General features: G+C 37.7%; 5 protein-coding genes across 25 annotated transcripts in view; 3 read left to right on the forward strand and 2 right to left on the reverse strand.

Moving 5' to 3' along the window:
* LOC122231120 (olfactory receptor 4P4-like) overlaps positions 1-15,603 on the forward strand; it is a 15,609-nt gene extending 6 nt beyond the window's left edge. The window contains exons 1-5 of one of the 7 annotated variants that reach the window (XM_042958284.1): positions 1-103; positions 4,641-5,484; positions 10,200-10,296; positions 10,939-10,958; positions 14,627-14,723. The exon at positions 1-103 is cut by the window's left edge and continues 6 nt beyond it. In XM_042958284.1, the coding sequence (XP_042814218.1) occupies positions 4,684-5,484; positions 10,200-10,296; positions 10,939-10,958; positions 14,627-14,644 (936 nt within the window). In that variant the 5' untranslated portion in view covers positions 1-103; positions 4,641-4,683 and the 3' untranslated portion in view covers positions 14,645-14,723. Of the gene's footprint in view, positions 104-4,640; positions 5,485-10,199; positions 10,297-10,938; positions 10,959-12,086; positions 12,166-14,626 lie in introns of those variants that run through there. The other 6 variants (XM_042958279.1, XM_042958280.1, XM_042958286.1 and 3 more) reach the window with 6 other exon arrangements.
* Positions 15,604-23,745: 8,142 nt separating this feature from the next.
* Positions 23,746-29,904, reverse strand: LOC102949236 (olfactory receptor 4C46-like). Of its 2 annotated transcripts, XM_042959251.1 has the most exons (2): positions 29,893-29,904; positions 23,746-24,663 (listed from the first exon to the last, which is right to left on the reverse strand). In XM_042959251.1, the coding sequence occupies exons 1-2, from the start codon at positions 29,902-29,904 to the stop codon at positions 23,746-23,748; spliced, it is 930 nt and encodes a 309-aa protein (XP_042815185.1). The 2 variants fall into 2 exon arrangements, with proteins under 2 accessions (XP_042815185.1, XP_007092420.2); XM_007092358.2 differs by lacking the exon at positions 29,893-29,904 and having other exon boundaries at positions 23,746-24,672.
* Positions 27,665-56,249, forward strand: LOC122231373 (olfactory receptor 4P4-like). 13 transcript variants are annotated; one of them, XM_042959238.1, is made up of 7 exons: positions 27,665-27,879; positions 29,045-29,243; positions 46,126-46,969; positions 51,591-51,687; positions 52,338-52,357; positions 53,489-53,510; positions 55,273-56,249. In XM_042959238.1, exons 2-7 carry the CDS (start codon positions 29,077-29,079, stop codon positions 56,247-56,249), a joined length of 2,127 nt encoding a protein of 708 aa, XP_042815172.1. In that variant the 5' UTR covers positions 27,665-27,879; positions 29,045-29,076. The 13 variants fall into 13 exon arrangements, with proteins under 13 accessions (XP_042815172.1, XP_042815177.1, XP_042815178.1 ...); XM_042959243.1 differs by having other exon boundaries at positions 46,126-46,279; XM_042959240.1 differs by lacking the exon at positions 27,665-27,879 and adding an exon at positions 41,556-41,583 and having other exon boundaries at positions 29,156-29,243.
* On the forward strand, positions 35,601-36,530 carry LOC102970450 (olfactory receptor 4P4-like). Its single transcript, XM_007088788.2, has one exon. It carries the CDS (start codon positions 35,601-35,603, stop codon positions 36,528-36,530), a length of 930 nt encoding a protein of 309 aa, XP_007088850.2.
* An 8,131-nt stretch (positions 56,250-64,380) lies between the features above and the next one.
* The window catches only part of LOC102963214 (olfactory receptor 4C46-like), a 6,166-nt gene continuing 5,665 nt past the window's right edge, over positions 64,381-64,881 (reverse strand). For both annotated transcript variants that reach the window (XM_015540516.2, XM_007088768.2), the window contains one exon: positions 64,381-64,881. This exon is cut by the window's right edge. In XM_015540516.2, the coding sequence (XP_015396002.2) occupies positions 64,381-64,881 (501 nt within the window).

Raw genomic sequence — 64,881 nt, forward strand, 5'->3', positions numbered from 1 at the left:
CTCAAGATAATTTTGGAGAATTGACCTACACATGTTTGCATGACTGGTGTATACATCTCTGCCTTTTTCTTTCAGCTTTAGACACTGGAGAAGAATCAGAAGGGTGAGTACCTCAGGAGGGGGCTCTCCTGATTTGGTCTAAAACTAATCTTACAGCCCCTGAGATCTAATGATCAGTGAATTAACCATGCCGCTTCCTTTGGAGATGCTCCACCATCTGCTTCGAGGTGGTTCTATGCTATTTACATTTATTCCATTTAATTTCATTGTTACACTGTATTTTCTGTGGCAGCATGAGATAATTTGATTACTATAAAAATAATGTAGCTAACTTTAGTCTTATTGTACATTATTCGCAGGCAGAATTCCACGGGTGAACAGGAATAGGAGAGTCGAAGTGAAGGAAATCTTCAAGTTTCAGCAAAATTTATTGAGTCCTTTTCTGGTGTTTTTATATATTCCCCCATAATCTTATGAAGGAATAGCCCAGCTTTTATGACTGCATATCCCAATGATGAGTTATTTCTTAACTTTCAAAAATTTTGCTACCCTAAAATGGACTAGATTTGTTTGATTGAATTAAGTTAACTTTATAGCGGGCCATATTCTGGTATCATTAGGAGGAAATATGAACTTACAGTGGAAAGTACTTTGAGAGCAATAATTCTTGTTGTTTTAATAGCACAGTCAAAATGCAGCATTTTTATGCAATACGACCAAACTAAGAAAGTAATAATCTGACTGGATTTTTAGAGTACAGGAAAATTGCATGCTAATGGTTAGCGTTAAGAAATGACCAAAGACCAGAAGCTTTAATGTTGATGGAGTCCAATTTACCAACTTTATCTTTAATGGATTGTGTTTTTTGGGTCATTCAGATTTATATATTACATACTTTTCTATACTTTGATAAAAAGTTTTAAACACCAAAAAAAAAAAAAAGAAAAGAAAAGAAATGACTAAAGACAACTAATTGTTTAGAGTAATTTTGTTTCTTTTTACTAAAAGATTGCTCCAAATTGAAATTTATCGTGGTCATCCTCATTAACATATAGTGATAGTTTCAGGTTTCTTGTTTCCTTGTTAGACTGGTTATATATGTATGCATGGCAAATTCAGAAACTCCTCACTCAAAAAAAAGAGAAAAAGTGTAAGGAAGATAATGTGTAGTTTTGAACCACGTATGACCCTGGGGTATTTCATATTATTTTTTATTCCTCATTATATTTTTGCATTATGTAATAGTTTATCGATTCTATAAATGTGAGCCATGAAGCTTTAAGAGGTTAGCAATAACTTCAATGTTCATAAATGGCATGAAAGGGGAGAAAGTGAATTCTGCTTACGAGTTCTTATGAAAAGTTATTGGTGTATAAGAAAGGAAGACATTAATAAAGTTAGTAAGAAAAATGTTTGCATAGTGTCTTTACTCAACTGGGGTGATTGACTTCTCACAGAACATGGGCCAGATTGCCCAGATTTTAAACTCTACGCTTCAATTCTAAATAACTATATTTAAAGTGAAATAAGGCAAATATAAGGGCATATTTCACTTCATATTGTAGACATATTTAGGTAATTGGTTTTCTTTTTACGTTCAAATTATTACTCTATAGAAACACAGTTTGAATCCAAACAATTCACCATTCAGTAATTATACTTCTCCATGTTTCTACATCTTTCTTCTTCTGTGATTCCAACCACCTTTAGAAGGAGTGCCTAATATTTCTTCCTCTCTTCACTTATGATTTCAATTATTTGACAAATTGGAAGATGTGCTCAAGAATCTACTGCATGTTTCAACGACAATAATCCTCTCACTGGCCTGCATCCACATGTCCCTTTTACTTCAGCTAATAGCAGTGATTATAATAGCACTTTCCCCAGATTTCAGGATCAGAGTTTAAGAGCTATTGTGGATGAAACATCTGTGATAATCTAGAAAACAAGCCAAAATCCTATCTGAAAGAATACACATTTTGCTAAAAATGACCTAAAATTATTTCAAAACGATTTGGAATCAAGAAGGCTGGACCCTATGTTTATATCCCCCGAAATATTCATAAACATAGACTGGGTGATTGGTAATCTGTGACCTTGCATACTTTTTAAAATTGGGATGTGATTCAAAGTGTTTCCCCTCACTGCTGGCCTCTGGGACACCCCGTTTTCTTGCTCTGCTCACAAGCGTGGGATACAGCCCTTGACTGACTGGGAATCCAGATATCTGTCCTCCACAGAATATTACTTTCTGATGTTAATAAATTACTTAGAATATCTTGATCTGAGTCTCTTTTATTGAAAATCAGGGGTTTGGATACGTCAAGTGATATCCATTTTACGTTGTTTACCAACCGACTTATCTCACAATTAACTTTAAGTCCATTTGTTTTAGGCAAACACATCTATCTGTAAAGTACACAGCATGCCATCTCCTACATTAGGAATCAGCATTAACTATAATAAGGCAAGGAGAAAATTGATCAATAAATCATAAAATTATGAACCTCTACTTAAGAACAGGTCACTATTGAACACTATGAACTTGATAATTACTTTTGGTTTGTTAAGAACAATACAGAGGTTAGGAAGCCTTGTAGCAGTAATAAGTCATCACGGGAAGAGACTGAGTTTTTTTTCTTCTTGATGAAATCAGGTTGAATGATAATTTAAAATAGAATTAGTTTCTCATAGTATAGACCATTTTAAATGCTACACCATTACCCACTCACCATCTAAACTGATCTTAAAGACAAAAGTTTGAATTTGTGTGTCATGGGATTTGATGGCTTCTAAATAGTTTTGCTACAGTAGCATTGGTGGTTTTTTAAAAATGTTTATTTATTTTTGAGAGAGAGAGAGAGAATGACAGAGCGAGCAGGGGAGGGGCAGAGAGAGGGGGGACAGAGGATCCGAAGTGAGCTCTACGCTGACAGCAGAGAGCCAGACCCTGAGCTCACACTCGTGAACCGTGAGATCATATCCTGAGCCCAAGTCAGACACTTCACCAACTGAGCCACCCAGGTGCCCCTATAGTCTCTGTTTTTTTAAGAGTCATCCAGAGTGCCAAGATAAGGTGGCTACATCGGGTCAGACAAAGGTGGAAAGTGTGGAATAGTGTTTGCATCTCATGGAGTGTCAGTTCAGTCGTCAGCACTGGAGAAAACGGCTCCCGGAGCGCATTCTCTCTATCCCACACACTATTTCCCCCTACATAAATAATATCTCAAGGTTGTCCAAAAGATGCAAATTTGCGAATCTTTGATCCATTCATTAATACAACATCTAGTTGCTGAGTGCTGAAACAAATCTCTCTTGGAGCTACCTTCTGTATCATCATCTTTTGTTGAATTTTATCGCCTAGAGTGAAATTCTTAGGAAAAGTCATGAAATATGAACAATGCACGTATGCTTGGGCAATTTCTTTTTACCTTTCATTTATCACTTGCCATCACCAATTTAGATTAATTTTAACCATTTTTTTAATTTTAACTTGTAAAATGTAAGTTGGATAAATGAATAAATTGGTTTTATTTCTTAGAACTTTAATTCATTATCAGTCTATTTGCTGCTTAGTGTTCAACCATTCTTTGCTTTCAATGTACCTAAAACTATTTTAGTATAAGGTGTGCAACTGGTATGTTTATTGACAGGGCAAGGAAGATCATCCTTTAAACAAATTAAACAATTCAAGCTGATGTATTTCTTTCCTTTTTTTTTTCAAGCTTTTTATCAAATTCCAATTAGTTGGCATACAGTGTAATGTTCGTTTCAGGAGTAGAATCTAGCAATTCAACATTTACATACAACACCCTGTACTCATCACAGCAAGTGCCGTCCTTAATCCCCATATGTGGAATTTAAGAAACAAAACAGATGAACACAGGGGAGGAAAAAGAGAAAACCAAGAAACAGACTCTTAACTATAGAGAACAAACTGACATATTTTTAATAAATTTTTATTCCCAAGGATACTCCCAAATCAAACAGGAAATTTGTCCAGATCATTCTGAAAAAAAAAAAAAAGTTGACTCTATGGATAAAAGCATGCATTTTTAATGTGCACAATTTTTTTAAAAGGACGTAAATTATACTCTTTTTGTTATCTAATTTGTACAATTAACAATTGCTAATTTCTTTAACATCAAACTAACATTTAAATGTTCCATAATCATTATTGTTAATGTTGAAAAGTTAACATCATTTTCCCCATTATAGAATTATTTACAACAGATTTCTAAAATGAGAGAAATAGGGGTGCCTGGGTGGCTCAGTCATTTATCGTCTGACTTTAGCTCAGGTCATGATCTCACAGTTTGTGAGTTCAAGCCCCACGTTGGGCTCTGTGCTGACAGCTCAGAGCCTGGAGCCTACTTCGGATTCTGTGTCTCCCTCTCTCTCTCTGCCCCTCCCTTGTTTGTGCTCTCATCCTCTCTCTCTCAGAAATATTAAATGAATAAACTTAAACTAAACTAAACTAAACTAGACTAAAATAAAATAAAAAGAAGTGTAAATCTATGTATCAGGAATAATTAATTTTACTCTTTCAATGGCGTCAATTTACTTTTTTAGTGAATTTTAATTATTGTTGCCATGCTGCTAATTTTTTTTATAAAGATTCATGTTTTCTTTCTTTTCAGGTATTTAACCCATTCGTTTATAATATACGCCAGTCTGAAACAGATGGAGAGTCGGAGGAATGTCTCAGAATTCATTCTTTTGGGACTTTCGTATGACCATCGCACACAACTATTTTGCTTTGTGTTCTTCTTATTCTGTTATGCTGCTCTCTTGGTAGGAAACCTTCTGATCCTTATCTCTATTCGATGCAGCCCTCTTTTCCACCAACCAATGTACTATTTCCTCAGCCACTTATCCTGTATGGACATCTGCTTCACCTCTAGTATTACACCCAAATTCATTGCTGACCTCCTAGTGGGAAGAAAAGCCATCTCCTATGGTAACTGTATGTTACAGGTCTTTACCATGCACTTCTTCGGAATGATTGAAGTCTTAATCCTCACCGTCATGGCCTTTGATCGCTACGCTGCCATCTGCAAACCTCTGCACTACCTGCTTGTCATGAACAGAGCAAGGTGCAATCTCCTCGTCTTAGCTGCTTGGGCTGGTGGGGCCGCACACTCCTTTCCTCAATTTTTTCTGGTAATCAGGTTGCCCTTCTGTGGTCCTAATGAGATTGATCACTATTTTTGTGACATTTTTCCTTTGCTAAAAGTTGCCTGTACTGACACCTATGTTACCGGTGTCCTTTTGGTTGCCAATTCAGGAATGGTTACCTTAGTGGCATTTGTGGTCTTGTTTTTTTCTTATGTCATTATATTATTCACTTTAAGAAATCATTCAGCCAAAGGAAGGCGCAAAGCCCTCTCTACCTGTGGGTCGCATATCACTGTCATAGTTTTATTTTTTGGGCCTTCAATCTTTGCCTACCTTCGACCTCCAACCACTTTCCCTGACGATAAGGTATTTGCTCTGTTTTACACCATCATCGCTCCGATGTTCAATCCCTTCATCTACACTCTGAGGAACTCAGAGATGAAAAACGCCATGAGAAATGTCTGGAATCAAACATTGGAGCTCAACATCTTTTTTACAACACAGAGGGGCAGCTAGATACGGATAGGGGAGAAAGGAAACCATCTCACAGAGTAATTTTTCCACTGGTAACATTTTATGAGTGACAGAAATAGGACTTGGAGTTTAATAGTAACTATAAAGAAATAGTAAGTCATCCATACAAAATATAAGCTTAAAACTGAGTTCATTTTGTGGGCTTTGAGATGTTATGAACAGGTTGACATGCACAAAATCAGTTATATGCATAGTTAAGACAATGTTATAGGAGCCAAGAATTGTGATGTGAAAAAGAAAATTGGAGTTATCTTGCATTAGAAAATGCAGGTTTGGTGGCCAGACCACACGATGAGCCATTCTGTATGGCAAAGAGACGGTTAAAGTCCATGATTTTAAGACCAAATTTTGGTTTATGATAGGATGGTCACCTAAATGAACTCCAGAGGTATTTAGAAATTAATTACATAGCAAGAAGTGGGCATAATGAAATATGATGTAAAGTGATTCTGTGGTTTTAACTCTGGACTTCACATTGGAAATAAAAATAAACTAGTAAAGGGGCACCTGGGTGGTGCAGTCAGTTGGGTGTCTGACTCTTGGTCTCAGCTCTTGTTGTGGTCTTGCCGTTTATGGGTTTGGGCCCTGTGTTGAGCTCTGGGCTGGTGGTGTGGAGCGTGCTGGAGATTCTGTCTCTCCTCTCTGCCCCCCACCCCCCACCCCGCCACTGTGCTCACTGTCTCTCTTTCTCTTTCTCAAAATAAATACACTGAAAAATTTTTTTAATGATAAGAAATAAACATATAAGATATGTTGAGAAGAAACATGTAAGAAACATAATCATAAGAAATAGTAAACATAGAGTGAAATCAATTACTCAAGATATTAAAAACACACTCACTGATTTTCTACATATTGGTCCATTAAAAAAATCTATACAGGAACTGAATCATAAAATGCCAGAAATTAGGAGGACAGACACTGTTTATGAGATCCAGAGTCTTTCTTATTTACACAAGAAGCTAGTTCAAACAAACAAACTTCAATCAAAAAACCCTCTGATACAAATCATGGAAATGAGTGGAAATGACAGATCATCTTTGAAATGAACATGAGGATTCTCTAGACGAACCTGAAACAAATTTGATGAAATGTGTTCATTTGTATCTCTAATAAGATGCAAAAATAAATGCTTTCTTTGAAAACAGGAAATATCACAAACGGAAGAGATTGTGTAACCAGATTATATGAACAGAATGACAATGAAAATACACGAATAGTTTTAGCCTATGTAAATGCAATACTAAAATTACAATGATTATAAAGGCCTTATATACAGAAGGATAGAAAAGTAGAAAAGTTTATGAGGAAGATGTAATTCAATAGAGTTTTTATAACAGAGAAATTGGACAGATAATCTGTGTGTCAAGTTACTAATAAAAAAAATTTTTGCCAGATTTAAAACTTCAAGCTTTACCCTTTATTTAATGTGTTGCTTTTAACCAAATTTACTCAACTTGCCTCTCGGGGGTTCTAACCAGGTAGATCACCACATCTGTGATGTGAAGCCCCTTTTGAAACAAGTATGCAAAGATATTTGTGTTGTTAGTGTCTTCGCGATTGCTAATTCCGGGATGTTGGTGGCAGACATTTTGTTGCCCTGCTGGCTTCTTACCTACTCGTGTGATTTAACCTTAAGACCCACTTCTCTTCGGGCTACTGCAAAGCTCCACCTGCAACTCTCACATAACGGTGGTAGTTTTGTTCTTTGCCCCCTGTGTCTATCCTTATGTTCTACATGTGGGGTTTTACACAGTGATTGCCTCCATGCTGAATCGTCTCATCTCTACCCTGAGAAACATGGAGATGAAAACCAGCATGCAGAAGGCATGGTCTAAAATGGCCCATTCAGAATTCATGTACATGAGTGACATTCATCGTGCTTTTGATCCTGTGTAGCAAAGGCATTTAACATGTGAGGTGTTGTAGAAAGTACATAAGCTTTGCCTGGACACTTGGGCTAAATTACCCATGACTGCTGTCCCATGAGCCAAAGAAACAAGTTACTGGGAATCAGATTACAATCTGCACCTTAAAAGATCCAGCTGGTTCCACGTGTGCCCACTTGCATGTGAGGAAGCTAAAAATGTCCTGAAGCATCTCTCTGATCCTATCACTCCCCTCTCCACAAGTTTGTAAGAAATCCCATTTTCCTTGGAATGAAATCCACATCCAAATCCAAGCATCTCTCTGATCCTATCACTCCCCTCTCCACAAGTTTGTAAGAAATCCCATTTTCCTTGGAATGAAATCCAAATCCAAATCCTTCCTGCTTATTAGAAATCTTCCATAAGTTATCTGAGTCTAATTTGCCGATCTCAGAAATCACTACGTTGGTAGAAAGTGTGGTAGTACAATGATAGGCTTTAGGGTCAGGGAGAGCTGGGTGATTCCTGACAGCTTTTATCTCTGGGTCTTGACATTGTGCTCTAATTATATTAGTCTCTTTTGTAAAAAGATATTGTACTTCGCAAAGATGTAATATTACTTTGGCTAACACGTGTGAAGTTTTAGCACGGCACGTGGCTACCAGAACCTCATGTGAGTTATTTTTCTTTTGTTTGCTTTTCTCTCTGTGTGTCCCTAAGCTCAGAAGCTTTCATCCAGGTACACTGGGTCCACGTCTATTCTCCAAACATATTCTAGAACCTATCAGCTCTGTGGCTTTCCTTCAGCCATTCTTCTGCTTAGGATTCCCCACCCTCAGGCTCGAGGGTCCATGTCTTACATGTAATTCACACTCGTGGTGCCACGTCATTCAGGAAGACTAGATGTATGAGTGCAATATGAGTGTTATATGAAATGTAAAGGTACAAGACATGTGGAGTAACACGTAGAAGATCTCTGTGACCTTGAATTGGAGACAAAAAGTTTCTAAACGTGTGGAGCAAAAGTGTCTGTAAAAAAAGATTTGTGTTTCACCAATATTAAGACTATGCAGGAGAACTACTATATAGAGAGGAACTAAATAGTGGCAGACATAAATGCAATTAGTATCTGTCTCTGAAGGTGTGTACAGGGTAAGGTTAGAGATACGACTGGCTATCTCCTGCTGTAGATTGCTACAGGCTAGCTCTTGAGTACAGCTCGGTCAACACTGGGCATAACGTTGAGGTAGACTAGTTGGAAATCACTGGGCCCTGATGTCCTTGATGCCGAAGTTGTAGAATCTTTCATTTACTCAGGGTTCTTAACCTTTTAAAGCCTGGAAGCAAGCACTAAACTTAGAACAACACGTTTTCTTGCTTCAGATCTTTACTGGCTAGTTGAGCTAGTTACTTCACCTCTAGGACCTTCCGTGTTTTTATCTACCAGTAAAGCTACTAATATTTGTGTCAAAATATGTGTTATTATAAGCATTGAATAATATGATGAACCCGATGCGCTCAATCATCTCTCAGTGTATTTTTGCTACTGTTTGGCTAAGTTGTTTGACCTGAAACAGATTAAACATTATAAAATTTGATTTTCTGACATTTTTTGCGTGAGAAAACTTTACATGAATGGTAGAGAGAGACTGTCTGGTTTCAGTGCCTGCAGATGAGACTGAGTCTGAACGACATGTGAAGAGTCAGTGAGCGCAGAAAGAACCGGATGTTAAACACAATGAAAGCTCTGTGGTTCTTTGCTCCCTTCCTCTGATTTTCCCATATCATGTTTGCTTTTCCTCCTTGCCAAGTTATGAGGAAAAGATGTTTACTCTTATCTTGTCTTTTGTCTTCCATTTTCAACATGTATGTCATCAATGGTAACCTCATACCAAGTACGATATCACAAGTCATTGATTTTATTTATCTATCTGCTCCGCACACCAAGGATCTTGATAATCCCCGCAAAAAGACTGTAAGCGGCCATCTTTGGTTCTCCTTGTCCTACTTCATCTCAGATTTTCCAGAAAGAGAGCCTGATCCTATTACAGCCCAAAATTTCCCTCCTATTCCTCAGAAATTTGGAAGAACACAGGGCAGCCAGGGTTTCACGAATTGCTTTGACTGTAGCCTTTTTGGGCGTGCAGGGGAAACGGGCCAAGTTATTTTCCAAAGAGGCAAATATGGAAAGTTCATTCTCAAGAGCACCAAGCACATTACTATCGATGGTGGCTTTGGCAGCACTTGGGCTAAGATCTGTCTAGAAATGCCTTTGGGAATATAATGACACAGAGCTTTCAAAGACCTATTAATTCTTGCCACGTCAGTTTGTATTCTGTTCCTCTGAACCAAACTGTCCTCGGGTGTAGACATAAAATAAATGCACGATTCCTGGGACCTAAATACTTGTGTTAGCTTTTGCAGGAATATAAAAATACACGTTGCTTATTTTTTCTTCCGAGCTCTTACTAAGAAGTTAAATCAGCCTTCAATATTCCTGCTTTTCTGGGGGCTGAAGATCCACTTCTTCATCACTTCGTCTTAGTGAATATTTGAAGTCCGCTTCCCTGGTAGACTGTAGAAGGTTTGAGACATGTTGAAATTTTCCAGACATTTGAAGAGAATTAACCTGAATGTGTTCGAATTATGGGTTTGTAAAGTCTCTGCAATGTATTCCAGATTTCGGTGCTAGAGACGAACTGGCAGAGTGAGTGTCCGAGGACGGAATGCTTCCTGATGCATGCCCAAGCTAACCCGACAGCCACTGGATCTCATGGTTAGTGAATTATCCTCGTCACCTTGGTTTGGGAAGGATCCCACAACACATGTGCTAGGCTAATTGTGTGTGCGTATGTGTGTGTGAGACAGAGAGAGAGAGAGAGAGAGAGAGAGTGTTTTTAAGTATTTTGTTTGTTTCTTTTGTTTTTTTGAGAAAGAGGGAGGGGGCCATCGGAGAGGCAGAGAGAGAGGGAGAATCTCAAGCTGACAGCACAGAGCCCAACGCGGGGCTCGAACTCACGACACTGAGATCACGACCTGAGCTGAAATCAAGAGTCAGACACTTAACTGACTGAGCCACCCAGGTGCCCCGATTATGTGTACTTTGTATTTATTCTATATAATTTCATGTGAGGTCTATAACTTCTTTTGCAGCATAGGATAATCAGATTACGATAACAATGTTTTGGCATCCTTCAGTTTCAATTGCGCATTACCTACAAGCAAAATTCCCTTTCTGGGGAACAGGAGTAGAGCTAGATGAAGCATTTTCAAGTGGGCAGTGAATTTCATCGTGTCCCCAACTCTTGTTTAACGGCATCCTTCATATTACTATTAACAAACAGACCAGCTTATACTTGAATATGTACAATAACAAATTGTTTTCTTTTATTTCAAAACATCTGCCCTCCTAAAATAGTTTTATCTGAGTCAACTATGGTAAGTTTATCTACATTCTGTTACACTAAGAGAAGATTTGAACGTATGATAGTAACTTGGAGTTACGTATAAGACCTTCTATTCCTTTATGGACAGCATGATCCACAAAGTACACATAATTTGGGTTCAATAATACCAAAAAATAAAGTAATCGTTTGAGTACACTTTTAGACAAACATGCTAATTGTAACATGCTAATAATGTAACAAATTGTTGTTTACCTGATCATACTTGTCAAATCCATGTTATGTATCTTCTTCTTTATTTCCTTACTTTTTCTGCTGGTCGAATGTGTGTGCATGACAATCTGTGGTTCTAACCTAATCGCTCGGAGAGGAAAGACAGTGAGAGAAAAATGTTTCGAACCACACGTGTCTTGGGCTATTTCATATCACCTCATGTATTCCTCATCAAAATTCTGAATTTTGTAATGATACGTCAGGTGTAAAATGAGTGCGATGATGCTTAAAGAGATTAAAGAATTCACTCAAGGATTGCCCTGGTCAGTTTGAGATTCCAACTCTTTCTATGTTGCTCCTGTTTCGGCCACTGGTTCAGTGGTTGCCCGAAGTCCTTTATTTATCCATTGTGATTTCAGTTTTCCCATAAGAGGGTTCCTTAGTATCGCTATATTGTTTGATGATAGTAATTCTCCTCAACTGATTTTTTTCCCCTCTTCGCTTTCACCCCTGCTAACAGCATTGATCATACAGCATGGGCAGGGTTGTGAGCTATTGTAGATTAAATTCCAATAATGATCTAGAAAACAAGCAGGCATTTTGTTTTAGTTTATTTATTTATTTAGAGAGCCTGGGCAAGTAGAGGAGGGAGAGAGAGAGAGAGGGAGAGAGAGAGAGAAAGAGAGAATCTGAAGCAAGCTCCAGGTTCCCAGCTGTCAGCACAGAGCCTGATGTGGGGCTCGGACTCACAAACCATGAGAACACGACCTGAGCTGAAGTCAAACACTTAACTGACTGAGCCACTCAGGTGCCCCAGAAAACAAGGAGGAATCTTGACGAGGAATTTGCATTTTTGTAAGGCTGAAGGCAAAGAATTTCAAATGTTTTAGAACCAGAGAATTCTAGAATACATATCTATCTTAAATATTCCCTATCTCTTTACTTACAGAAATACTCGAAAGACACATGGGGTGTCTGTGAACCCATCATCTTCCATATTTTTTTCTACTCCGATGAGGAATCAAAACAGTCTTTTCACTGCTGCCCTTCATGGTATCTCTCAGCACTCTACCTTGGAACATAGCCCCAGATTGAGGAAGAAACAGGATTTCTGCCTTTTAACATTCATAGTGTATTACTTTTCAAACCTGAGAAATTACCTAGATTCTCTCGATATGTTTCTTCTATCTAGAATCAGAGATTTGAATCGGTCAAGTGATTTCCACATGTATATTGCTCACAGTCTACTGAAATAATGGTTGCCTGTAAATCAATTTGTTTTATATCAAGAAGTGTATCTGAAAATTAACATTATTCCTACCTAGTATCAGAGGCAACAGGTAGAAGGTGGGCCAATGCCCCTCACACTCCTAAAACTTTTCAGTACTCCTTAGTGACTGCTAACTTCCGGACGCTGTCACAATAATTATTTTACTTTGTTATATCAAGGGGGATGGAGAATCCTTGTTAGCGATTCTGAAAGCAAAGTAGGAACAAACCGAAAATTTATACTTTTAGGAATGCAGAATCTTGACTAGTAATTTAAAATAGAATGGATGTCTTACAGTACGGGCCATTTTAAAAATGCCATAACCGTCAACCGTTGGCCATCTAAAATCTTCTCAAAGACTATGAATGACATAGATATTAAATTTGTGAGTCCCTAGAGATGATAGTTTCTTTTTTTAATGTTTATTTATTTTTGAGAGAGACACAGAGCATGAGCAGAGGAGGGGCAGAGAAAGACGGAGACACAAAATGCGAAGCAGTCTCCAGGCTCTGAGCTGTCAGCACAGACCCTGATGTGGGGCTCGAACTCACTAACTGTGAGATCATGACCCCAGCCGAAGTCAGAAGCTTAACCGACTGAACCACCCAGGCACCCCGAGAGATGATGGTTTCTAAGTAATATTACAACAAAAGCATTTTCTGTGTTTTTTTTTTTAATTTTAAATAGGCATCTGGGGGCCAGATAGAACTGTCACTCCAGATCCAGACTAAGGTGGAAGGTGTGCTAGCTTTTGTAAACCCACTAGAAGCACATATTTTCTCAACAGTGGGTAAAATAGCTCTTGGAAATGCTTTCTCTCTATTCTACACTCGTTTTGCACTAACTAAAGAATGTTTAAGATACATATTAGATACAAAGATGCAAATTCCTGAATTTTTCATTAACATACACCACTGAGTGCTAATTCACCACAAAGTTTGTTCAAGTTGCTTTCTGTATTACCTCCTTTTTTGACATTTGATATTCAGATTATAATTAAAATATGAAATTTTTCATGTAAGCCATGGAATATTCATAATTCAAATATACTTGGACAATTTAACATGCTTATCTTTTCTTTAACAATTGCAATCACAAACTTCAATCTCTATATATACATATCCATATATATATACATATCACTATATATATATAGTGTATATAGTATATATAGTATGTATGTATATATATATATATATATATATATATATATGGGAGGAGCAGAGAGAGAGAGACATGTAGAATCTGAAGCAGGCTCCAGGCTCTGAGCTGTCAGCACAGAGCCCGATGCAGGGCTCCAACTCACGAACTGTGAGATTGTGACCTGAGCTGAAGCCAGACACATAACTGACTGGGCCACCCAGGCGCCCCAAGAGAGACAGAATTTTAAGCAGGCTCCACACTCAGCATGGAGCCCGCTGTGGGGCTTGATCCCATGACCCTGGGATCATGACCTTAGTTGAAATCAAGAGTTGCGTGCTCAACCCACTGAGCCATACGGATGATATGACAGTATATATTTTTGAAATTGTATTTAACTCATAAAATATAAAAATGATAAATGAATAGATTTCCTGAGTATTTTTCAGAATTCCAGTCATTAATTGACGTCTTCCTTTTGCTGTATAGTTTTCAAACACTCTTTGTTTTTTAATGTAAGAACAATTCCATTTGTTTAACATGACCCATTGACAATGTTTGGCCAAAAAACAATGTGTAGTATGCTTTACACAAATTAAAGTTCAGGAGTTCAAACTGGATGTTTAAACAAATGTGAATCTCTTTGGGATTCATTTCCAGAAAATTAAGGAAGTGTACTCAGATAATTTTAAAAGAAGGAAAGTAGATTTTATCAGTAAGTTACAAGAATTGAGAAATACAGGAGTTTTTTTGTTTTAGGTCAATGCGACTAAATAATATAATTAGCAGTTCTTTATCTAAGTATACAATTAATGGTATTAATGCTTTATTTTCCAAATAGCATTTAAATATTTAAGACAACTGCTAGTAATATTGAGTAAACTATATAATTATTTTCATTATTGCCATTATAAAATTATTTCATGACACATTTATAAAAGACAGCATTAAAAAGTTAGCCTAATTCAAGAAATCAATTGTTATCATCTCCATTTATGTCGGCATGTATTTTAATAAATTTTGTATGATCGTGTTCATACAGTTAATTCTCACCTCCAATTATGTTCTCGTTCTTTCAGCAACAGAAGTCCTTGTGAAAGCATACACCAAACTCAAATATATGAAAAGCCAGAGAAACATCTCAGAATTCATTCTTCTGGGACTTTCCTACGACCAGAACATACAAGTGTTTTGCTTTGTCCTCTTCTTAGTCTGTTACGTCGCCTTGTTGGCAGGAAACCTGCTGATCCTCGTCTCCATTCGATGCAGCCCTCTTTTTCACCAACCCATGTACTATTTCCTCAGCCACTTATCCTTAATAGACATCTGCTATACCTCTACTGTTACACCCAAGTTAATTGCTGACCTGCTGGTGGAAAGAAAAACCATTTCCTATAGTAACTGCATGTTACAGGTGTTTACAATGCACTTCTTTGGAGGCACCGAGATCTTCGTTCTTACCGCCATGGCCTTTGATCGCTACGCTGCCATCTGCAAACCTCTCCACTACGTGATTGTCATGAACAGGACAAGATGCAATCTGCTAGTCGTAGCTGCCTGGGCTGGTGGGGCCGTCCATGCCTTCCCTCTCTTTTCTATCGCGATTGGTTTGCCCTTCTGTGGTCCTAATGAAATTGATCACTACTTTTGTGATATTTTTCCTTTGCTAAAAGTTGCCTGCACCGACACCTACGTCACTGGTATCCTTGTGATTGCCTTTTCAGGTCTGGTCGCCTTAGTCACCTTTATTGTCTTATTTGTTTCTTATGGTATTATCTTATTCACTTTAAGAAATCTCTCAGCTGAGGGAAGACGCAAAGCCCTCTCCACCTGTTGGTCTCATATCACTGTGGTCGTCTTATTTTTTGGACCAGTAATCTTTATCTACCTTAGGCCACCTACTACTTTTCCTGAGGACAAAATATTTGCTCTATTTTACACGATCATTGCTCCTATGTTCAATCCCTTAATCTACACTCTGAGAAACTCAGAGATGAAAAACATGATGAGGAAAGTTTGGTGTCACACATTATTTTCAAAGGAAACACACAATTAATGTGAAGAAGCTTATTGGCTACGCAACTTTGAGAAACAAAAGGGGGAGGTGTGAATGAAAAAGGTGGGGACTATCTCACAGATTTTGTAAACCATCACTCTTGTGAATGGAGTGAATGAAAGCAATGGGACTAAAGTTTAAAGTAATCACTAAGCAAATATTAATTCTTGCAAGCCAGAATTAGTTGGCAACTAAGTTAGTTTTATGGTGTATATGTAGGGTAACCTACATGAAGAAAATAATTGGGTGAAAGCAAATAAACCAGTGGTATATTGATTAGTGAATTATAATGGAAAATATTTTAATGATAATTTTATTAAAACTTCAGACGTAGAAGCCAGACCACACAATGACAGACATTCTTGGATAGTTCAGAAGTTGAAATCCAAAAAATAAGGTTATAATCTAAAATTAAATGAATTAACTTAAATTTTATGTACAACATGCATATATACAGCTTCTAGTTCATGTAGAAATCAGTTGTGCAAACAAATAAATATTTAGAGTAGAATCTGCTTTTAAGTGGTTCCTGGGGGTCAGCTCTCCTCATGTCCCATTGAAATCAATAATGATAAGTAGTGACGACAGAATGAAAGTCTAGAATTCAGAATGCTGAAACACACTTACTGGTATTCCACCTACTGGGCAGAGTTTAACAACATTTCCCATTAACTTCAGAAACTGTATCTATTAAACTTTAAGTGTTGACTCACTGCTATTTGCCTAAAATTGGTAAGTACATGGTTGGTCACTGGATCCACAACTTAAGACTTTTCCTACTGAAATGACAGAGAGAGAGAGAATAGCAAAAGATAAATAGGATGTGATCTAACCACAGAGTTAATGAAGAAACAAAATGCATTTTGGGTGCACACAGGTATTCATTGCAGGTTTATTCATAATCACCAGACGTTGGGAGCAACAATGATATCCTTCAGTAGGTGAATAAATCAACTATTGGAAATATGGAGAATGGAATATAATTCAGCACTAAAAACTGAGCTATTAAGAAGATATACGCAGGAAACATAAATGCATATTTCAAAGTGAAAGAAGCCAATGTAATGTGGCTTTTTTGTATGATTTCAACTACACGTCTTCCTTGACTTACAACGGGGTAATGTCCCAATAAACCCATCATCTGTTGAAAAAATTTTAAGTCAAAAATGCATACAATACACCCAACCTACCAAACTTCATAGCTTAGCCTAGCCTACCTTAACTGTGGTCAGAACACTTACATTAGCCTACAGTGGGGGCAAAGTCATCAAATACAAGGCTTATTTGTAATAAAGTATTGAATGTCTCATGTAACTTGTTGAATACTGTACTGAAAGTGGAAACCAGAATGATTGTACGGGCACAGAATGGTTACAGGTGTGTTTATGGTTGACCATCGCGATCGATTGGTTGACTGGGAGATGCAGTTCTCTGCCCCTGTCCAGCATCATGAGAAGATATCATAATTCACATCACTGGCCCAGGAAAAGATTCAAATTCAAAGTTCAAAGTACAGTTTCTACTGCATGTGTATCACTTTCGCACCATGGGAAAGTTAGAAAAGTAGAAGTCCAACCATTGTAAGTGGGGACCACCTATACATGACATTCTGGGAAAGGCAAAACTATGGAAACGGCAAAGAGATCAGTCAGTGGATGCCAAGGATTAGGGAAGGGAGAGGGGTAAATAGGTGGGCCACAAAGGATCTTTAGGGTAGTGAAACTGTTCTGTATGTTACCTCATTTGGATATTGTCATTATACGTGTCAAAAGCCACAGAATGTAAAACATCAAGGATGAACTCTAATGTAAACTGAATTTGGGGGGGGATAATGACGTGTCGATGTAAGTTCATTTACTTATAACAAATGTAACGCTTTGCAGGGAGAGATTCTCCCAGTAAGGGGGAGAATAGCGGCACTTTTATTAATTAAAAGTACCTTGTGGCACAATACCTAAACGAAGTCATCTTGTCACTAAATGAAGAAGAGTCTTCTGGAAAAGATTTTCTACTGGGACCAGATAAAGCTTTTCAACTTTAGTGTAAAGTCTTTTCCTCATGCTTAACAGTTTTAAACTTAAGATTGCCTAAGAAACACAGCAATTATAACAGAGAAGGGACTGGATAGTGGACTTTTCGGAAAAGGAAGATAGTTACCGTACTGAAAGAGTTTTAGGTTAGGCAAGTGCGATGCGGGAGGTACAATCATTTTGGGAGAACTGTGCAAAGAAACATAAAGAGCAGGCAAAAGTGATGAGGGAGGTAAAATTAGAGTTTTTATAGCAAAGAGAAATTGGGTGAATTGCTCTCACAGCGGCTACTAAGGGAAGAAAGAAAATATTGCAAGATTTGATGTTATCTCTTAAAAAACATCACAAAAACATTTGTCAGTCGAAAGGTTGAAAGGGTATATACTTAAAATGACCAATTTCAAGGTCACCTGGGTGGCCAAGTCACTTAAGCATCAGACCCTTGATTTCGGCACAGGCCATAAGCTCAGTCATGATCTCATGGTCCTGAGATTGAGCCCTGCATTGGGCTGTGTGCTGGGTCTGGAGACTGCTTAAGATTCTCTCCCTCTCCCTCTCCCAACAAAACAAAGCAAAACCAATTTCATTACTAGAAGAAAAATAATTTTCATGTTTAGAGTAGGTAGATCATTCAAATGAGCAGTATCATGTAATCAGCAATCAGATTCAGTCACAAGTTACTAGTAGACCACACCACAAGTCTTCTTTGTACTTCTGTGAAATCCTCACCTTCTGAAAGTAATCACTATCTTCACCTTTAAAGTCGATTAAAATTACCTAGTTTTTGATTCTGTAGAGAAAGAGCAGTGCATACTGTGCTCCTAAGGGTCTCTTTTCTCATTATCAAGTCTGTGAGATTCAGTCTTCATGCTTTATCTATATTCTGGTCGTTTTTATTCCTTTATAGTCTCTCACTGCATGGACATGTGACAGCTGATCCATTCTCTTGTTGCTAGACATTGAGGCCATTTCTAATTTATGGATAGTATGAGTTGAGCTGCTTTGACATTTTGAAACATGCTTTGGTGACTCTCTGTCATCTGCTGATATGTACTTTTTACAAAAGATGCACCTAACCCCTAGACCATGAAAAGATTGAAAATAAAGGCATGAAAATGTTATTACAGTCAAAATGCTGTCGGTATTTGAAGAAATTATATGTATGATATATATCATATTATACAAATATATACGTGTATTATATAAAACCAAACAGACTTTCAGATAAGAGCCATTCTCAATTCTTCAAATTCTTAAACATTGATAGAATTTGCAACATTGAAGCATTTACAAATCTGAATGTGTGGGCATACGGAAAGATATAGAGGATTTGATCCAAACCAATAAGCAGCCAACTCTGGATGTATATAAAAATGCTACACTCATCAGCTTGTGACTGAATATAAGTTATTTAAAAGAACCCATCTAATTTGATGCCACAGATTTATTCTCCACAAGTGTCAAATTCTCTGCACCACCAGAGCAACTTATCTGATGATAATTCAGTTAAATAGGAAACAAAAAATAAAGGCAACTTTCAATCTCAAACAAATGGTAATTTAAAAACGGATGAAAATAAAAAGTGAAAATAAATCATGAGAGAAATTAGAGAATAACTAAAAATAAAACTATAAAAATAGGATTTATCAAAGAAAGTATACCAATGCTTAGAGGTAAATTTCTAGCACAACACCATACATTACGGCATCCATAGATGATTTGTTTCCACTTAACTGTAACTACACTTGATCTTAGCCAAAGTACTGGGTGTTGTATGTAAGTGTTGGATCACTAAACTCTACACCTGCAACTAATACTACACTGCATGTTAACTGGGATTGAAATAAAAACTTGAAAATAAACCTAATTGTATCTTAATCCCCAAAGTGTTCCCTATAAATATTTAAAAGAATTATCTACAATTGTTTTAGTGTTTATTTATTTTGGGAGAGAGAGAAAGAGAGAGCAAGCTGGGGAGTGACAGAGAGAGGGAGACAGGATCCAAAGCAGGCTCTGAACTGTCAACTCAGAGCCCCGTGTGGGCCTTGAACCTACAGACCACGAGATCATTACCTGAGCCAAAGTTGGATGCTTAACCAACTGAGCCACCAAGGTGCCTCACCTAAAATCTTGTAGAACAAACAACATATTGAACTGTGAAATACTAAAAGTTATTCCTTTGAAATCAGGAACAAGTGACACTTGGTATCACCAGTTTAAACTTAACACATTTTTTTAAGTTTATTTATTTTCTGAGAGAGAGAGAGTGGGGGGAGGGGAAGAGAGAGAGAGAGAGAGAGAGAGAAAGAGAGAATCCCAAGCAGGCTCTGCACCATCAGTGCAAAGCCTAATGTGGGGCTCAAACTCACGAACCCTGAGATCCAGATCTGCGCCAAAACCAGACACTTAACTACTGAGCCACCCAAATGCCCCTTAGTATCAACAATTTAAATTGACATTAGTCAATATTATACTGAAGGTCCTAGCCAAGCAATAAGTCAAACAAAGAAACAAACAAAAGAATGGAAATAAGAATTGTATCAAAAATGAGTGGGATACTCTTTGTGTAGACCTACAGAAATTATGAGCCATAAGAGAATATTTTGAACAGTTCTATGCTAAATTTAAAAAGACAGACAATGCCAAGTGTTGGTGAGGTTGTGGAGAAACAGGGAGCTCTCAGGCATTGCTCATGAAAAATGTAACATAGCGTCACCACTTTTAAAATGCTAATATCCAGTTAACATAAAACCCAGCTATTCAACTCATAAGTATCAGTCCAAGAGAAACGATAATATATCTCCATACTAAGACTTGAACATGAATGTTCACAGCGGCATCATTCATCGTAGCCATTGACTGTACACAATTCAAATGTCCACCAACTGGTGAATAAGTCTACAAAATATGGCGGAGCCATGCAGTGAATACTATTTGGTAATGAAGAGGAATTACCATAATACAACGTGATAAACCTCTAAAACATTATGGTAAATGAAGAAGGTAACAAAATTACACACTACGTCGTTTTTTTAAGGAAGTCCATTTCTCTCCTGGTTGTGGTATATGGTTTCAATATTTCACATACGAATCGAGGGAAAAACTGGTGTATCTTTGAGGTTCTCTAGTCTCTGACCAAAGCTCTGCTGATTCCTATATGTCTCAGCAGTAGCTGTAAATGTGTATAAAAACGTAGAACCTTGGGGTGCTTGGGTGGTTCAGTCAGTTAAGCATCTGACTCTTGACTTCAGCTCAGGTCATGATCTTGCTATAGCAGGTTCCACTCAACTCACCTGCTTGGGACTCACTGTCTCCTTTCTCTTTTCTCCTCCAATGTTAGTGCTCTGTCTCTCTCTTTCTCTCTCTCTCAAAAATAAATAAACTTAAAAAATACAAAAAAACACACACTTGGATCCTCAGTTCCATCCTGTACCCAGAAATGAAAATTCTCAGGGTAAATGTGGTTGTTGCTGTTCACCTCAGCTCTGTGTTTACCACCCCTCCCCCGCCCCCATTATTCATCTCATTCCTTTTAGTTCTTCCCTTAGTAGCTCTCCATTCTCTTTGGAGATGATTCTCTGTTTCCATCTTTTCCACCTTTTCATGTGGGAATGCGTGTCTGCTGTCAGTCACTCCATCCCACCTAGAGATCTGACATTCATATTTGAATCTGAACTGTAAAGGGTCTACCTGTAAAATGTGAGTCTGTAGAGTTGAAGAATGAGGGAAACAGCATTCTAACAGACAAATATGATCCCATTGCTCCCTCCTTGGAAAATGTGGGTAATATCCCATTGCCCCTGGGATAAACTCTTACTTTGTATAAGAGCAGTGTTGTAAGTAGAATTCAACATAAGTTGACCAAAACACACTAATTTGATCTGAGAATTCGCGATGACGGATGGGACTGGGGTTTATGTCAAGCCAAACATGGCATAGATTCTGACCCTGTCATATTTTAATTGTGAGGCTTCGCCCAATTAGTTTCGACTTCCTGAGCCTTCTTTTATTAATTCCTCTGCACGTTTTGGATAAGTGGGTGACTCACGTATGTTTTCCCACAATACACCTATTAGATTGGCCAAAATGTGGGACACTGCCACCAATGCAGCTGATGGGGATGTGGAACAATGGGAACTCTCATTCATGGCTGGTGCGAAGGCAAATTGGTGCAGCCATTTGGGAAGACAGTTTGTCAGTTTCTTCCCAAACCATCATATTCTTACTGCACAGTCCAGCAACCTCACTCTTTGGTATTTACCCAAAGGAGTTGAAAACTTATGCCCACATAAAACACTTGCACACAGATCTTTATTCATAAAGCTTTATTCATAGCTGTCAAAATAATTGGAGGCAGCCAAGATGTCCTTGAGTAGGTTAGAAGAGATAAACTGTGTGACATCAGACAATGGAGTATCATTCAGTGCGAAAAGAAATGAGCTATCAGGCCATGAAAAGATGTGGAAGAACATCGCAATGTCTTCCCCGTGTGCAGGCGTTCAACTTTAACACACAAGGTTCTTCTTGATCTTCTCTGTCGCTAATTTGCCAGTTTCACATCTTACTAATTAGACTTTTACAAGCGCAGTGTCCAGCTTATAACCTGACACACAGGAGGGGCTCAGTAATTCATTATTGAATAAATAGATGAATTAATAGCCACAACCATATTGAAATGATAAGGTTTTCTGCTTATTCTTTTCCACCCAGTGGCCTTTGTTATGGACCCTCTCCTAGAATACTCTCATCCCAACACATGCCTCTTCACGCTGATGATTTCCTTTCATGCTTTGTATCCCATTTTAGCTGTGTTTTCATCTAGGAAGTCTCCTCGAACCCCCAAGTCTTTGTCGTGTGTCCCCCAAACATGCTTTCATAGCACCCTGTGCTGCCCCTCTCTTACCATTTATAACATGGTGTTGTCATTTTCTGCGCCCCTCTGGGTGTCTGTCAGTGGATCCTAAGCCCTGTGAAGGCAAGATCTGGATTCCTCTCTATTCACCACTGAAGTTCCAGCAACTATCAATGTGTCTGATGTACCTTTGGGCTCAAGAAATTACTGTTGACTAATGAGTGAGGGATGGAAGGAACAAATGGAATATATTTATCCTGAAGTTGTTTTGTGTGTAAATGGAGCCACATATTTTTAAAAACACCTTTTCATAATGAGATGTTACCAAGAAGTAAACTAATTTTCAGAGAAGAATAACATAAACAGCCCACAATCGTAAGATGATGAAATCTTGCTGAGAGCAGGGAGAATATCAAGGTAAGCTATTTTCCCCTTCACTGAGAATCAGAGTTTCAAATTCTTTCTCATTACACAGGCGAAGCAGGAGTTAAAAGAAATTGTGGTTTCTCTAAGAGATCTAGCTAGGATTTATCAGATAAAAGTCTTTATCAGATAAAAGTAGGAAAGAGTCCCTTATCTCCAGTACTATTTATTGGTTCAACATTTTATTGACTTCATTCATCTTCCTTTATACCATTATTCATTCATTCCATATCTATTGTGCACCAGACATTAAACCTTAGTGTAGAAACTATTTTTAGCAAGTAGTTAAGTACCCTAAGGAGAGTGACTTTATTTAATAAATAGAAATTCCTGTCAAATAATAAAATATTCATTTATTCAAGTCATTGCTCTTTCTGATGGGTTAGAAGTCTATAGTGGGTGGCATGAACAATTCAAAATGGCTCTGAAATCTGCAAGGAAATTGGAAACATGGGGTATCTTTGTTACCCCTTAGAGGTTAAATGGCCCTTTGCTTTTACCACCCCATGGTATTTTTTTTGCCATAATTTTATACACAACATATTACTGTCAACCCCGATGTATAAAAATGAGAGAATTACTAATAAAATATATAGGATTTTATACATAAATATATATATATATATATATATATATATATATATATATATATAGTTTGTAGTACAGTCCATGTTTATGCTTTATTTCTCTTGTACACATTTTGCTCCACTAAGTGCAGTATTTATAATTCATAGTGGTTTATTTTTTCTTTATTTGGTAAGTATTCCTTGCTGAGATCATCCAAAATGTGCTTTTGATGCTTGCCTTGGTTAAATCAATGTGGGTGTCCAGGCATATTTATTTCTCCCCTGAAATAGCTTTCCTACTACACAATTTCCTAATGGCATTTTTCATCTGGTCATTTCTCAAGGTATAGATTAGAGGATTTAACATGGGAGTTATCATAGTGTAGAACACTGCCACTGCTTTATCGATAGATAAAGTAGCTGCGGGTCTCATGTACTCAAATATGCAGGGCACAAAGAACAAGACAACTGTTGTGATGTGAGAGACACAGGTGGAGAGGGCTTTGCGCCTTGCCTCCAAGCTGTGGTTCCTTAGGGAGCGCAGAATGACCACATAGGAGACCATCAAGAGGAGGAAGTTTAAGACACAGATGAAACCACTGTTGGCAGCAACAAAGAGCCCTAGAGTGTGCGTATCAGTGCAGGCAAGATTGAGCAAAGGGTTCAGATCACACATAAAGTGGTCTATGACGTTAGGGCCACAGAAGGGTAATGGGATGATAAAGAGGATCTGTATGGTTGCATGAAGAAAGCCTCCCACCCACACCACTCCCATTAGCAGGCCACATACCCGTCGATTCATGATGGTCATGTAGTGCAATGGCTTGCAGATGGCCACATAGCGGTCATAGGCCATCACCGTAAGCAGGATGACATCAGCACCTCCAAAGAAGTGTTCCCCAAAGATTTGGGTCATACATGCATTGAATAGGGTGGTCTTCCTTTCACGGAGTGAATCTACGATCAATTTGGGGTTATTGACCGAGGAATAGCAGGCATCAATGAAGGAGAGATAGGCCAAGAAAAAGTACATGGGGGACCCCAATAATGGGCTGGCAGTGATAGTGACCAGAGTGAGCACGTTTCCTAACATAGAGACGATGTAGATGGCCAAAAACACAACAAATATGACTTTCTGCATCTTTGGATTCTCTGTGAGCCCCAGTAGAACAAACTCTGTCACATTGTTCTTCTCCATTTTTTCATATTATGTTTCATTACATTACCTGAAAAAAAAAACCTTTGTGATTAATGCAACCTTGAATTATTTAAGCTTCTTCATGTAGTAAATAATAAATTCCTAGATTCTACTTAGTCATGAATTATCATGAGGTTTGTTGAGATAGAAAATAAGTTCTGAGTTCTTGGAGATTACTTACATTATCTCCGGGGTGAAGATTCTGTTGCATATAGACATGAGAAACTTTTGTAAACAAATAGGTAGAAGACCATATTTGTGCACATAATCACCCGAGAGGACAAAGCCTAACAGAAAGTACTGCATCATACACATAGTGGCAGCTAAGTAAGAAAAGGGAGATGGAACATGATGTAAAGTCTATGAATGCAAAGTTAAGGAGCTTTCCCTTTACTCTTAGGAAATGGGGAACCATTGGCACAAATTGAAAATACAAGTGGAAAAATGAAGAGGAATTTGAGGAAGGGGGAATGAGGGATATGATTTTAGTAAAGATCTTACTGTGCCTTGGATGAAGTGGGGTGAGGTTCAGTAAGGAGACAGAAGCCAGAGACAGAAAGCCCAGTTAGGAGATTATTTATAACAGTTGACATAGGAGGAACAGGGCATTGGTGGTGGGTATGTAAAGAGAGTATACCAAAGCTGCTATAAATATAATTCATAATGCTTGTTGTCTAAATACAATAACATTACAATTGCTAACAATTTTTATATACCTCAATAACTGATTTCTATGTTCGTGGCATTGTAACAAGTGCTCTGTACATATGATCCTACTTAATATTGGTAACATCCTGTGTGGCTGGTATTATCTCATACATTTTGCGATGAGGAAACAGTCTCAGAGACTTATGTTGATGGTAATAATAACAGTAGTATTAACTAAAATTAAATGTTTAGTGGATCTAAATATTTTGTAGACATCTGTTGATATAATCCCCACTACAACCTTGTAAGATAATTACTGCTATTTTTTAAATACTTGTCTTATACATTATGTAATAGAAACATAGAGAAGTTAAAGATCCTGCCAATATCAATATTCTAATTAAGGACAGAGCCAAGATTAGTTCAGATTATATTTGTTAATTTTTTCCTTAAAATTCTTACCCGTGCCCTATTTTCTTATAATTAACAACATTGAACTAGTAATTTCCTCTTTATATGACCACAATAATTATAATTGCTTTATTACTACTTTGGAGGCAAGGGTATATAAAATGGTTTCATTAGTAGACACACACACACACACACACACACACACACACACACACACACTGACATGTTTAAATTTCCTATTATCAAATGTGGTATTACATTCACTGAAAAATCTTTTTATCTGGACTTCTCCCTCAGACCTAGTTCTCCCTACTATACTCCACTTCCAAAGCAAAACACCTGCAAAATGTTGAAAAGGATTGCCATGTGGTTAAGTGTTTTGGTTTGAAAATCAAAAAGACCAGATTAGAATCCTGATTCTTCTACTTGCATCTTCTTTGATCTGGACTATATTTCTAGCACGTCACATCTTTGTTTCCTCACCTGTAAAGCAAGATTAGTAATATCCATCTTACAGATTTTTATGAGAATTGACTATGGAAATATATTTGAGCAGATTACCACAGTGTTGCACACACAGAGGGCTCTCATCTATTTTTCAACGTTTATGCATCTAGGATAATGGAATGGTTGACATGTTGAGTGATAATTATGCAATAATTTAATTATTCAAGCATTCAGGAAAAATCAACGCCAATTTTACTTTTAAAGAAGGCATACAGACTCCATTATCCATAGCCTTTGTTACCAAGAAGAATTCTCCACTCATGCTTGGACTAAATGGCTGATGATATATGTCATTTGTATTCATACTTCAGTCTTTTCTATGTGAGAAGTATATTTATATTTGTTTCTCTCTCATGATTAATCTAGATGATTAAACTAGATACCTCATTGCAATTGTAAGTGGTCTGGTGACAGAGAGCTGGGTTCTACAATTGGCTTAAATTCCATGAAGTTCAAAGTCTTCATCTGTCAATTTAGGTTAATGATATTTACCAACTATCTTTTGAAGAAATGGGATGAGGATAAAATACTCCATTAGTATGTTTGAAGAGACTGAAACAATGTTTAATACATGTGGGAATTAACAATCTTTAAGACACATCAGCAATATTGAACACTTACCTTACAGACATAGATCTTCCTGATGTTTGGAGAGTTTTGGAAATAATCCCATCTTCAAAGTAACCTTCTCTAGATAAGTAACTTTCAATATGAAAGATATGACACGCTTGGAAAGAGACTCTTCAAATAATCCCATATCAAATTATCAGTTTTTAATGAAGTGTTTTTATAAGTCAAAAGCTTCCCTTCTAGCCCAAAGCCTCAAAAAGTTTTTACAGAAGACCTGGGATTTGAATTTAGAAAGGATTCTTTTGAAACACTTTGGAGAAAAGATCTACAGATGGCTTTGGTCCCATAGGCAAGAGGCAAGAAGTATGGAGGAAACACATTCAAATGGGTCATTCCAACCATAATGAATCTTGCTCTGGAAAATGTGATCAACAGAAATCATTTTCAACTTGCACTGCATGGATATTTAAAGAGGTTTCCATAAAGGTTCAAGGACCTTGTCTTGTAGCTGCTACTGTCTCTCCCAGGAATTAATTATCTCCTCAGATGGAAAGGCTTTGTGTTAAAGCCATGTTAAAGAGACATGTTTGACAAATATCCAATTTTGAATAGGGAATTGCATTCCTTGTACTTGGAACCTAAACATGTGAGAGTTCCCTTCTCTATGTGAAACTTGGGTGTCTAAGAAAGCTACATGTCCTGTGAATGGAAAAATGCCATAATTCCAGTGTGGGGGCTTGTGATGTAATTAATCCATTGACTCACGTCACAGAGAGAACTTCCGTCTCCTTGGCAATAATAAAACTTTTTTGGAACCTGCTAAGGATTGCTCGAGAACTAGATCGATGAGGGCATAAGATCATGCAGCCACTTTAAAGTCAAGACTCCAAAAGCTGGTTTTCACATGCATCAGGAAGCTACGGAAGTGAATAAAAACTCTACAAGGCTCCCAATGAGTTATCTTAGGGACTTATGGTCTGGTCAGTACAGAATACTAGGCAGCACTGAAATTGTGGCGAGACAGCAGAACACGAGTGGAGAGTCCTAGATGCTCCGCATCTTTGTCACTTGGTACTGTTAGTTTTTCCTTCGAGTCATTCTAGGAGACGTGTGGTGATGTATGGCTGTGGTTTTAATTTTCTTTTCCTGATGGCTAATGATGAGAGTTTTTTTCATATTATTGACCATTTGTAACCCTCGTTTTGTGCAATTTTGTTCAAGTCCTTTGCATAATTCAAAAATAACGGTTCTGGTTTCCTCGTCACTGTGACAATTGTTCTTTATATATAGTACAGGCCTTTGTCATACATATGTTATGTATATATACAAAATTTTCTCCTAGTCCATAGATTGTTCATTTAAAAAATGGTGTTACTTGAATAGCAGCAGTTTTAAAAGTTTGATGAATACTAATTTTTAATTTTTTTCTAATGATTAATGTCTATTATTTTGTATCTAATAAATATTGGTGTACTGCTTAGGTCAAAATGGTTTCTTCTGGAATTTCTATGGATTTAACTATGGGTATTTAACTTTGACATGTAGGTCTGTGTGTCATTTTGAGTTAATTTTTGTGCATGGTATGAGGTGAGATTGTGGTTAAGATTAATTTTTTTTCTCATGTGGATATACAATTGATCCAGTATAATTTGTGGAAAAGCTTATACTTTCCCCATTTTATTACTTGACATTTTGTAAAAAGTCACATAATTAGGCCTACTTCTGGGCATTCTATTGGTTTCAAGGTCTCAATGTTTACCTTTTCATCAATACCAAACAGTATTGATCATGGAGCTTTATAGCAATTCTTGAATTTATGTTTATGTGCACTGGGAAACCAAACTAGCCACTGACTCACTTTGTTGCGATATTCACTTTATTGCGGTGATCTGGACTTGAGTCAACAATACCTGAAGTATGCCTGTACTTTGCCAGGCTGTTTAAAACTCTGCCTTAGCCTTCACTTCTTGCTTTCATGAGTGGTGAATATTTTAGTGTCTTCTTGAACATTTCTCAGCCCCCATCCAGCCCTGAGCATCTACGGATGGTTTTCTAGATTCCCTGGTATATACATAGGTGGTTCTCATGGCCTTTATTCTCACATGTATCTACTTTCCAAACCTCATTCTTCCTAAATTTTTCAGTCGATTTACTGCTTTCCTTATCTTATACTTTGCCTCAGGCAGTTGTAGCCAGTACATTTGCTCAAATGCTTTTGATAACATCTGTCCTGCAGGCCTTTCCAGCCTCTAGAAGTCTCTAAGGTAGATGAAACAAAATCAAGCTAGTGAGTCAATTCTTCAGGGTGCCCCCAAACGTGCAAAACATACCATCCCAAGTTTTCGAGGTCAAGTTGTGGCACCAGCAAAGCCACAGGAGGAAGGTGGGCCATCATCCCCATGGCTGCAACTGAGCTGCGAAGTGGGAAATGCTGAGTAAGTTAAAATTCCACAATGTTTTCTTCCCAAAGCGTATCAGCTTCTTTCTTCATGAATCATTCCACTGGTTGTGGTAGCTTTTAAATAGGTTTAATAGTTCCTAAACTTTGGGAAATCCTAGGCAGTGATTTAAATAGCTAAACAGACACCTAACATGTGGCCCAGACATTCCGCTGGTATTTATGCAAGAATAACAAAAACGTATGTGCATACAAAGACTCTAACTTGGGCTATTTGTAATAGCCCAAAATTGTAAATAATCTCAAAATTTACTAGTAGATGAACGAGCAAATTGTGACATAGCCGAACAACAGAATACTACACAACAAATTAAAGAAAATCTTAGTTGCTTGATATTTCATTATCTAAGACAAGTGTAAATCATGTCTATTTTAATTACATTCTTATTGTTTATTGATGGCAAATAGACATGTATTTGAATATTGTATATTAATCTTATGGTTGGCACTATGCAGCTCTGCTGTTTCTAATCATATCTATAAAATTTTTGGATTTTGCATGTGAATGATCATGTCATCTGCAAATAATATCAACTTTATTTCCTCCTTCCCATTACCTGCATATCAGATTTCTGTCTTACTGTGCTGCATAATAGTGTTGAATAGAAATCGCGATAGAAATGAACATTTTGTCTCATTCGTTTTTTTCTACACTTATTTGTTTATTGTGAGACAGAGAGCACAAGAAGGGGAGAGGCGGACAGAGAGGGAGAGAGAGGATCCCAAGCAGGCCCCGTGCTGCCAACATAGAGCCCAGTGTGGGGCTAGAACTCAGAACTGTGAGATCATGACCTGAGCAGAAACCAAGAATCCGATGCTTAACTGGCTGAGCCACCCAGGCGCCCCATCATTTTGTCTCATTCTTGATGTAGGGAGAAGGTATCTAACTTAATTCCTTTAGGATAATGTTTTCAGTAGAGCTTTTAAGAACCGTTATTTTTAGCGTCAAGAAAATTCCTTTATATCATTAATATACTTTTGAATTTAATACTGGTAAACATTTATATGTTAAACATATAAGTTTATTATGTACTTTTTCTGCATCTGTTGAAATGACTATTTGGTTTTTCACTTTTAATTTCCAATTTTGTGGATATATTTATCAAATTTCTAATAATAAACGTATTATAGAATGGATAATACTTGGTAAAGGAATGTTAATTTTTATACACAGTGAAAGTAATTTAATATTTTGTTAACACTATTACAGTCTTAATTTCAGGAGGAAAGGCACCAGTGAACAATTGTATTTCCTTGAAACCTAGTCTTTCACAATGAATGGATGAAAGTTTGATTTTTACTCATCTATGAGAAACTCTATAAAAGAGTGGAGTAATCTATTTTGATAAAATGTTGTAAATCCATTCGTGACGGGTATTTCTTTTATGGGATTAATTTTAATGAATTCTGTTCTTTACTAGTTATAGACTAGCCATCTTTTGTAATTCCTCTGAAGTTAGTTTGGGTATAATTTTTTGTAGAAACATCTTTGTTTGTTTGTTTGTGTATGCCTTCAACATTATTGGCATTTAGTTGTTGATAATATTTTATATTTTTCATCTCCAGTTTTATCAGTAGTTATGTTATCCTTCATTAACATTATATATTTATCTTTTTTTATTTTATACTGATCCATATTGATAAAAGCTGAACTATTTTGAAAGGCTTTTTCCAAGATCCCACATTAAAATCTGTTGCTCTTTCTTTTGTATTTTTTGTTTCCTTTTAATTTCTACCATGATTTGCCTTATGTTTTTTCTTATTACTCTTTAAAAATTTCTTATATTTATATTTTCTTTAGTCAACATACAGTACAATATTGGTTTCAGGAATAGAATTCAGTGGTTCATCACTTCCGTGCAACACCCAGTGCTCATCACAGCAAGAGCCCTTTTTAATACCCATCACCCATCCAGCCTCTCTCGCACCCACCTCCCTCTACCAACTCTTAGTTTATTCTCTATCATTAAGGGTATGTGGTTTGTTTCCCTCTCTTCTCTTCCCCCCTTCCCGTATGTTTATCTGTTGTGTTTCTTAAATTCCACACATGAGTGAAATAATATGGCATTTGCCTTATTACTTTTTTATGTGCTCCTGTCTTCTAAAGATAGCATCCTTTTCAGATATTCTTTGTTTCTAATGAAAATGTTAAGGTTATAATTTTCTTCAAAAGCACCACTATCCCTGCATCCTATAAACCTGGACAGGTAGTAGGTTCCTTATAGTTTAAGTCTAGGTAGGTTTTTAATTTTCCAGTATTATTTATTTCTTAACTTGTTAGCTATTTTGCAGAATATAGATGTAATTTCCTAATAGTATATATGTGTGTGTGTTTATATTCAGAACCACCTGTATCTAAATCTAGACCTACTTATACTATTTATTGTGCTTAGAACTTTGTATTGTTTCCTTCTTTATAATATGGTGAGACTTTTAAAAATAATCTAATAACCAATTTTATGCATATTCTATCTATGCATGCAAAAATATATACTCCTTGCTAGATGTGTAATTTTACATACATTTCTATACATTTTAAGTTCTGTTGTTCAGATCTTTTAGACCCTCTGAACTTCCTGCCTTCTCTCCTCACCAATAATTGAAAAAGGAACATTGCCATCTTCCACTGTGAAGGTGGATTCATATTTTTCCTCATGTGGATTTCTCTAACCTTGTTGTGTGCATTTAGAGGCTACATTATTAAGTGCATGCATGAAGCAGGGTCTGCAGCCAGAAGACAGAGGCAACTACCATTATTTAAGGAGTGTTGCGAGAGGTTATTTTTAAGACGTGGACAACTAGAGGAAAGTCACAAGGAATGTGCAAGGTCCTGGGGCTCATGGAGTTGAGTATGATTGAGTACAGTGGGGGCACAGAAGTGGCAAGCAGACGTGGAAATGAGCAATGCAGAAAAAATAAAATAAAATTAGACCTTAGATGGACCTAGCGTGAACTAAGGGCTTCAATTTATTAAACCTGATTTACTCAAAGTAAAACAAAAATAAACTAAAATAAGGAAAATAACTAAAGATGCATTGTGGCACTTTCTAAATCCTAACTGGTACCCTAATATTAGATGATACCTGGTAACACAAAACAATGCGCATGACTTCTAAGTTTCCAATGGGTGTAATTAACCATTGAGGATAATTTCAAAGTCTTCATGCTAATGGCAATGATTCTATGTTGATGAGTAAAATATTACTACTCTTCTATACTCTCTTTGCATATTTACCTCATTACATGATATGAACAATATAAAATCTATATGTGTATGTGATACATATCTCCAGGCTTTGATGAAATTATTCTAGGAGAAGGGGGAGAGAAAAATAGATGCCCATATTACATCAGTATTACAACATTCAGAAGTATTGAATTACTAGAGATAAATGAAGTAAGCCTCAAGGTCGTCTATATGACCGCTATAATAACATGGGCTGTATTTTTTAAATTATAATCACACACACATCGGCTTCTGTAAAATGCCTGTGGGAGATTTCCCCTCAGGACCCTCTCATGCTTTGACTCAAGGTATTCCCAACAATGTTTTCGTGAAAGGCTCTTTGGATGGAAGATTCACAGGAGAGTTGGAGATGCTCCATGTCTGCTGTAATATAACACAGACACAGAGAATAAAGGGAACCGCCAGAAGGATCACCTTCACATTTATATACAATATTATATATAAAAATACATATAATATATAGATAAAGATGAAATCATTATGATTTCCACAAGTCTTCATTTAATACAAAATTTGATGTCATACTTAAAATTTTTAATTTCTTCTGTAATTTCATTAGTGTTTTTTAAAGTTTATTTATTTATTTTGAGAGGGTTGGGGGACAGAGAGAATCCCGAGCAGGCTCCTCACTGTTAACACAGAGCCCGACACAGGACTCGAACTCACAAACTGGGAGATACTGATTTGAGCTGAAATCAAGAGGCAGATGCTTAACTGACTGAGCGACCCAGGCTCCCCTTCTTGGTGGCAATTTTGAGAGGGCATTCAGGAAAATGCTGGAGTGCAACTGATGAGGGTTTTAAGCCTTTATTTTCACTTAGGAGAAGACATCTAAGCACAGATGAAAAGAAGCATAAGCTTCCAAATCATACAGAAATGGTTTAGATGGAGATCTCCCCCTTAGGATTTATGTAACCTTGGATGCAAGTTCCCTTATTTGCAAAACAGGGGCAATAATACAGCAGTCCCCTTTACCCATGGTTCATGTTCCATGGTTTCGGTGACCTCTGTCAACCACGGTCTGGAGGCAGACGATCTCTATCTGATGTACTGTGAGAAGGTCAATAGTAGCCTAACCCTACTTCCCTGTGCCTATCTCATCCACCTCACTTCCTCTCATCGTGTAGGCATTTTCTCATCTCCTATCATCACAAGAAGAAGGGTGAGTACACTAAGGGTGAGTATAGTTGATATTTTGAGAGTGAGAAGGAGAGAGAAAATGGGAAGGGAAAGGAAAGAGAGAGGCACAGGGAGATTTTGTGAATTCGTTTTTTTTTTTCCCCAGAAGATTCCCGGCACAGAGTTTATGGGAGCTGCTTGGAAGGATCTTTTTCTATACTGATCTCTATTTTTACAATTGATATTTAAGCATTGTAGGTTGAGAAGCACTGGACCATCTGTTAGATGTTGAGGCTTATGCCAATGTCGGCAAACATTCTAAACCAAAAGTTGCATTTTCTACGGTTTTGATTCTCTAGTTCTTATTCTACAACTTTAACGAAAACCTACTCTGGGATTTCTATATGTCCTTTAACTGATCATATTCTTCCATGTAAACAAACATTCATCTTGGATATTCTCAATTTATACATAAAAGTACTTTGCTAAGCTCTATGTGGAAATCAGAACAGACTTACACCAACAGAATGTTTTTTCCTTAACCTCAATGTATGTCTAATATAAGTTCTTCAATGCGTCCCGTTGTGGCAGATACAAAATCCACAGGTAAAGGCAATCAGCTGATGAAAATGCTGGTACGTATCTTCTTACATAACCATTTGTTCCTCTTCAAACATTGTTGGGGGTACTCTTCTGTGGACCTGACAAGTTAGAATGATAAGGCCTTCTATTGTATATTCTTAAATGGACTTCCTTTTGCTCTTGGATCCAGAAGTTTTAGTTCCACGTGCCAGCTGAAGGGGGAGGATCAGGGAGAATGGATTGCTCAGTGTGAACAAGAAATACTTAACACGACATGGGAGCCTGGATGCTCACCTTCACAATCATCAGATGAAGAATCTGTCCACTACATCATATTGTTCCGCCGTTGGTACCGTTAAAGTAATTCTGAGACATCAATAGTCTTTTAGGAAAATCATGATTTTGCTGCGGAGGACGCTTGGTTATGGGTAAAAGGTGATGTCTCCACATATTCACTCTCTGCTCCTGGGTCTACTCTGTCTACTGGGTTCTTCGATATGTACCAGACAACAACTACCTGTCCTCAGTGTTTCTAACATGTTAACAGCAACCTCTAAAATGTGTATTTAGAATGATTAGGAAAAAGGGAAAGCTTTTATATAACAAGAACCCGTGTTCCTGTTTTCAGATGCCCAAATAGTGTTTCCAAATACCTATTTTCTGTATCTCCATGTCCTGACTCTTGACCAAACTGCCAAGAAGGAGAGTCACTGGATTTGTTATCAATGAATTCAGGTTATTTATCTGCTACAATTAAGAACCTTGATTTTGCTTTCATTTGAAGAATATTAATTCCACTCAATGCACAGAATGTGGTGTTAGGTTGGGATTTTATAAATTATTATATATGGCATAGAGAAGGGGAGGGGATTACTTACAGTTATTTGTGTGTTAATGCTAGAGATGAAAAAAAAACATACTGTTTAAGGAGGTGGAAAATGGACGGAAGTCCATTTGGTCAGTGGATAATGTAGCATAGCTCTCAAGAGCATACAACTTAGCATCAGATATAGGGTCATATCTTAGGTTGCTACTTATATCTGAAAGAATTGGTATTGTTATCCAAACCCACCCATTTTTGTTCCCCCACTTGTCAAATGAGTATCAGAATAGTAACTATTTGGATATTATGAATTAAATGCATGCAAAATGTTTGTAAAACCTCCCAGCATAAAGTATGCTCTCATTAAGTATCATTTGAAATATAATAATGGCATCAAACCAGAGGGATTTAAAAGATTAAATGCAATAGTTCCTTTGTGACCTACATATTTTTCAGTGTAAATATCCTCCAAAAAAGCAAAAAGGACTCTAAACGTGTCGTATGTTCTGTATCATTTCAGATGAATTAAATTTCTATTGTGTCCCTGGACTCACCTCAACCTCATGGAAAATCGGAACAATGTCACAGAATTTGTTTTCATGGGTCTGTGGGGAAATAAGCAAATGGAGCTCCTGTTCTTTTTCTGGTTCCTGCTCTGTTACTTGGCTGTCTTAATAGGCAACTTCATCATCTTGCTCACAATCACCTGCAGCCATCTAATCGAACAGCCGATGTACTACTTTCTCTGTCACCTTTCCCTCATGGATCTCTGCTACACCTCCACCGTGGTCCCCAGGCTACTCAGGGACTTAGGCGCCGCAAGAAGAAACATCTCCTATAACAATTGTATGACCCAGCTCTTCGCTGCCCACTTGCTGGCGGGTGTGGAGATATTCATCTTGGTGTCCATGGCTTTTGACCGCTATGTTGCCATTGTCAAGCCCCTGCACTACACGGTCGTCATGAACCGGCAGAGGTGTAACATGTTGATCTTCACGGCCTGGGCCGTGGGTTTTTGGCACTCCATTGCTCTGTTGCTCATGGTACTCAACTTACCTTTCTGTGGTCCTAATCAGATAGATCACTACATATGTGATGTGAAGCCTCTTTTGAAACTGGTGTGCAGAGACATTCGTGTTGTTAGTATCTTAGCGATTGCTAATTCAGGGATGGTGGTGGTTGTCGTTTTTCCTGTCCTGTTGGCTTCTTACATACTCATCTTATATAATCTTAGGACCCGCTCCTCCGCAGGGCGACGCAAAGCACTCTCCACCTGCAGCTCTCATATAATGGTGGTGGTTTTATTCTTTGTGCCTTGTATCTATATCTATGTTCTACCTGCAGGGAGCGAGAACAAGGATAAGGAAATCTCCGTGTTTTACACGGTGATTGCCCCCATGCTGAATCCTCTCATCTATACCCTGAGAAACACGGAGATGCAAATCGCCATGCAGAAGGTGTGGTCTAAAATGGCACATTCAAATTTCCAGTAAAGGTGGTATTAAGTGCACTTCCAACTTTGTGTCCCCAGAGCATATTATTTCAGGTGTTATAGAAAACATATAACTTTTGGGGGGAAGCTGGACCAAATATTCTCTAACATAGAAGACCAAAGAAGGAAGTCGCTGCAGTTCAGATTGTAGTCCGCACTCTAAACTTTCCAACTGGTTCCAGATATGGTTGCATGGGTTTGAGGAATGCTAGAAATGCCTTTCTAAAACACATGCCCAATCATATCACTACTCTCTCCAAAGATATGCAAAGACCCTCTATTCCTTGGAACAAAATCCAAACCTTTCGCTGTTTGTGAAAATTTCTCCTGGCCAAACTTGCTAATCTCAGAAGTCACTACATTGGTATAAAGCATGGTGTCACGATGACAGATATTGGGGCCAGGGAGAGGTGGGTGATTATTGACTCTGGTGTGTTTTTATCTCTGTGTCTTGTTAATTTGCTTCATATATGCATCCTCCCCCCTTTTTAAATATTTAGTTAATTTTGAGAGAGAGGGAGAGAGAGAGAGAGAGAGAGAGAGAGAGAGAGAGGTAGTGCAAGCGAGGGAGGGACAGAAAGAGAGGGAGACACAGAATCCGAAGCAGGCTCCAGGTCTGCGCTGTCAGCACAGAGCCAGACATGGGCCTGGAACTCATGAACTGTGAGATTATGACCTGAGCTGAAGTCCAACGCTTAACCGACCGAGCCACCCAAGTGCCCCATATGCCTCCCCTTTTCTCAAATATCTACCAAATGAGTACTATTGTACTTTAGAAAGTTGTAATATTACTTTGACTAACACATGTGAAGATTTAGCAGGGCATATGGCTGCTGGAAATGTTACATATTTTTGTTCTTTCTCTACCCTTCTTCATTTATTCCCTGTGCTTGGATGCTTTCAACCAGCTGCACTGGACTTCTCTACATTCTCCAAACATACTCTAAAGTCTGTCAGCGCTATGACTATGTCTTCTCTCTTCTCTGCTTATAATGTTGCCCCCACTATGCCTTAGTGTTCATGTCTTACCTATAAGTCAGACTCTTGATGTTTTCTTATTCCAGAAGATTTTGCTGATTCATGGACAGACCAGAAGCATTTCTGATTTCCTCCCTGTTCTTTTGTTGATATGAAACTGTACATCTACTCTTTGTAAAATAATCCTGTGCCCCATATTAGTGTTTCTTCTTATGTGTTTTTCCCGTTTGATTGAGCCAACTCAAAGAAGTGGTATATATTTATTTTCTTTTATCTGTTTTCTAGCAATAAACCCATGCAAATTTGGAAGTTAACAGGTAATGAATTACTTTCAAAGATCCTATCTTCTCTTTTTAATGGCCTTTATACATTGTTCTCACATATCCAGCACTTCCCCTTATGTTATGAGCTATCATGCATTAATAATAAAATGTGTAATGTGAGAAAGGTTAGAACTTCAACATACATTTCCTGTAGCAATCAGGGATGAAGTCCAACAGACTCTCAGCCCCCTATAATATCTTTTTTCTTATTTTCTGCATTTTGAGGTACTACTATTTTAATTTTCATTTATTCCTTGTCCTCTGAATCACATAGCCTGGGTCTTGGTTCCCATTTGTGTAGACATTTCTCTCTGCGAAAGTATTTGCCTTTCTTAGCAGAACGATTGCATCGTTTTCACAGTTTCCTCAATTGAATTACTCCTGCCCCAGAGCCAAGGGGAAGTCCCGGACAAAACATAAATGAGATAGTGTTTGCTCTAATGTCAGGAAATCTTCCTTTGATAGTTTTACTTTTAAAACTTTTCACACATCGAATTACTTTTTTTTTTTCTTCATGGATCCAGGAAAACCTGTGGATTATCAAAGATAAACATTCTATTTCATAGGAAATCAAGTCTGTCTAGTCATAGTTTGGTTTGAACTGACTTAATATAGTAATTCTCCAAAGAATATGTGGATTATTTTTAATACAGAAATGTAGTGTGTATATTTGTTCCTGTGTATGTGTGATAATTCTGTGTGTGTGTGTGTGTGTGTGTGTGTGTGTGCGTGTGTGTGTGTGTGTAGTAGGGGGCAGGTTGATGGTCTTGAGGATGGGTCAGAGGAAATACTTGACCCATCAGAAAGAATGCTACACAACAAAACCAAAACATTTTCTTATCATTTGTTTTTTTCTCAAGAATTCATAAGATTTTATTGGCAAAAAATTATGACTGTTTTATATAGAAAGCCCACCAAAAATATACTGAGCTAAGATTAGTTATCCAGTTGTAAGTTGTTCTTTCTAGAATTCTCTTTCCAGTCTGTAGAACAATACTTAATAACTTCAAAAATACCTGGAATCTCGTTTTTTTAAATCTTTTTTTAAATGTTTATTTATTCTTGAGAGAGGGACAGCGTGAGTAGGAGAGGGGCAGAGAAAGAGGGAGACACAGAATCTAGAGCAGGCTCCAGGATCTGAGCTGTCAGCACAGAGCCCAACGTGGGGCTCGAACTCATTAACTATGAGATGATGACCCGAGCTGAAGTCAGACACTTAAGCAACTGAACCACCCAGGCACCCCTAAAATCTCGGTTTTATAAGTAAATCCATGTACTCCATAAAACAGAAGGTTTTAGAAGGGGATTAGAAAAGAAGGGTAAAAAGAACAAAATCAATTCTCAGCAGAGAACTGAGGCAAATGCAGGGATTGCGGTTGTAAGTGAGTCACTTATACACATGTCTAATAAGGATGATCCTGTGTTTTTGTGTTAAGGGTAGAGATATGACCAGCTACCTCCTTCTGTGTGTTGACACAAGCCAGCTTGAGTGAAGCTTGGTCAACAAGATGCATTTTACTGAAATGGACAACCAGTAAAACATGAGCTCTGATATCCATCATTCTGACATGCTAGAATCTCTCATTTCCTCAGGGTTACTCTACTTTAAAAGCCTGGAAGCCAGCAGTAAAGACGTAAAAACCTGTTTCTTTCACACACAGAAGGCACAGCGTTCTTTTTCTTATGCTCATTTGGTAGCTCTTTGAGTGAATCTTTTTAACTTCTGGAAGCTCGTGTTCTTATTGGAACCACAGAACTAACTCTATTTATCTCACAAGATGTTCAGTTGTGAGATAAAACGATACGAGGAAGTTAAAGCACAAAATAAACTCTCAATAAGTTCTAGCTATTTTTGTTATTTTGTACCAGATAATTTCCCATAAAAGTTGATCTCCTAAAGTTTTACATGTATTAAGGAAATTTTTCATATATGAATTTGTGTATGAGGGAGGAGAATTGGTTCACCTCGTATCAGTGTGCACAATTTGGACTGAACCAACTAACCTGCAGAAATGAAGTAACACAGGACTAAGCCAAATGGTAAACAGAATAAAAGTTGGGCTATATATTGAGACTGGATGTCCCTTCATATTCTATTATATTCTCACTTAATGATTATATATATATATATATATATATATATATATATGATAGATTGTTTCTTCTTGAATCTTTCCTTTTCTTCTGTTCTCTATTCCCCAACCATCTATTTCATCAGTATTGGTCCCTGGCAACAAATACCTTGGGTTCCAGTCCTGATATTACAGGTCACTAATTTTATTCATCTGTCTGCTCTACCCACATACGTTACTCTGGATAACGATGCATATTGGACGGTACCGCGTGTGTTTGGCTCTGTGTGTCTCTCCCCAAGTCAGATCTTTCTGAAGCTACTAGAATATGAAAATTCCAAAATGGAGCAAGCAAGCCTACTTAAGATAGTCTTTTTTTACAAATAAGATCAGGAGGCCATAAGTAAGGAAGCGTTTATGCACATCCGCATTGGAGAAACCATGAAGAGTTTTGAACTTTTCAGAGAGCTGGCAGCCTTTAGCCTGGACTTAACTTCCTTCTTCCTCATGACATCTGAGTCATCAGCATTCTTTGCTTCTAAAAGTGTTCCAAGCCTTCATTTGCATATTAACCCAACCAATCCCAGTTACCCTAATTCCAATCTCTGTTTTGCAGAAGGGACCTGAATGAGAATTACACTCATAGCCTTTTGCCTCTATAACTCTGCCTCTCTTTGTCTTCCTGGGAACGCAGTTTAGGTTCCTACCAGGATCTGTGCCTCCCCAATTACAATTGCAGTTGCCCAAATAAATGTTTCTATGTTTTAATTTTCAGTGAATTTTTTCTTCGTCAATACTAGCTTAATACTATTCCACGCTATATTATTTTTCTTCGGAAAGGAAGACGAACACAAGGCAGGCAGAGCTTCTGAATTGCTCTGTCTGAATAGAGCATTGGGGAACCTTCAGGGAAACTGCTGGACACAGGCTAACACAAAGATAAGAAATAAAGGGGTACTAGGGTGCCTTTCTCAGTTAAGAGTCCAACTCTTGATTTTGGCTCAGGTCATGAGATCAAGCCTCACTTTAGGCTCTGCACTAGGCCTGGAACCTGCTTAAGATTCTCTCTCTCCCTCTCCCTCTGCCCACTCCCCACCCCCCCACCCCCCTCACTCTCTTTATCTCTTAAAAAAAAAGATAGATGTAAAAAGGATAAGATGTAAAGTTATATCCAGAAAATGCCCAAATGCCCACAGGCACCAGGGCCAGTCTCATGGAGAGCAATACAGAGGCCTTTGGTGAAGATCTGTTCAGGAATGCCTCTGGGAATGTAATTTCTTAAGACTTTCAAAGACCTATAAATTCTTGTGTTGTCGTATGTTATATTCTGCTTTTCCAAATCAGCTTTCCTTTAGGGATAGGCATACAATAAATGACATTCTAAAACTTAAAATGTGTGTTTGTTTTTGTAAGAATTTCAAAATACTTCATGTTTTTCTTTTCTTTTTCTTTTCTTTTCTTTTTTTTTTTTTTGTAGTCTGAAGGCCCATTTCTTACATCCCTGAATGTTAATGAATATTTAAACTCCACCCCCCTCCCCTTGCAGATGTATAAAATGTTCTAAGACATGCTGAGATTCTCAAGATAATTTTGGAGAATTGACCTACACATGTTTGCATGACTGGTGTATACATCTCTGCCTTTTTCTTTCAGCTTTAGACACTGGAGAAGAATCAGAAGGGTGAGTACCTCAGGAGGGGGCTCTCCTGATGTGGTCTAAAACTAATCTTACAGCCCCTGAGATCTAATGATCAGTGAATTAACCATGCCGCTTCCTTTGGAGATGCTCCACCATCTGCTTCGAGGTGGTTCTATGCTATTTACATTTATTCCATTTAATTTCATTGTTACACTGTATTTTCTGTGGCAGCATAAGATAATTTGATTACTATAAAAATAATGTAGCTAACTTTAGTCTTATTGTACATTATTCGCAGGCAGAATTCCACGGGTGAACAGGAATAGGAGAGTCGAAGTGAAGGAAATCTTCAAGTTTCAGTAAAATTTATTGAGTCCTTTTCTGGTGTTTTTATATATTCCCCCATAATCTTATGAAGGAATAGCCCAGCTTTTATGACTGCATATCCCAATGATGAGTTATTTCTTAACTTTCAAAAATTTTGCTACCCTAAAATGGACTAGATTTGTTTGATTGAATTAAGTTAACTTTATAGCGGGCCATATTCTGGTATCATTAGGAGGAAATATGAACTTACAGTGGAAAGTACTTTGAGAGCAATAATTCTTGTTGTTTTAATAGCACAGTCAAAATGCAGCATTTTTATGCAATACGACCAAACTAAGAAAGTAATAATCTGACTGGATTTTTAGAGTACAGGAAAATTGCATGCTAATGGTTAGCATTAAGAAATGACCAAAGACCAGAAGCTTTAATGTTGATGGAGTCCAATTTACCAACTTTATCTTTAGTGGATTGTGTTTTTTGGGTCATTCAGATTTATATATTACATACTTTTCTATACTTTGATAAAAAGTTTTAAACACCAAAAAAAAAAAAAGAAAAGAAAAGAAATGACTAAAGACAACTAATTGTTTAGAGTAATTTTGTTTCTTTTTACTAAAAGATTACTCCAAATTGAAATTTATCGTGGTCATCCTCATTAACATATAGTGATAGTTTCAGGTTTCTTGTTTCCTTGTTAGACTGGTTATATATGTATGCATGGCAAATTCAGAAACTCCTCACTCAAAAAAAAGAGAAAAAGTGTAAGGAAGATAATGTGTAGTTTTGAACCACGTATGACCCTGGGGTATTTCATATTATTTTTTATTCCTCATTATATTTTTGCATTATGTAATAGTTTATCGATTCTATAAATGTGAGCCATGAAGCTTTAAGAGGTTAGCAATAACTTCAATGTTCATAAATGGCATGAAAGGGGAGAAAGTGAATTCTGCTTACGAGTTCTTATGAAAAGTTATTGGTGTATAAGAAAGGAAGACATTAATAAAGTTAGTAAGAAAAATGTTTGCATAGTGTCTTTACTCAACTGGGGTGATTGACTTCTCACAGAACATGGGCCAGATTGCCCAGATTTTAAACTCTACGCTTCAAATCTAAATAACTATATTTAAAGTGAAATAAGGCAAATATAAGGGCATATTTCACTTCATATTGTAGACATATTTAGGTAATTGGTTTTCTTTTTACGTTCAAATTATTACTCTATAGAAACACAGTTTGAATCCAAACAATTCACCATTCAGTAATTATACTTCTCCATGTTTCTACATCTTTCTTCTTCTGTGATTCCAACCACCTTTAGAAGGAGTGCCTAATATTTCTTCCTCTCTTCACTTATGATTTCAATTATTTGACAAATTGGAAGATGTGCTCAAGAATCTACTGCATGTTTCAACGACAATAATCCTCTCACTGGCCTGCATCCACATGTCCCTTTTACTTCAGCTAATAGCAGTGATTATAATAGCACTTTCCCCAGATTTCAGGATCAGAGTTTAAGAGCTATTGTGGATGAAACATCTGTGATAATCTAGAAAACAAGCCAAAATCCTATCTGAAAGAATACACATTTTGCTAAAAATGACCTAAAATTATTTCAAAACGATTTGGAATCAAGAAGGCTGGACCCTATGTTTATATCCCCCGAAATATTCATAAACATAGACTGGGTGATTGGTAATCTGTGACCTTGCATACTTTTTAAAATTGGGATGTGATTCAAAGTGTTTCCCCTCACTGCTGGCCTCTGGGACACCCCGTTTTCTTGCTCTGCTCACAAGCGTGGGATACAGCCCCTGACTGACTGGGAATCCAGATATCTGTCCTCCACAGAATATTACTTTCTGATGTTAATAAATTACTTAGAATATCTTGATCTGAGTCTCTTTTATTGAAAATCAGGGGTTTGGATACGTCAAGTGATATCCATTTTACGTTGTTTACCAACCGACTTATCTCACAATTAACTTTAAGTCCATTTGGTTTAGGCAAACACATCTATCTGTAAAGTACACAGCATGCCATCTCCTACATTAGGAATCAGCATTAACTATAATAAGGCAAGGAGAAAATTGATCAATAAATCATAAAATTATGAACCTCTACTTAAGAACAGGTCACTATTGAACACTATGAACTTGATAATTACTTTTGGTTTGTTAAGAACAATACAGAGGTTAGGAAGCCTTGTAGCAGTAATAAGTCATCACGGGAAGAGACTGAGTTTTTTTTCTTCTTGATGAAATCAGGTTGAATGATAATTTAAAATAGAATTAGTTTCTCATAGTATAGACCATTTTAAATGCTACACCAATTACCCACTCACCATCTAAACTGATCTTAAAGACAAAAGTTTGAATTTGTGTGTCATGGGATTTGATGGCTTCTAAATAGTTTTGCTACAGTAGCATTGGTGGTTTTTTAAAAATGTTTATTTATTTTTGAGAGAGAGAGAGAGAATGACAGAGCGAGCAGGGGAGGGGCAGAGAGAGGGGGGACAGAGGATCCGAAGTGAGCTCTACGCTGACAGCAGAGAGCCAGACCCTGAGCTCACACTCGTGAACCGTGAGATCATATCCTGAGCCCAAGTCAGACACTTCACCAACTGAGCCACCCAGGTGCCCCTATAGTCTCTGTTTTTTTAAGAGTCATCCAGAGTGCCAAGATAAGGTGGCTACATCGGGTCAGACAAAGGTGGAAAGTGTGGAATAGTGTTTGCATCTCATGGAGTGTCAGTTCAGTCGTCAGCACTGGAGAAAACGGCTCCCGGAGCGCATTCTCTCTATCCCACACACTATTTCCCCCTACAGAAATAATATCTCAAGGTTGTCCAAAAGATGCAAATTTGCGAATCTTTGATCCATTCATTAATACAACATCTAGTTGCTGAGTGCTGAAACAAATCTCTCTTGGAGCTACCTTCTGTATCATCATCTTTTGTTGAATTTTATCGCCTAGAGTGAAATTCTTAGGAAAAGTCATGAAATATGAACAATGCACGTATGCTTGGGCAATTTCTTTTTACCTTTCATTTATCACTTGCCATCACCAATTTAGATTAATTTTAACCATTTTTTTAATTTTAACTTGTAAAATGTAAGTTGGATAAATGAATAAATTGGTTTTATTTCTTAGAACTTTAATTCATTATCAGTCTATTTGCTGCTTAGTGTTCAACCATTCTTTGCTTTCAATGTACCTAAAACTATTTTAGTATAAGGTGTGCAACTGGTATGTTTATTGACAGGGCAAGGAAGATCATCCTTTAAACAAATTAAACAATTCAAGCTGATGTATTTCTTTCCTTTTTTTTTCAAGCTTTTTATCAAATTCCAATTAGTTGGCATACAGTGTAATGTTCGTTTCAGGAGTAGAATCTAGCAATTCAACATTTACATACAACACCCTGTACTCATCACAGCAAGTGCCGTCCTTAATCCCCATATGTGGAATTTAAGAAACAAAACAGATGAACACAGGGGAGGAAAAAGAGAAAACCAAGAAACAGACTCTTAACTATAGAGAACAAACTGACATATTTTTAATAAATTTTTATTCCCAAGGATACTCCCAAATCAAACAGGAAATTTGTCCAGATCATTCTGAAAAAAAAAAAAAAGTTGACTCTATGGATAAAAGCATGCATTTTTAATGTGCACAATTTTTTTAAAAGGACGTAAATTATACTCTTTTTGTTATCTAATTTGTACAATTAACAATTGCTAATTTCTTTAACATCAAACTAACATTTAAATGTTCCATAATCATTATTGTTAATGTTGAAAAGTTAACATCATTTTCCCCATTATAGAATTATTTACAACAGATTTCTAAAATGAGAGAAATAGGGGTGCCTGGGTGGCTCAGTCATTTATCGTCTGACTTTAGCTCAGGTCATGATCTCACAGTTTGTGAGTTCAAGCCCCACGTTGGGCTCTGTGCTGACAGCTCAGAGCCTGGAGCCTACTTCGGATTCTGTGTCTCCCTCTCTCTCTCTGCCCCTCCCTTGTTTGTGCTCTCATCCTCTCTCTCTCAGAAATATTAAATGAATAAACTTAAACTAAACTAAACTAAACTAAACTAGACTAAAATAAAATAAAAAGAAGTGTAAATCTATGTATCAGGAATAATTAATTTTACTCTTTCAATGGCGTCAATTTACTTTTTTAGTGAATTTTAATTATTGTTGCCATGCTGCTAATTTTTTTTTATAAAGATTCATGTTTTCTTTCTTTTCAGGTATTTAACCCATTCGTTTATAATATACGCCAGTCTGAAACAGATGGAGAGTCGGAGGAATGTCTCAGAATTCATTCTTTTGGGACTTTCGTATGACCATCGCACACAACTATTTTGCTTTGTGTTCTTCTTATTCTGTTATGCTGCTCTCTTGGTAGGAAACCTTCTGATCCTTATCTCTATTCGATGCAGCCCTCTTTTCCACCAACCAATGTACTATTTCCTCAGCCACTTATCCTGTATGGACATCTGCTTCACCTCTAGTATTACACCCAAATTCATTGCTGACCTCCTAGTGGGAAGAAAAGCCATCTCCTATGGTAACTGTATGTTACAGGTCTTTACCATGCACTTCTTCGGAATGATTGAAGTCTTAATCCTCACCGTCATGGCCTTTGATCGCTACGCTGCCATCTGCAAACCTCTGCACTACCTGCTTGTCATGAACAGAACAAGGTGCAATCTCCTCGTCTTAGCTGCTTGGGCTGGTGGGGCCGCACACTCCTTTCCTCAATTTTTTCTGGTAATCAGGTTGCCCTTCTGTGGTCCTAATGAGATTGATCACTATTTTTGTGACATTTTTCCTTTGCTAAAAGTTGCCTGTACTGACACCTATGTTACCGGTGTCCTTTTGGTTGCCAATTCAGGAATGGTTACCTTAGTGGCATTTGTGGTCTTGTTTTTTTCTTATGTCATTATATTATTCACTTTAAGAAATCATTCAGCCAAAGGAAGGCGCAAAGCCCTCTCTACCTGTGGGTCGCATATCACTGTCATAGTTTTATTTTTTGGGCCTTCAATCTTTGCCTACCTTCGACCTCCAACCACTTTCCCTGACGATAAGGTATTTGCTCTGTTTTACACCATCATCGCTCCGATGTTCAATCCCTTCATCTACACTCTGAGGAACTCAGAGATGAAAAACGCCATGAGAAATGTCTGGAATCAAACATTGGAGCTCAACATCTATTTTACAAAACAGAGGGGCAGCTAGATACGGATAGGGGAGAAAGGAAACCATCTCACAGAGTAATTTTTCTACTGGTAACATTTTATGAGTGACAGAAATAGGACTTGGAGTTTAATAGTAACTATAAAGAAATAGTAAGTCATCCATACAAAATATAAGCTTAAAACTGAGTTCATTTTGTGGGCTTTGAGATGTTATGAACAGGTTGACATGCACAAAATCAGTTATATGCATAGTTAAGACAATGTTATAGGAGCCAAGAATTGTGATGTGAAAAAGAAAATTGGAGTTATCTTGCATTAGAAAATGCAGGTTTGGTGGCCAGACCACACGATGAGCCATTCTGTATGGCAAAGAGACGGTTAAAGTCCATGATTTTAAGACCAAATTTTGGTTTATGATAGGATGGTCACCTAAATGAACTCCAGAGGTATTTAGAAATTAATTACATAGCAAGAAGTGGGCATAATGAAATATGATGTAAAGTGATTCTGTGGTTTTAACTCTGGACTTCACATTGGAAATAAAAATAAACTAGTAAAGGGGCACCTGGGTGGTGCAGTCAGTTGGGTGTCTGACTCTTGGTCTCAGCTCTTGTTGTGGTCTTGCCGTTTATGGGTTTGGGCCCTGTGTTGAGCTCTGGGCTGGTGGTGTGGAGCGTGCTGGAGATTCTGTCTCTCCTCTCTGCCCCCCACCCCCCACCCCGCCACTGTGCTCACTGTCTCTCTTTCTCTTTCTCAAAATAAATACACTGAAAAATTTTTTTAATGATAAGAAATAAACATATAAGATATGTTGAGAAGAAACATGTAAGAAACATAATGATAAGAAATAGTAAACATAGAGTGAAATCAATTACTCAAGATATTAAAAACACACTCACTGATTTTCTACATATTGGTCCATTAAAAAAATCTATACAGGAACTGAATCATAAAATGCCAGAAATTAGGAGGACAGACACTGTTTATGAGATCCAGAGTCTTTCTTATTTACACAAGAAGCTAGTTCAAACAAACAAACTTCAATCAAAAAACCCTCTGATACAAATCATGGAAATGAGTGGAAATGACAGATCATCTTTGAAATGAACATGAGGATTCTCTAGACGAACCTGAAACAAATTTGATGAAATGTGTTCATTTGTATCTCTAATAAGATGCAAAAATAAATGCTTTCTTTGAAAACAGGAAATATCACAAACGGAAGAGATTGTGTAACCAGATTATATGAACAGAATGACAATGAAAATACACGAATACTTTTAGCCTATGTAAATGCAATACTAAAATTACAATGATTATAAAGGCCTTATATACAGAAGGATAGAAAAGTAGAAAAGTTTATGAGGAAGATGTAATTCAATAGAGTTTTTATAACAGAGAAATTGGACAGATAATCTGTTTGTCAAGTTACTAATAAAAAAAAATTTTGCCAGATTTAAAACTTCAAGCTTTACCCTTTATTTAATGTGTTGCTTTTAACCAAATTTACTCAACTTGCCTCTCGGGGGTTCTAACCAGGTAGATCACCACATCTGTGATGTGAAGCCCCTTTTGAAACAGGTATGCAAAGATATTTGTGTTGTTAGTGTCTTCGCGATTGCTAATTCCGGGATGTTGGTGGCAGACATTTTGTTGCCCTGCTGGCTTCTTACCTACTCGTGTGATTTAACCTTAAGACCCACTTCTCTTCAGGCTACTGCAAAGCTCCACCTGCAACTCTCACATAACGGTGGTAGTTTTGTTCTTTGCCCCCTGTGTCTATCCTTATGTTCTACATGTGGGGTTTTACACAGTGATTGCCTCCATGCTGAATCGTCTCATCTCTACCCTGAGAAACATGGAGATGAAAACCAGCATGCGGAAGGCATGGTCTAAAATGGCCCATTCAGAATTCATGTACATGAGTGACATTCATCGTGCTTTTGATCCTGTGTAGCAAAGGCATTTAACATGTGAGGTGTTGTAGAAAGTACATAAGCTTTGCCTGGACACTTGGGCTAAATTACCCATGACTGCTGTCCCATGAGCCAAAGAAACAAGTTACTGGGAATCAGATTACAATCTGCACCTTAAAAGATCCAGCTGGTTCCACGTGTGCCCACTTGCATGTGAGGAAGCTAAAAATGTCCTGAAGCATCTCTCTGATCCTATCACTCCCCTCTCCACAAGTTTGTAAGAAATCCCATTTTCCTTGGAATGAAATCCAACCTTCCTGCTTATTAGAAATCTTCCATAAGTTATCTGAGTCTAATTTGCCGATCTCAGAAATCACTACGTTGGTAGAAAGTGTGGTAGTACAATGATAGGCTTTAGGGTCAGGGAGAGCTGGGTGATTCCTGACAGCTTTTATCTCTGGGTCTTGACATTGTGCTCTAATTATATTAGTCTCTCTTGTAAAAAGATATTGTACTTCGCAAAGATGTAATATTACTTTGGCTAACACGTGTGAAGTTTTAGCACGGCACGTGGCTACCAGAACCTCATGTGAGTTATTTTTCTTTTGTTTGCTTTTCTCTCTGTGTGTCCCTAAGCTCAGAAGCTTTCATTCAGGTACACTGGGTCCACGTCCATTCTCCAAACATATTCTAGAACCTATCAGCTCTGTGGCTTTCCTTCAGCCATTCTTCTGCTTAGGATTCCCCACCCTCAGGCTCGAGGGTCCATGTCTTACATGTAATTCACACTCGTGGTGCCATGTCATTCAGGAAGACTAGATGTATGAGTGCAATATGAGTGTTATATGAAATGTAAAGGTACAAGACATGTGGAGTAACACGTAGAAGATCTCTGTGACCTTGAATTGGAGACAAAAATTTTCTAAACGTGTGGAGCAAAAGTGTCTGTAAAAAAAGATTTGTGTTTCACCAATATTAAGACTATGCAGGAGAACTACTATATAGAGAGGAACTAAATAGTGGCAGACATAAATGCAATTAGTATCTGTCTCTGAAGGTGTGTACAGGGTAAGGTTAGAGATACGACTGGCTATCTCCTGCTGTAGATTGCTACAGGCTAGCTCTTGAGTACAGCTCGGTCAACACTGGGCATAACGTTGAGGTAGACTAGTTGGAAATCACTGGGCCCTGATGTCCTTGATGCCGAAGTTGTAGAATCTTTCATTTACTCAGGGTTCTTAACCTTTTAAAGCCTGGAAGCAAGCACTAAACTTAGAACAACACGTTTTCTTGCTTCAGATCTTTACTGGCTAGTTGAGCTAGTTACTTCACCTCTAGGACCTTCCGTGTTTTTATCTACCAGTAAAGCTACTAATATTTGTGTCAAAATATGTGTTATTATAAGCATTGAATAATATGATGAACCCGATCCGCTCAATCATCTCTCAGTGTATTTTTGCTACTGTTTGGCTAAGTTGTTTGACCTGAAACAGATTAAACATTATAAAATTTGATTTTCTGACATTTTTTGCGTGAGAAAACTTTACATGAATGGTAGAGAGAGACTGTCTGGTTTCAGTGCCTGCAGATGAGACTGAGTCTGAACGACATGTGAAGAGTCAGTGAGCGCAGAAAGAACCGGATGTTAAACACAATGAAAGCTCTGTGGTTCTTTGCTCCCTTCCTCTGATTTTCCCATATCATGTTTGCTTTTCCTCCTTGCCAAGTTATGAGGAAAAGATGTTTACTCTTATCTTGTCTTTTGTCTTCCATTTTCAACATGTATGTCATCAATGGTAACCTCATACCAAGTACGATATCACAAGTCATTGATTTTATTTATCTATCTGCTCCGCACACCAAGGATCTTGATAATCCCCGCAAAAAGACTGTAAGCGGCCATCTTTGGTTCTCCTTGTCCTACTTCATCTCAGATTTTCCAGAAAGAGAACCTGATCCTATTACAGCCCAAAATTTCCCGCCTATTCCTCAGAAATTTGGAAGAACACAGGGCAGCCAGGGTTTCACGAATTGCTTTGACTGTAGCCTTTTTGGGCGTGCAGGGGAAATGGGCCAAGTTATTTTCCAAAGAGGCAAATATGGAAAGTTCATTCTCAAGAGCACCAAGCACATTACTATCGATGGTGGCTTTGGCAGCACTTGGGCTAAGATCTGTCTAGAAATGCCTTTGGGAATATAATGACACAGAGCTTTCAAAGACCTATTAATTCTTGCCACGTCAGTTTGTATTCTGTTCCTCTGAACCAAACTGTCCTCGGGTGTAGACATAAAATAAATGCACGATTCCTGGGACCTAAATACTTGTGTTAGCTTTTGCAGGAATATAAAAATACACGTTGCTTATTTTTTCTTCCGAGCTCTTACTGAGAAGTTAAATCAGCCTTCAATATTCCTGCTTTTCTGGGGGCTGAAGATCCACTTCTTCATCACTTCGTCTTAGTGAATATTTGAAGTCCGCTTCCCTGGTAGACTGTAGACGGTTTGAGATATGTTGAAATTTTCCAGATATTTGCAGAGAATTAACCTGAATGTGTTCGAATTATGGGTTTGTAAAGTCTCTGCAATGTATTCCAGATTTCGGTGCTAGAGACGAACTGGCAGAGTGAGTGTCCGAGGACGGAATGCTTCCTGATGCATGCCCAAGCTAACCCGACAGCCACTGGATCTCATGGTTAGTGAATTATCCTTGTCACCTTGGTTTGGGAAGGGTCCCACAACACATGTGCTAGGCTAATTGTGTGTGCGTATGTGTGTGTGAGACAGACAGAGAGAGAGAGAGAGAGAGAGAGAGAGTGTGTTTTTAAGTATTTTGTTTGTTTCTTTTATTTTTTGAGAAAGAGGGAGTGGGGGCATCGGAGAGGTAGAGAGAGAGGGAGAATCTCAAGCTGACAGCACAGAGCCCGACGCGGGGCTCGAACTCACGACACTGAGATCACGACCTGAGCTGAAATCAAGAGTCAGACACTTAACTGACTGAGCCACCCAGGTGCCCCGATTATGTGTACTTTGTATTTATTCTATATAATTTCATGTGAGGTCTATAACTTCTTTTGCAGCATAGGATAATCAGATTACGATAACAATGTTTTGGCATCCTTCAGTTTCAATTGCGCATTACCTACAAGCAAAATTCCCTTTCTGGGGAACAGGAGTAGAGCTAGATGAAGCATTTTCAAGTGGGCAGTGAATTTCATCGTGTCCCCAACTCTTGTTTAACGGCATCCTTCATATTACTATTAAGAAACAGACCAGCTTATACTTGAATATGTACAATAACAAATTGTTTTCTTTTATTTCAAAACATCTGCCCTCCTAAAATAGTTTTATCTGAGTCAACTATGGTAAGTTTATCTACATTCTGTTACACTAAGAGAAGATTTGAACGTATGATAGTAACTTGGAGTTACGTATAAGACCTTCTATTCCTTTATGGACAGCATGATCCACAAAGTACACGTAATTTGGATTCAATAATACCAAAAAATAAAGTAATCGTTTGAGTACACTTTGTAGACAAACATGCTAATTGTAACATGCTGATAATGTAACAAAGAAATTGTTGTTTACCTGATCATACTTGTCAAATCCATGTTACGTATCTTCTTCTTTATTTCCTCAGTTTTTCTGCTGGTTGAATGTGTGTGTATGACAAACTGTGGTTCTAACCTAATCGCTCGGAGAGGAAAGACAGTGAGTGAAAAATGTTTTGAACCACACGTGTCTTGGGCTATTTCATATCACCTCATGTATTCCTCATCAAAATGCTGAATTTTGTAATGATATGTCAGGTGTAAAATGAGTGCGATGATGCTTAAAGAGATTAAAGAATTCACTCAAGGATTGCCCTGGTCAGTTTGAGATTCCAAGTCTTTCTATGTTGCTCCTGTTTCAGCCACTGGTTCAGTGGTTGCCCGAAGTCCTTTATTTATCCATTGTGATTTCACTTTTCCCATAAGAGGGTTCCTTAGTATCGCTATATTGTTTGATGATAGTAATTCTCCTCAACTGATTTTTTCCCCTCTTCGCTTTCACCCCTGCTAACAGCATTGATCATACAGCATGGGCAGGGTTGCGAGCTATTGTAGATTAAATTCCAATAATGATCTAGAAAACAAGCAGGCATTTTTTTTAGTTTATTTATTTATTTAGAGAGCCTGCACAAGTAGAGGAGGGAGAGAGAGAGAGAGGGAGAGAGAGAGAGAAAGAGAGAATCTGAAGCAAGCTCCGGGTTCCCAGCTGTCAGCACAGAGCCTGATGTGGGGCTCGAACTCACAAACCATGAGATCACGACCTGAGCTGAAGTCGGACACTTAACTGACTGAGCCACTCAGGTGCCCCAGAAAAGAAGGAGCAATCTTGATGAGGAATTTGCATTTTTGTAAGGCTGAAGGCAAAGAATTTCAAATGTTTTAGAATCAGAGAATTCTAGAATACGTATCTATCTTAAATATTCCCTATCTCTTTACTTACAGAAATACTGGAAAGACACATGGGGTATCTGTGAACCCATCATCTTGCATATTTTTTTCTACTCCGATGAGGAATCAAAACAGTCTTTTCACTGCTGCCCTTCATGGCATCTCTCAGCACTCTGCCTTGGAACATAGCCCCAGATTGAGGAAGAAACAGGATTTCTGCCTTTTAACATTCATAGTGTATTACTTTTCAAACCTGAGAAATTACTTAGATTCTCTCGATATGTTTCTTCTATCTAGAATCAGAGATTTGAATCGGTCAAGTGATTTCCACATGTATATTGCTCACAGTCTACTGAAATAATGGTTGCCTGTAAATCAATTTGTTTTATATCAAGAAGTGTATCTGAAAATTAACATTATTTCTACCTAGTATCAGAGGCAACAGGTAGAAGGTGGGCCAATGCCCCTCACATCCTAAAACTTTTCAGTACTCCTTAGTGACTGCTAACTTCGGGACACTGTAACCATAGTTATTTTACTTTGTTATATCAAGGGGTATAGAGATTCCTTGTTAGCGATTCTGAAAGCAAAGTAGGAACAAACCGAAAATTTATACTTTTAGGAATGCAGAATTTTGACTAGTAATTTAAAATAGAATGGATGTCTTACAGTACGGGCCATTTTAAAAATGCCGTAACTGTCAACCGTTGGCCATCTAAAATCTTCTCAAAGACTATGAATGACATAGATATTAAATTTGTGAGTCCCTAGAGATGATAGTTTCTTTTTTTAATGTTTATTTATTTTGGAGAGAGTGACAGAGCATGAGCAGAGGAGGGGCAGAGAAAGACGGAGACACAAAATCCGAAGCAGGCTCCAGGCTCTGAGCTGTCAGCACAGAGCCCGATGCAGGGCTCAAACTCACGAACTGTGAGATTATGACCTGAGCTGAAGCCAGACACATAACTGACTGAGCCACCCGGGCGCCCCAAGAGAGACAGAATTTTAAGCAGGCTCCACACTCAGCATGGAGCCCACTGTGGGGCTTGATCCCATGACCCTGGGATCATGACCTTAGTTGAAATCAAGAGTTGGGTGCTCAACCCACTGAGCCATGCGGATGATATGACAGTATATATTTTTGAAATTGTATTTAACTCATAAAATATAAAAATGATAAATGAATAGATTTCCTGAGTATTTTTCAAAATTCCAGTCATTAATTGACATCTTCCTTTTGCTGTATAGTTTTCAAACACTCTTTGTTTTTTAATGTAAGAACAATTCCATTTGTTTAACATGACCCATTGACAATGTTTGGCCAAAAAACAATGTGTAGTATGCTTTACACAAATTAAACTCCAGGAGTTCAAACTGGATGTTTAAACAAATGTGAATCTCTTTGGGATTCATTTCCAGAAAATTAAGGAAGTGTACTCAGATAATTTTAAAAGAAGGAAAGTAGATTTTATCAGTAAGTTACAAGAATTGAGAAACACAGGAGTTTTTTTGTTTTAGGTTAATGCGACTAAATAATATAATTAGCAGTTCTTTATCTAAGTATACAATTAATGGTATTAATGCTTTATTTTCCAAATAGCATTTAAATATTTAAGACAACTGCTAGTAATATTGAGTAAACTATATAATTATTCTCATTACTGTCATCATAAAATTATTTCATGACACATTTATAAAAGACAGCATTAAAAAGTTAGCCTAATTCAAGAAATCAATTGTTATCAACTCCATTTATGTCAGCATGTATTTTAATAAATTTTGTATGATCGTGTTCATACAGTTAATTCTCACCTCCAATTATGTTCTCGTTCTTTCAGCAACAGAAGTCCTTGTGAAAGCATACACCAAACTCAAATATATGAAAAGCCAGAGAAACATCTCAGAATTCATTCTTCTGGGACTTTCCTACGACCAGAACATACAAGTATTTTGCTTTGTCCTCTTCTTAGTCTGTTACGTCGCCTTGTTGGCAGGAAACCTGCTGATCCTCGTCTCCATTCGATGCAGCCCTCTTTTTCACCAACCCATGTACTATTTCCTCAGCCACTTATCCTTAATAGACATCTGCTATACCTCTACTGTTACACCCAAGTTAATTGCTGACCTGCTGGTGGAAAGAAAAACCATTTCCTATAGTAACTGCATGTTACAGGTGTTTACAATGCACTTCTTTGGAGGCACCGAGATCTTCGTTCTTACCGCCATGGCCTTTGATCGCTACGCTGCCATCTGCAAACCTCTCCACTACGTGATTGTCATGAACAGGACAAGATGCAATCTGCTAGTCGTAGCTGCCTGGGCTGGTGGGGCCGTCCATGCCTTCCCTCTCTTTTCTACCGCGATTGGTTTGCCCTTCTGTGGTCCTAATGAAATTGATCACTACTTTTGTGATATTTTTCCTTTGCTAAAAGTTGCCTGCACCGACACCTACGTCACTGGTATCCTTGTGATTGCCTTTTCAGGTCTGGTCGCCTTAGTCACCTTTATTGTCTTATTTGTTTCTTACGGTATTATCTTATTCACTTTAAGAAATCTCTCAGCTGAGGGAAGACGCAAAGCCCTCTCCACCTGTTGGTCTCATATCACTGTGGTCGTCTTATTTTTTGGACCAGTAATCTTTATCTACCTTAGGCCACCTACTACTTTTCCTGAGGACAAAATATTTGCTCTATTTTACACGATCATTGCTCCTATGTTCAATCCCTTAATCTACACTCTGAGAAACTCAGAGATGAAAAACATGATGAGGAAAGTTTGGTGTCACACATTATTTTCAAAGGAAACACACAATTAATGTGAAGAAGCTTATTGGCTACGCAACTTTGAGAAACAAAAGGGGGAGGTGTGAATGAAAAAGGTGGGGACTATCTCACAGATTTTGTAAACCATCACTCTTGTGAATGGAGTGAATGAAAGCAATGGGACTAAAGTTTAAAGTAATCACTAAGCAAATATTAATTCTTGCAAGCCAAAATTAGTTGGCAACTAAGTTAGTTTTATGGTGTATATGTAGGGTAACCTACATGAAGAAAATAATTGGGTGAAAGCAAATAAACCAGTGGTATATTGATTAGTGAATTATAATGGAAAATATTTTAATGATAATTTTATTAAAACTTCAGACGTAGAAGCCAGACCACACAATGACAGACATTCTTGGATAGTTCAGAAGTTGAAATCCAAAAAATAAGGCTATAATCTAAAATTAAATGAATTAACTTAAATTTTATGTACAACATGCATATATACAGCTTCTAGTTCATGTAGAAATCAGTTGTGCAAACAAATAAATATTTAGAGTAGAATCTGCTTTTAAGTGGTTCCTGGGGGTCAGCTCTCCTCATGTCCCATTGAAATCAATAATGATAAGTAGTGACGACAGAATGAAAGTCTAGAATTCAGAATGCTGAAACACACTTACTGGTATTCCACCTACTGGGCAGAGTTTAACAACATTTCCCATTAACTTCAGAAACTGTATCTATTAAACTTTAAGTGTTGACTCACTGCTATTTGCCTAAAATTGGTAAGTACATGGTTGGTCACTGGATCCACAACTTAAGACTTTTCCTACTGAAATGACAGAGAGAGAGAGAATAGCAAAAGATAAATAGGATGTGATCTAACCACAGAGTTAATGAAGAAACAAAATGCATTTTGGGTGCACACAGGTATTCATTGCAGGTTTATTCATAATCACCAGACGTTGGGAGCAACAATGATATCCTTCAGTAGGTGAATAAATCAACTATTGGAAATATGGAGAATGGAATATAATTCAGCACTAAAAACTGAGCTATTAAGAAGATATACGCAGGAAACATAAATGCATATTTCAAAGTGAAAGAAGCCAATGTAATGTGGCTTTTTTGTATGATTTCAACTACACGTCTTCCTTGACTTACAACGGGGTAATGTCCCAATAAACCCATCATCTGTTGAAAAAATTTTAAGTCAAAAATGCATACAATACACCCAACCTACCAAACTTCATAGCTTAGCCTAGCCTACCTTAACTGTGGTCAGAACACTTACATTAGCCTACAGTGGGGGCAAAGTCATCAAATACAAGGCTTATTTATAATAAAGTATTGAATGTCTCATGTAACTTGTTGAATACTGTACTGAAAGCGGAAACCAGAATGATTGTACGGGCACAGAATGGTTACAGGTGTGTTTATGGTTGACCATCGCGATCGATTGGTTGACTGGGAGATGCAGTTCTCTGCCCCTGTCCAGCATCATGAGAAGATATCATAATTCACATCACTGGCCCAGGAAAAGATTCAAATTCAAAGTTCAAAGTACAGTTTCTACTGCATGTGTATCACTTTCGCACCATGGGAAAGTTAGAAAAGTAGAAGTCCAACCATTGTAAGTGGGGACCACCTATACATGACATTCTGGGAAAGGCAAAACTATGGAAACGGCAAAGAGATCAGTCAGTGGATGCCAAGGATTAGGGAAGGGAGAGGGGTAAATAGGTGGGCCACAAAGGATCTTTAGGGTAGTGAAACTGTTCTGTATGTTACCTCATTTGGATATTGTCATTATACGTGTCAAAAGCCACAGAATGTAAAACATCAAGGACGAACTCTAATGTAAACTGAATTTGGGGGGGGATAATGACGTGTCGATGTAAGTTCATTTACTTATAACAAATGTAACGCTTTGCAGGGAGAGATTCTCCCAGTAAGGGGGAGAATAGCGGCACTTTTATTAATTAAAAGTACCTTGTGGCACAATACCTAAACGAAGTCATCTTGTCACTAAATGAAGAAGAGTCTTCTGGAAAAGATTTTCTACTGGGACCAGATAAAGCTTTTCAACTTTAGTGTAAAGTCTTTTCCTCATGCTTAACAGTTTTAAACTTAAGATTGCCTAAGAAACACAGCAATTATAACAGAGAAGGGACTGGATAGTGGACTTTTCGGAAAAGGAAGATAGTTACCGTACTGAAAGAGTTTTAGGTTAGGCAAGTGTGATGCGGGAGGTACAATCATTTTGGGAGAACTGTGCAAAGAAACATAAAGAGCAGGCAAAAGTGATGAGGGAGGTAAAATTAGAGTTTTTATAGCAAAGAGAAATTGGGTGAATTGCTCTCACAGCGGCTACTAAGGGAAGAAAGAAAATATTGCAAGATTTGATGTTATCTCTTAAAAAACATCACAAAAACATTTGTCAGTCGAAAGGTTGAAAGGGTATGTACTTAAAATGACCAATTTCAAGGTCACCTGGGTGGCTAGGTCACTTAAGCATCAAACCCTTGATTTCGGCACAGGCCATGAGCTCAGTCATGATCTCATGGTCCTGAGATTGAGCCCTGCATTGGGCTCCGTGCTGGGTCTGGAGACTGCTTAAGATTCTCTCCTTCTCCCTCTCCCAACAAAACAAAGAAAAACCAATTTCATTACTAGAAGAAAAATAATTTTCATGTTTAGAGTAGGTAGATCATCATTCAAATGAGCAGTATCATGTAATCAGCAATCAGATTCAGTCACAAGTTACCAGTAGACCACACCACAAGTCTTCTTTGTACTTCTGTGAAATCCTCACCTTCTGAAAGTAATCACTATCTTCACCTATAAAGTCGATTAAAATTACCTAGTTTTTGATTCTGTAGAGAAAGAGCAGTGCATACTCTGCTCCTAAGGGTCTCTTTTCCCATTATCAGGTCTGTGAGATTCAGTCTTCATGCTTTATCTATATTCCGGTCGTTTTCATTCCTTTATAGTCTCTCACTGCATGGACATGTGACAGCTGATCCATTCTCTTGTTGCTAGACATTGAGGCCATTTCTAATTTATGGATAGTATGAGTTGAGCTGCTTTGAACATTTTGAAACATGTTTTGGTGACTCTCTAGCATCTGCTGATATGTACTTTTTACAAAAGATGCACCTAACCCCTAGGCCATTAAAGATTGAAAATAAAGGCATGAAAATGTTAGAACAGTCAAAATGCTGTTGGAATTTGAAGAAATTATATATATGATATATATCATATTATACAAATATATACGTGTATATATAAAACCAAACAGACTTTCAGATAAGAGCCATTCTGAATTCTTCAAATTCTTAAACATTGATAGAATTTGCAACATTGAAGCATTTACACATCTGAATGTGTGTGCATACGGAAAGATATAGAGGATTTGATCCAAACCAATAAGCAGCCAACTCTGGATGTATATAAAAATGCTACACTCATCAGCTTGTGACTGAATATAAGTTATTTAAAAGAACTCATCTAATTTGATGCCACAGATTTATTCTCCACAAGTGTCAAATTCTCTGCACCACCAGAGCAACTTATCTGATGATAATTCAGTTAAAGTAGGAAACAAAAAATAAAGGCAACTTTCAATCTCAAACAAATGGTAATTTAAAAACGGATGAAAATAAAAAGTGAAAATAAATCATAAGAGAAATTAGAGAATAACTAAAAATAAAACTATAAAAATAGGATTTATCAAAGAAAGTATACCAATGTTTAGAGGTAAATTTCTAGCACAACACCATACATTACGGCATCCATAGATGATTTGTTTCCACTTAACTGTAACTACACTTGATCTTAGCCAGAGTACTGGGTGTTGTATGTAAGTGTTGGATCACTAAACTCTAGACCTGCAACTAATACTACACTGCATGTTAACTGGGATTGAAATAAAAACTTGAAAATAAACCTAATTGTATCTTAATCCCCAAAGTGTTCCCTATAAATATTTAAAAGAATTATCTACAATTGTTTTAGTGTTTATTTATTTTGGGAGAGAGAGAAAGAGAGATCAAGCTGGGGAGTGGCAGAGAGAAGGAGACAGGATCCAAAGCAGGCTCTGAACTGTCAACTCAGAGCCCCGTGTGGGCCTTGAACCTACAGACCACGAGATCATTACCTGAGCCAAAGTTGGATGCTTAACCAACTGAGCCACTAAGGCCCCTCACCTAAAATCTTGTAGAACAAACAACATATTGAACTGCGAAATACTAAAAGTTATTCCTTTGAAATCAGGAACAAGTGACACTTGGTATCACCAGTTTAAACTTAACACATTTTTTTAAGTTTATTTATTTTCCGAGAGAGAGAGAGTGGGGGGAGGAGAGAGAGAGAGAGAGAGAGAGAGAGAGAGAGAGAGAGAGAGAGAATCCCAAGCAGGCTCTGCACCATCAGTGCAAAGCCTAATGTGGGGCTCAAACTCACGAACCCTGAGATCCAGATCTGCGCCAAAACCAGACACTTAACTACTGAGCCACCCAAATGCCCCTTAGTATCAACAATTTAAATTGACATTAGTCAATATTATACTGAAGGTCCTAGCCAAGCAATAAGTCAAACAAGGAAACAAACAAAAGAATGGAAATAAGAATTGTATCAAAAATGAGTGGGATACTCTTTGTGTAGACCTACAGAAATTATGAGCCATAAGAGAATATTTTGAACAGTTCTATGCTAAATTTAAAAAGACAGACAATGCCAAGTGTTGGTGAGGTTGTGGAGAAACAGGGAGCTCTCAGGCATTGCTCATGAAAAATGTAACATAGCGCCACCACTTTTAAAATGCTAATATCCAGTTAACATAAAACCCAGCAATTCAACTCATAAGTATCGGTCCAAGAGAAACGATAATATATCTGCACACTAAGACTTGTACATGAATGTTCACAGCGGCATCATTCATCGTAGCCATTGACTGTACACAATTCAAATGTCCACCAACTGGTGAATAAGTCTACAAAACATGGCGGAGCCATGCAGTGAATACTATTCGGTAATGAAGAGGAATTACCATAATGCAACGTGATAAACCTCTAAACCATTATGGTAAATGAAGAAGGTAACAAAATTACACACTACGTCGTTTTTTTAAGGAAGTCCATTTCTCTCCTGGTTGTGGTATATGGTTTCAATATTTCACATACGAATCGAGGGAAAAACTGGTGTATCTTTGAGGTTCTCTAGTCTCTGACCAAAGCTCTGCTGATTCCTATATGTCTCAGCAGTAGCTGTAAATGTGTATAAAAACGTAGAACCTTGGGGTGCTTGGGTGGTTCAGTCAGTTAAACATCTGACTCTTGACTTCAGCTCAGGTCATGATCTTGCTATAGCAGGTTCCACTCAACTCACCTGCTTGGGACTCACTGTCTCCTTTCTCTTTTCTCCTCCAATGTTAGTGCTCTGTCTCTCTCTTTCTCTCTCTCTCAAAAATAAATAAACTTAAAAAATACAAAAAAACACACACTTGGATCCTCAGTTCCATCCTGTACCCAGAAATGAAAATTCTCAGGGTAAATGTGGTTGTTGCTGTTCACCTCAGCTCTGTGTTTACCACCCCTCCCCCGCCCCCATTATTCATCTCATTCCTTTTAGTTCTTCTTCCCTTAGTAGCTCTCCAGTCTCTTTGGAGATGATTCTCTGTTTCCATCTTTTCCACCTTTTCATGTGGGAATGCGTGTCTGCTGTCAGTCACTCCATCCCACCCAGAGATCTGACATTCATATTTGAATCTGAACTGTAAAGGGTCTACCTGTAAAATGTGAGTCTGTAGAGTTGAAGAATGAGGGAAACAGCATTCTAACGGACAAATATGATCCCATTGCTCCCTCCTTGGAAAATGTGGGTAATATCCCATTGCCCCTGGGATAAACTCTTACTTTGTATAAGAGCAGTGTTGTAAGTAGAATTCAACATAAGTTGACCAAAACACACTAATTTGATCTGAGAATTCGCGATGACGGATGGGACTGGGGTTTATGTCAACTCAAACATGGCATAGATTCTGACCCTGTCATATTTTAATTGTGAGGCTTCGCCCAATTAGTTTCAACTTCCTGAGCTTTCTTTTATTAATCCATCTGCACGTTTTGGATAAGTGGGTGACTCACGTATGTTTTCCCACAATACACCTATTAGATTGGCCAAAATGTGGGACACTGCCACCAATGCAGCTGATGGGGATGTGGAACAATGGGAACTCTCATTCATGGCTGGTGCGAAGGCAAATTGGCGCAGCCATTTGGGAAGACAGTTTGTCAGTTTCTTCCCAAACCATCATATTCTTACTGCACAGTCCAGCAACCTCACTCTTTGGTATTTACCCAAAGGAGTTGAAAACTTATGTCCACATAAAACACTTGCACACAGATCTTTATTCATAAAGCTTTATTCATAGCTGTCAAAATAATTGGAGGCAGCCAAGATGTCCTTCAGTAGGTTAGAAGAGATAAACTGTGTGACATCAGACAATGGAGTATCATTCAGTGCGAAAAGAAATGAGCTATCAGGCCATGAAAAGATGTGGAAGAACATCGCAATGTCTTCCCCGTGTGCAGGCGTTCAACTTTAACACACAAGGTTCTTCTTGATCTTCTCTGTCGCTAATTTGCCAGTTTCACATGTTACTAATTAGACTTTTACAAGCGCAGTGTCCAGCTTATAACCTGACACACAGGAGGGGCTCAGTAATTCATTATTGAATAAATAGATGAATTAATAGCCACAACCATATTGAAATGATAAGGTTTTCTGCTTATTCTTTTTCACCCAGTGGCCTTTGTTATGGACCCTCTCCTAGAATACTCTCATCCCAACACATGCCTCTTCACGCTGATGATTTCCTTTCATGCTTTGTATCCCATTTTAATTGTGTTTTCATCTAGGAAGTCTCCTCGAACCCCCAAGTCTTTGTCGTGTGTCCCCCAAACATGCTTTCATAGCACCCTGTGCTGCCCCTCTCTTACCATTTATAACATGGTGTTGTCATTTTCTGCTCCCCTCTGGGTATCTGTCAGTGGATCCTAAGCCCTGTGAAGGCAAGATCTGGGTTCCTCTCTATTCACCACTGAAGTTCCAGCAACTATCAATGTGTCTGATGTACCTTTGGGCTCAAGAAATTACTGTTGACTAATGAGTGAGGGATGGAAGGAACAAATGGAATATATTTATCCTAAAGTTGTTTTGTGTGTAAATGGAGCCACATATTTTTAAAAACACCTTTTCATAATGAGATGTTACCAAGAAGTAAACTAATTTTCAGAGAAGAATAACATAAACAGCCCACAATCGTAAGATGATGAAATCTTGCTGAGAGCAGGGAGAATATCAAGGTAAGCTATTTTCCCCTTCACTGAGAATCAGAGTTTCAAATTCTTTCTCATTACACAGGCGAAGCAGGAGTTAAAAGAAATTGTGGTTTCTCTAAGAGATCTAGCTAGGATTTATCAGATAAAAGTCTTTATCAGATAAAAGTAGGAAAGAGTCCCTTGTCTCCAGTACTATTTATTGGTTCAACATTTTATTGACTTCATTCATCTTCCTTTATACCATTATTCATTCGTTCCATATCTATTGTGCACCAGACATTAAACCTTACTGTAGAAACTATTTTTAGCAAGTAGTTAAGTACCCTAAGGAGAGTGACTTTATTTAATAAATAGAAATTCCTGTCAAATAATAAAATATTCATTTATTCAAGTCATTGCTTTTTCTGATGGGTTAGAAGTCTATAGTGGGTGGCATGAACAATTCAAAATGGCTTTGAAATCTGCAAGGAAATTGGAAACATGAGGTATCTTTGTTACCCCTTAGAGGTTAAATGGCTCTTTGCTTTTACCACCCCATGGTATTTTTTTTGCCATAGTTTTATACACAACATATTACTGTCAACCCCAATGTATAAAAATGAGAGAATTACTAATAAAATATATAGGATTTTATACATAAAAAATATATATATATAGTTTGTAGTACAGTTCATGTTTATGCTTTATTTCTCTTGTACACATTTTTGCTCCACTAAGTGCTGTATTTATAATTCATAGTGGTTTATTTTTTCTTTATTTGGTAAGTATTCCTTGCTGAGATCATCCAAAATGTGCTTTTGATTCTTGCCTTGGTTAAATCAATGTGGGTGTCCAGGCATATTTATTTCTCCCCTGAAATAGCTTTCCTACTACACAATTTCCTAATGGCATTTTTCATCTGGTCATTTCTCAAGGTATAGATTAGAGGATTTAACATGGGAGTTATCATAGTGTAGAACACGGCCACTGCTTTATCGATAGATAAAGTAGCTGCAGGTCTCATGTACTCAAATATGCAGGGCACAAAGAACAAGACTACCGCTGTGATGTGAGAGACACAGGTGGAGAGGGCTTTACGCCTTGCCTCCAAGCTGTGGTTCCTTAGGGAGCGCAGAATGACCACATAGGAGACCATCAAGAGGAGGAAGTTTAAGACACAGATGAAACCACTGTTGGCAGCAACAAAGAGCCCTAGAGTGTGCGTATCAGTGCAGGCAAGTTTCAGCAAAGGGTTCAGATCACACATAAAGTGGTCTATGACGTTAGGGCCACAGAAGGGTAATGGGATGATAAAGAGGATCTGTATGGTTGCATGAAGAAAGCCTCCCACCCACACCACTCC

The sequence above is a fragment of the Panthera tigris genome, chromosome D1, assembly GCF_018350195.1.
Source record: "Panthera tigris isolate Pti1 chromosome D1, P.tigris_Pti1_mat1.1, whole genome shotgun sequence".
Taxonomy (NCBI): domain Eukaryota; kingdom Metazoa; phylum Chordata; class Mammalia; order Carnivora; family Felidae; genus Panthera; species Panthera tigris.

Bases quoted from the DNA above. Each gene is read 5' to 3' on its own strand.
- LOC102970450 (XM_007088788.2), top strand. From the start codon at position 35,601: ATGGAAAATCGGAACAATGTCACAGAATTTGTTTTCATGGGTCTGTGG.
- LOC122231373 (XM_042959238.1), top strand. From the start codon at position 29,077: ATGAAACAAAATCAAGCTAGTGAGTCAATTCTTCAGGGTGCCCCCAAA. The intron at 46,970-51,590 runs GTATTTGCTCTG...AATGTATTCCAG, and splicing joins CCACTTTCCCTGACGATAAG to ATTTCGGTGCTAGAGACGAA. The intron at 53,511-55,272 runs GTATCTGTGAAC...TCGTTCTTTCAG, and splicing joins ATACTGGAAAGACACATGGG to CAACAGAAGTCCTTGTGAAA.